Genomic DNA, 72,089 nt, shown 5'->3' with positions numbered 1-72,089 from the left:
TTAATGTTTGAAAAACAACTAGGTTTTAACATGCATGCACGAGACCCACTTTATATCCGTTGATCATTTTACAGGCAAAATGTTTCCTATTTGTGGTGTTGCAGCATTAAAGCTAAAATCGTGAGCATGTTTTTCCCCACATGCACAGTTGATACACACTCGTTCCTGGCTCCGATTGAAAGAGCGCTCTATGCATATGTAATCTTTAACAGCCAAAAACTGCTGAGCATTTGAAATTTTTCACTTTCAACCACTGCCAGGAAATCTGACTGGAATAGGATAGGCTGTGGTTTTATTTGGAATGGTGGTGGATTACTTTAATGTTTTCATGGAGGGGTTCCCAAAGTTTTCAGCCCCCGATCCCCAAAAGAAAGATGCCAAAGACGTGCGACCCCCACCATTATTTCTGATGATGTGTGCCGCATACAGAGGATATTGATTTGAGCTGTATTCGGCAAAAATAAATCACCTTCTACATGCACATGTTTCATGTGTTGCAATGTTTCTGGAGATGCTGCATTAACCTGCTGCAACCAATGCTTTCACTGGTCTGTCATCACCCTGGGGGTCATGTGGGGACAAAGAAAAACATGACGTCTTTGTATTTTCATTGTTTTATTTTGGATTGAAACACTTTTTTTTCTGCCTTTTGAAACAACAATGGCCAAAATACACTAGTTTTAATTATTCTAGAGATCTAATATCTCTGGAAACATCTTGCAACCCCTGCCTCGTTGTCTCACCACGGTCTCAAGGGTTTCTGACCCGAGTTTGCTTCAATGCACAAAACTGAAGATGAGGAAATCTGTAATTGAGTGTCATTAGGTTGCAGTTAATAATAGTTGATTTTTGGAGCTTCACTGAAGTGTTTCCATTTTTGCAAAACTCTGGTGATTCCTATATGTTTGTAGTGAGAAGCTGATTCCTCCGACTCATGATATCAAATGATTTTGAAGGAGTGATAAACCTCTGGTAATTTCAAATTCTGTGCCCCCTTAAATCCTTGCTGCATCCTCAAACAATATTGATGCCTCTCGTTGACAGCAGCCCAGAGCACTGCAGATGGCCCAAATTACGATAGCACGCATGAATATATCAGATGCAGGACGTTTCTTCTGGAGTGTTCTGTTGCAGGGAGTGGTTTTCTTCTCTGAAATGCTAAGCGCAGTGACGGCTGCATCTGACAGGGGGCAGTCGAGCACACGCATCCAGGCAGCAGAGAGCCACACATCTTCCCTCCTCAGCCCATCTCCTTTTCTCCCTTTGTGGCAATAATACTGTTTCTTTCTTTCCATCAGAAGAACATTTGGAGCCAATTTCAATTTAAGCATATCTGTGTAATGTGATGTGAATAATTGCTAAGATTAGAATCACTAACTGTATTTAAATCATGGTGAGTCGTGGATATAGTTCTGTGAAGCACTGCTTTTAATTATAAGCACTCACTGGATTATATCTCCTATTAATGTTCTCTTCATTAGCATTAAATCATATCAGTCATTTTCATTTGGAGGTCAAATGAGGCAAAATGAGGGATGGAGTGAAGATGATATTATCTATAGGATCATGCGTTGGGGGGGAAAAGCGCAGTGTTAAGACTATATAAGACATTAATGTTAAAAGATTCAAAAAGTTTAAACAGCGCACATAAAAAGAACATTTATTCACTCTCCAAAGTAAGCTTGCCGGTTACAGTTCAATGAATTCAAAATGTGGAGTTGTAATTTTGTCGTCATAAAACTATTGAAAGAATCTCATTCATTTCACTACTACTCATTTCACTACTCGCCCCATTTATGAGCAATAAGAAATAGATACATTAATGTTATTGCACCTTTGAATAATGGTACCGCACTAAACTTCTTACCGAACGCTCACAGAATGGTTTTGTTTTTTCCTTTATTCAAAACCAAAGAAAGTAAAAGTCCAGTAATGATTTCAGGCCACTAATGATGAAGGCTTGGACACTGCTCCTGTTTCATATAATTATTTGGTGTAACGCTTCTTTATGTGTCTATAATTGATCATAATAGAATTAAATATTGCTGTTTATTTTTTTGCATTGTTTGTGAATTGTTTCCTCTCAGGACCGTCTGGCGCTTTGCTGCTTTTCCTCGGCCGGCGTTTGCAGAAAACTATGCTGATTGTAGTTCGTCGCATAGCATGCTGCAAAGGTCTATTTGTTATTGTGCTATAAAGATGATTACATCCTAGGTTTAAACTTGTTTTTTTAAGCCCAGTGTCACTTCTGTTTCCTCAGCCCTCCATAGAAGAAAAGTCATAAACCTTTTTTTTCCCCGAGCCGCCATGTTAAAAAGAACACCTGTAACTCGACACACAGGCCTCTCTACTCAAATGCCAGGGACAACTTTATGACTCAAGGGAATGGGGACACACAGCTAAATAGATAGTTTGTGTACAAGCCCATCTCCACTCGAGCATTCTTGGTTTCAAACATCTGAATGGGGGCCATTTTGGTTTGGCCTTATGTTTGCACAGGGATTGTGCAGACTCTGGTGGGGGATGGGTGGGCTGCTGCCGCTACCCTGAAGACTCCTGTTAATGTTTTAGTCATTCTGGAGCCGCCAGGCTGGGAGACAGATTCAGTCAAAAAGCATTTTAGCACCCTCAGGTCCTCAGAGTGATTTACTGCGTATTTGGACATCTGCAAAGGGCTTTTGCACCTTGAAATTCTTTCTCTCCCTCTCGGTCTATCCCTCCGTGCAGTAGTAAACCCTTGGGAATGTTCTGTCAAACTGAGTCACCTTGAAGGTATCCAAGGTAGATGCACTTCCTGTCCCCTTCTCCCTCCCTGATCCACCCTTCCCTCCATCTTAGCTCATCTTGGTATCACCTTCAAACCTTCTGCTCGGGTCTCAACCACACCCCTCTCATCTCGGCCATCAGATTAAATGTGTGCTGCTCCTGTGTGTCTTGGCCCACCTCTTGCTCACCAGCTGGACACATCAATCCATGTGACAGGTGCTTGTCAGTCTGCTCCTTTCTGGGCAACAGCCCAAAAAGGACATACAGTCTTAGACAGCACAACCCTACCAGGGGAAGAGAGCATGTGTCAATAAATGAACACTTCTTTATAGGATATCCATCCTCACTAACGAGACAAGTGTAGGTAACAGATAAGCAGATATGATTAAGTTGCGTTACCTTGACATGTTGTATTTACTGCTTTGTTGCCTATGGCGGCCACTCTGAGTCAAGTGACGAGGAGAGCCGTCAGTGGTCATCAATAACAGGTCTGTGTGGTGTGGGTGGTGCAGGCTGTGTGGCATGTGTTTTTAGAAGGGATGGCCAGAGGCCCTCTGTCTCTGCACCTCTGAAAATATGGTGTCATTAGCATCTGTGTCTCCATAACTAGGGCTGTTGCTGAAGAGGCCCAAACATATCTGGTATGCAGTGTTTAGGAGGCACGCAGACAGGATAATTGCTGGGCAGAATCTGACCGCAGCTCCAGACTTTCAAGTGCTCATTGCCTTTGAGCGTTTTACACCCCAAGTGGCTGAATAGCCCAGGGGAAACAAGGTCTGCGTTGATTTATTGCTCACCCTCAAGTCTTTTGTTTCTTAAGACCAAGGATAACTTGGTCAGCCACCAAAGAAGAAGCCTCAAAATTGAGTTTGTATTATCATTAATGTTTGACTGGTTAGTTGTTGCACACAGGAGTCTGAATGCTATAGAACCCATCACGTAAAATAGAACCAATGTGCTAAGCTTTTATCCACGACTGATGCATTCCCTGAAATGTTTGGCCGCATTTCATAACCACTGCCGTCTCTCTGCCAGTACCAGTGATTAAACACGAGAACAAAGTGTTCTACTTGAGGTGGAGAAAGTCTTGGAATGTATTTGGGGTAAATCTGAAACAGTACCTGCATATAAAATAATTTATGTTGCTTAGCTTTGGTTTCCTGCCTCATCTTTCTTGCATGCTATGGTGTTCAACAACATATTGTTGTCCATTCTGGTACTTTTCATTTGTAAATGAATGTTTAAGTGAGACATTGCAAGTGCTGCTAAAATTACGCCAAAAGATTAACTGTCTTGTATCCTATTTTATCTCTCCTCTATCCGCCCTCACTTTCTTGTTAAAACACACAAAAAAGAGTTCATAATTAGTTGCATATGGTGCTCAACTGGCATACCCATTTATTAGTGTGTTGGCAAGACATATTTACAGTCAAATGTTATGTCTTGCCATAAACATATTTATTGTTATATTATACACTTGTGGGGATGGCACAGTGATTGACACCACAGTGAGGAAAAGAGTCTAGAGCTTTTGTATTACTTTTAAATCCATAATCAGGGGAAGTTTATAGTAGCACAACAAACAGCAAACAAAGAAGACTACATCTATGCTGCCAAAAAATATGTATTTCCCATTTCCTGCCCTTTCTGTCTCTTTAGTAGTATGATTAAATTTAATCCGATGTTGATATAATCTTGTACATTTACCCCCACTTGCATGTGTTCAGGAGATGGTGTGTGTTTGAGTAGAGTACTTTGAACAGATTGTTTGTTATTTATTTAAAGATTTTACTAAAATATATTTACAATATAATTAAAGACTCAACATCAAATCTGTAAAATAGGTTGAATAAGCAATGATTTTACTATGAAGTAAAATGGATAATATATGACATGTTAAATGATGTCTTTATTTTCTGAGTCAAATTCAACATTAAAAGACAGCTGAATAAGTGACTCATGCAAGAGAGGTTAAAGGTCACCATGTACTTTTGCACAGTTTGTCTGTTACACATGCTCATCCACACAGTACTTTGCTGAGTTCAAGCATATTGCACTTTGGCTTCTTTTTGACAGGATAAAAAGGTCCAAACAAACGATCTATTCACAATAAATGTATTATTATTATTATTACCCCAGTCAGCTCAGCCCAAACTGGGGAAACGTTTGGCTTTCTCAGGATTTAGCTCAATTTAGAGCTGGAATACTTGTCCGTTTGAACAAACCCCTGCTTAGCCCTCTAAGGTATGGCTTAAACTATGCTAAACCTTAGCCAGCAGCCATTACTTGCCAGCCCTATAAATGCCCAGATGTCAGTACCTAAGCGAAGCCTGACATGAGGAAAAATGATTTAGACAACCATTTATCTCTCAGGAGCTGTTGGTATTTTAGTGATTATATTTTCTTAGGGTTATCTTATCACTTAAATCTATCAGAACTGGCGGAACGACCATTTTATAATAAGGCTTTAAATAAACATATACACATTTACACAAAGCCCATTTGTTTTCTAGCCAGATTATATATGGTGACAAAGGCTCTTTGGCTATGTAATAATTTGCTACACAACAGTTTCCTCGTTGCTCTAGAATGGTTGGAAGAAGTAGTCGTGGTGGAGACGGTTCGATGCCAGTCGTGAAAAGGAGTGACAGCAGCATGTAAATGGAACCATATGAAGTGTGATTACGTAACATCCGTCTTTGCAGTAATGGAACGTGACGTTGAACTTGCAGGTGTCGAAGAAAGAGATAACATTTCTGAATAATGCAGGAACATGGAGGACAGGGAGGGTCTTGGTGTAGTCATGTTGTGCAGAGGCATATTTCCTCCATTTGGTCAGAAGTGGACAAAAAAAAAAGAGGGATACTTTTTAGTCTCACAGTCTGAACTTTATGTTCAATACCATGAGAGTCCACTAAGACAATCCATACTCTGGTTTCTTTGATAAAAGGAAAGATTCTGTGGTCTGATTAAAAATAACACCTTTTTTCTTTTATAAGAATTTTATGACAATGGTATTTGCTTAGACTTAATTATTCACAGGGATGCATTAAGTCTCCAGACATGGGTGTGTGCTCACACAGACATGGAAAACCCACCGAGGTGGAGGAAAAACTGCTTAGATGAGGGGAATAAAAGACCTTGTCAAATGACCGTCGGTAGTTAACTCTCGGGAGGAACTGCAGTGGCAGTCAAGAGGGATGCACCCACAGAAGTGATTCTGAATCACAACTTTTGCAGTTTTAGATGACTCAAGGGACTGCGCCAAATCCAATCATAAATAAACAGACAGCTTCGCACTGAAAGTTAAAACAAGCGATTGGAGTAAATTTCATTCCTAAATTTATAGCCTGTGTTCTTTATACAAAAAACTGACAGTAAGTGACTGTTAAACAGGATTAAAAAAAACAGTTTATTGATTGTTAAAGGTCTAGTAAAGAAGAACTTTATTTTTGAGTTACGATGTGATGAAAAAACTGTGAAAAGCTATGGCTCATGAAATATCCATAAATAGTCATAATATAGCCCAAAACCGGAGCCTAAGCGTTGTATAATAGTTTTTGTTACACCTAATTTGAAGCGGGAACACCTACTAAAACACACTCCATGTTATACTCTGTGTATATGTCAATCAAACATTATGCTAAGATTTTAAAAGAGGTACTAAAAAATTTCTGTTTGCTCGTTCACTGCAGTCAAAGAGAAGCTCTCCTGCTCTTTAGTACTCAGCTAAAAATAACTTAAGTGAAGAGCTCCCGGCGTCACTGCCCTGTACGCTCACGATTGGAAAATGCACAACCACCTGCTCAATTCATATAAAAGTATATAGACTAAAGGCCTTTGTGCATCAATGGAGTTAACGTTACCCAATGGCAAAAATGTGGATGTGAATTTTGTCTATGAATTAGAGAATAAATGTGGGGTTAAAAGTTTACATATTTTGTAAAAAGAGGGAATAAACATCGAGTGATGATGATGTGGTGCTCTTATAGGCTTCTGAATAAAAATGAAAAATACGTGGGTGCCATTTTGATGAATGGAGGAGAACCTGGTGCATTTCACTGCTTGGCTCAGGAGCTCAAACCGAAACACAGCTGCTTCAGGACGTATCTCAGGATGTCAGCCAAACAGTTTGAAAAACTGCTGCAACAGCTGGCACCAAGATAATAGTTTTTAATTATATGTTAGTCCAGTTTGTTTGTAAACAGTAGCTGTGTGCATTTTGTTTATTCATTTGGGTTGGGTCTCCTGGTGGATCCCAGCTTCAAGTCGTTTGCATCATATTCATTTAAAGATGAAATATGTGAATTTTATTTTAATAAAGTCAATTCGAAATGTTTGCCCGTGGGCATTTATTAGTCTCATATGATTTCCAAATTATTATTTTTTGTGACTCTAAGCTGCATTAAAACTGAATTATTACTGTTGTATAATATGTCCAGCACCATAACTGCATCACGTCTCCAAATTGCGAGAAAGTTGGCATTTTTATATCTTAAGTATGGAAATTGTGAAACCAGCCACTGAACATTTAGCATGTTGGGCTCAAAATTGAAAGTTTAATCAATCCATCTTTCTACATCTATTTCTCTCTATCTTTATCTCCGTATATCTCTTTATTTGCACTGTAAACCAATCCAACCACGGAAATCAATCTAGCTGATTTATGATTTTCACTGCAGCTAGGTTGAGTCATCTTATGTGCATTTATAGCCCTGTTGCTATGTGTGTGTGTGTGTGTGTGTGTGTGTGTGTGTGTTTCATTGAGCCTGGTTGTGTTGGTAAAAATGGCCACATCTTGATTGGATTCTATATAATTTAGTCTTGCTTGGGTGGATGTGTTTGATTGAATGGCACCACTGGGCCATATGGTGATATGATGATCTGCTGTTGCATTTGGATGTGCAGCTAACATGCGTCTGTTGGTGTCCACCTCCAGTATTCTGCACCTCAGGAAGAATTTAAGTGCACTTTGCTTCACATTTAATAAATATGATTTAATAGGAAACAGTGATTACAAAAATTAAGTTATATTTCAATGTTATACATAATATTGCATTTTTTAAATATAACCTGATCCACAATATGTCATTTTGAACTGTTATTTTCTTATTTCTTATCTATTAAGTATTCAGACCCTTTAATATGACAATTGAATTTTAACTCCATGTCTGGAATCCTGTGGTAAAGTCAGTTAATCGGACATCATTTGTAAAGGCACACACCTCTTTCAGGTCTCACTGCTCTGAATTTGTTGCACCAAACTTCTTCAATTTAATTCACTGAAGGGGTCTGAATACTTTCAGAGTACATTGAAAATATTCCCTGAGCCAGCATTAATGGGGAAAGGCTGCCAGCAGAGACAGCTCTATGCTATGCTAAGCTAACTGGGTCAAGCTCCACATTAACCGTACACACACGAGTGAAACTATGCATCTCATCCAACTTGCTGCAAGAGAGCAAATAAACACATTTCACAAGATGTCAAACTATTCCTGTAAATCCACTCTGCGAGGCTTTTTCAGTAAACAGTGAACACTCTAAACAACAACCTGATCAACATTCAAACGTCACAGAAAAAAGGACGAGCGACAGAGATGTACTTGGCTTTGGTCCATTAATTATATCTTACAAAAAATACACCAAGACTGGACTGAAAGCGATCTCATTTCTGGATGATAATCATGTTGGAGTACTGTTCTCTAGTTTATTTGCTGATAACCCTTGAAGGAAGCAGAATTTGTAAGCTGTATAATTTAGCCTTCAATAGCAAATTGGCTGTAGCTGGTATTTTTTTGCAACAAATGGGGTTTCCCTGTTCCCCATCTCTTCACAGTGAAGATAATATACATTAGGTTAAGACTTGGTCAGATTTAAGCACAAAATGAATTTAATAACCAGTCATAATTTCAGCCACTAGCTGCTGCATAAAATCTAACTGTAACTATGGGTTGTAAAAACCTGCTCGAACAATCTGAGGGTTGTTTTTAAGTCTCTCAAAGCAGAAATCTGATTCCTTTACCTGGATTTCTGCAGAGCTCTTTGAGACCGTGATTCTGTAAATTCTTCTGGTGCAGTCTTGAGCTTGTCCCCTAATTTATAAGCCATGCAAATGGTGTGGGTGTACAGATGGAAATATTGGTCGGTCAGTCTGGTCAGTCTATCTGGCGCTTGATGGGACCAGTTTGCACGATTTTTCGTTGCATCTAAGATGTGAAGCCGATCCTGTCTCCTCGCCCTCATGCGTATGTTGTAAACAAATAATGAAGGAAGTGGAACTGATGATGTCTGACAGCAGCATTTAATACTAGAAAATTAAAATAGGGTGGTATATCAGCAGTGTCAGATTAAACTGGCACAAAACCACTTCACTGGAGCGATACGAACCACATTCTGCTCAGGCATGTGCACATTAACCTGCAGGGAAAGAAGACTGCTGGTGGCGGCACTGCTAACGTTTGCCAAACTTTGCAATCTGACGTAATTTAATTACAGACTCTGATCCCAGTCTGTCTGAAAAGAATGCAGCTCATCACAAACATCACTTTTTTAGATATGCTTCTATTCAACTTTGTTCTAGGCAAAGATGCAGTATTTTCTTACTTTATTAAAGTTTAAATCTACCTTTAGTGAAATTTGTCATTAAAAACATCACTAATCTCTAAGTAAACAATGGATTGCTGATAAGTTTGAACAAATATTCATGGTCCCCAGAGGATGAAGCCCTCTGACTTTGGTGATTTCCCCTTGCACCACCAGCAGGTGGCAGGTTGCCATGAAATGTAGAACAGATATCTGTGGTGCATGATAAATCATTGACTGGCATGATCCCCTGATTTGTCAACTTGCTGATCCTTGCATGTAGCTCAAAGAAGAACAATGTCACTGACTCATAAGGGTGGCTGAACAGTATTCATCTTATTTACATACGCATTCAACATTGTTTTAGATAAGGTTACAAAAACTACAATTGCATACATCCACTTCCCTAAAACATGGACATTAAGGACTTAATTTTAGGTCCATATCAAATCTGCCTTTCATGAGCACATTACCTGGAAATAGTTTATTTCAGGCTTGATGCGGTAATGTTTAAATCTACACTGATCCCATTTAGAACCGATTTGTTAAAACAAATCAAGCAAATGCTTTAAGACTTGCTAATGGTTGTCTTTCTGCAGTTAATAAAATAAATGAATAACTGTCTATAGCTCATAAAAGGCCCAACATCAAATATTTCAGCTCCATCCTATACAGCCAAAAAAGACAAAGGATCCACAGCTCTCAAGCTCTTTTCCTGCATGTAGCTTCAGCATTATCGATTGCTATTGAAGGTTTACATCTAAGAATTGACCAACACATTTCTTTTCTACTTGTGTGAGATTCCTAACCAATCAAGATTTTGAAAAGCTAAATCAGGCTTTCATACAATGCATTGTATCAATCTCACAATTGAGATAATGCTTTTTCTGAAGAGCTGTCAAGAGGCTACATCTTATTGACTCCGCCATGGCTATGATTTCGTCTGGATTTGTGTTTAAATTAGCAGGATTACGCAAAAGGGTATTTGCGGGGTGAAGCCTGACCTAAGGAAGAATTTATGGTATGTTAATGTCAGTGTTGCCAGATGTACTAATAATAAGCTTATTTCTACGATAATTTCCCCCTCTGTACGATGTGCGATCAATTATGCAATATATGCGATAACTTTATCATGTTGGGACACTTCACGTCTGTTACGTACACATCCTCTCACTTGACGTCTTTTCATCAAATGATGCATGTTGTGATGAAGGTGAAAATGGACCCCTACGTCTGAATTTACCTGTCTCTTCTCACGTGAAGTCTTTTCAGCCAGTCATGCTTGTGGTGACGTGTGTGACCATCATGGCTTTGTGACCTAAACACAAGTCCTTCCTGTCTCATTGCAAAGTGTTTCTGTAAACTAGATCGGTTCTGAATCTTATCACAGCTTCGAAGTATCTGAATTGAGCGACCCATCCCTGTTCTGGTCATGCAATTTCCCTTTAAAATACAATCATTTTAAGCTTCTGGTACGATACATCCCAGTTTCCCATCTGGTAACGCTGGTTGGTGTAGCTCTGCATCAGGGTATGCTCCAGGATATTTGTTTTACTTTAACGTTGCGATAAAAGATATTTTGCAAGATTTTCGTTCATTTCTCCAGAGAATAATTCATGGTTCTTGATGAAAATAATTTGCATATTTAGTGGACTGATAATTTAATAATATGTGCAATTTGTGAATCAAATGAAGTCCAACGTGATGACATATTGGGACCTTGACAGAGATATTCAGTCTGGACTCAAACTTAAAAAGGAAAGCTTAACACTACCATGAGAGTCTAACTACATGTTATGTTCCTTGTATTTTTGTTGAGTAACTTCAAGGAGGATTTGTTTCATTGCTGTTTGTCTGGATTTTGTTGTTTTTGTTTTTGGTAGGTAACCCTTATTCAAAGACTACCGATCCGTTTATATTGGAACTTTTTAGAAGGGTGAGGTATGTGCCAAAGACAAACCCATTAACTTTTGGAGCGGATTCGATTAAGCTGGTTGATTCAGAACCCCCCCCCACATTTGGTCGTAGAAATCAAGCACTCCGATGGGAGGTCTTTAGAGCACATTTATTTCAAGCAACAAAATGCTGAGTTTTTCTGCAAAGCAAGTGAATGTGCATTTTCCTATATTCTTTCATTGTTTTATTGGTTCTCTGTTTATCATGATCTAGTGTTATTTAAAAAAAAATACGTTAATTTTTCAAAAAAATATTTAATATTTGTAAGTTTAGGGAACTGATGAGTGTGTGCAATTTGCTCTGGCTTGATTGAATTTAAGGTGACTGTTGGGCCGTAGCGAAAGTGTTCACTCTACTGAGTGCCATTCAAGCCAATAAAGCTGTTAATGGCCTAGCCTGTAGTGTCGTGCAGATCCCTTGTTGAGCCTTCACATTTGCTTTAATATTCCACTGTGGATTTGTTGGATGATTAGAACCCCGTCATAACATTTAAAATTCAGCAGAAATGATGGACTTACACAAACAAATTGTCCAAATTACTATTTTATTTGGTGCAGAAAAAATTTATACAGATATAACACATCAATTAGTAATATTATGATAGTAATATAATTCTTATAGTAATATTTCTAAAAGAACAGAGGAAGCAGAAATGTACAAAGGCAATAGAATGCAGCTCACAGGGACCATCAGACTAAAGCCTGAAACATGCTTCTGCGACTGCGTCTGCATCTTTTCACGCCGCTGTGGCACAAGACTCGTTGTCATTCATGCTTCCCCAACCGTTGCGCGTCTTACAAAGCAATTCCGCGCCAGAACACTAGGCGGAGTAATGCTTTTTGTCGAAGACGACCTGAGAGACGCCTTCTTTCTTCTTCATCGATTGTTTATTTACATAGCTACTGCGGCTCCTTGTAGCCTTTTTCAGGCGGACAAATACGCCAGTCAGTGACGGGTTATACAAGTGGACATACTTTCGGAATTCTTCTGCCAAACGCTCTTCTATTTGGTCCATATTCATTCTTCTAAATCTCCCGTTGTTTCTGCCTGTATTATGGGACATGAAACCGGAAATGCAGCTCCATAGGGGATGTAGAGCAGACCAATCACAGCCTTGCGGGCTGAGTGAGCTTGCGGAGCTTTGCCGTAAATTTTAGAAAAGGGGGTCGACACCCGTCAGCACGTAAGGAGGGATACATAAGCACGTAAGGGACCCGGAAGGGCTCTTGCTCTTACGGGCCCGTGAAAACGCAGAAGCATGTTTCAGGCTTTACACCAAGGATCTTTACTGTTCTAACTTAGTAAAAAATCTAACATATAACCTTGACACATTGTAGCCACAATTCGGGTATAAAAAAGACAAACCACTTTTAGCATGGTCTGAAAAAGTTGAAAGTTGTCAAATTGGTTCAGACCATGCAAAAAGGGGTTTGTCTTTTTTATCCCCTCTGCAACTGCGTCAACCGACCCGGCCCCTCCAAGCTGACTGAAACAAAGGAAGGAAGGTGCAGTGAAGAGTGAGTCAGAGGAGCAGGAAGCACACAAATCCTTTATATAGCTGGAGGTAGACCCACCACCGCAGAATAGTAAAGCTCTTCTAGTTAGAATTCTAGCATCTCCTTTGGCTCATAAACCGGTCACATGTTGCCTCATTCATTAACAGGAGTCTACAGCCACGCTAGCAGATGTGCGAGGCTGTATTTCCCCATAGCTGTGCTTTGAGCGACATGCTCTCACTGACAATCCTAACTGGCTGCTGTTTACCGTCTTAGTTTAATGCGTTGGTGTGCTAACATTTGAAACTCAACACACCGGAGGGAGAGTCTGGCTGTCACCAGAGTCATTTTAATTTATCCCCAAGGGGCCACAAATATTTCTAGCAAATTCCACGGCCGTCCATCCAATACCATCAAATCCGTTCAACAGTGGTCGAGATATTTTGGTCTGCACCACAGGAGTGAATTTCCCACACTGCCTATCAAATTCAAATCTTTGGGAATGTTCAGAATTTATTTTTTAATTCCAACAATGAGAATAGGGATAAACATTGGAGACTTTACTGAATTAGTTTGGGAGTACTTGAATTGTTTTAATGTCAACACAGTGATATCCCATAACCTTGCATGCTTGAGGCATCCTGATGGCCTAATACTACACAGACTGTGGCCATGTTTAATAAAAGTTTCATGTCTTTACTCTTTCCTCTTTCCAACAACTTCTTCAAAAATGCAACCATAATGTGATATTTCTTCAAAACTAAGTATCTATATTTTCAGTTAGAATATTTTGTATAATTCTAAGTGATGAATTAAAATTACTTAACTGTTCACATGTGCTGAAAATGTTCAGAAAACCCAACAACTGTCATGTTCTGTGGAGTCTAGTCAGTGTTTCTCCTGCTGAAGCATTATTTCAAGCAAATACACAACCAATTTTAGATGACTTAACTAAGTAATGTGTTATGTGTAATGTGCAAATAGAGACTGCAGACATAATGTGTTGTTTTTCTATAGTAGTAGGTAAAGTTGAAAACATATCGTCGACAATAATAGCAAGTTAGACAAAAATTACATTTTCCCCCACAGTGTTACATTGAGCTAAAGGTTGTCTTGCATTCCGAGTGTTATTCTTTTTTGAGCAATTGTTTTTTCTAAATGACCTTCAGACGAGGAGACCATCTTCGATCTAGTTTCCCTCAGCACTCTTATAAAACCAATGTCTGACCACATCTGACTTGGTCCTCTTTGAAGGCTGGAAAATCTCAGGAACGCTGACAGTGCCTTCCGCTATGTTTTCATTGATGCAAAACAAATCCATATCGCAAGCTGCACGAGCATCGGCGAGACTGTTTTTTTAAAGCGTGGTAATCAAACACAGTTTTAATGATAATACAAATTTTGAATAGGGACTACTAACCCTCACAAAGCTTTCTGTGGTTACCTGTGAAACCATTTCTCCTCTAATGCTAAGCGAGGTAATGTTGGACTCCTTGGGAACAATCAGTAGGTTTATAGAAGATTGAAGCACCTTAGGCAAAACTATACTTTAATTAACGTGCTGTTTTTTTTTTCATTGACGCTTTTCATATCCAAACTGTTGGACAACAAAGGAAAAACAGGGGTGTTCTAGATGACACTTGACACTAGTCTGAATCTCTAGCTTTATACAGCTTTAAATGTCTGCTCATTAATCGCAAAATGCTTCGTATTACTGTGGAGTAATACCAAACAAAGTAGTTCTATCACATTATATCAAATGGCCAGCAGTTTCAGACTTCATATACATTGCTTAGTGATTGATGCCTGCTAAAGCAACAGACCATGGCTCACTCTCTGATTGCCTGTTTAAAGGGCCCTGGCACTTTTATAGCCCACCTAATACCATTACAAAGTATTACTTCAACAGCAGGGCTCTCGCCTTTGCTGTAGAATTCAATACAAAAGGCCGTTTGCTGTGATCACTTGAGACAACACAGTTGTGAAAATGTGTATTTATTGAGGCTGCATAACGACATTTTTACTTCCACGTTGTCTGGCATTTTATTTTAACTGCCAAAACCACACTGACATGCATCAGGATAAAAGATTATGAGCATCTCAAAGGTAAAAATATATGCACAACAAAATACTGCTCTTATGTTTAGGGCTTATTAAGGGAGGGAAAAGCTCACAATACTAATATGGTGATGGGCCTAATGATGTGATTTATGTCTGGGTTACCTGTTTCCTGGTAAACACGATAAAAATAGTACATTTTGCAAATTTAAATTTCCATTTAAGCCGTGTTTGATCGCTACAAATAATTTCCAGCCACCGCAGCAGTCCCTCACAGTGTCCCGGACACACGTGCAACTTGCATTGTTGGTATGTTTTGTATCAGTGAAAACATTTGGGGGGATTTTACAGCCTTTAAAGAGGAGGACTAAGTCTGAGGTGTGGTCATACTTTGGTTTTATAGGAGTGCTGTGGGAAAACCTGATCAAAGATGGTCACCTTGTCTGCAGAACATTTAAAAAGAAAATTGCTGATAAATGGAAGCTGGCATTGAATGCAAGGCAAGTTAACCATTAGCTCACTGCATGATGTGGAGACTAAGGAATGAGAAAACGTCATGGATTGACTGTCCTGCTTGCTGTTAGTTATATAAACTGAAGCGTCCAACGAACTAAGTATAGAAAAACAACCCGTTGGTGATCTGCTGCCTGTGTGGTACAGATTGCACACACTACCACTGCTAATAACTACTTTACGTAGTTGAGTCACGCAATCAACTAATTTTGTTCATTTAAAAGCCGACGGTCGTCAATTTGGGTTGTAAAAGTTTTCCAGGAGGAGAAACGCTGTCGACTCTTAAACGAGATGGATAGATTATGTCAGTTGTTGAGCTCATTGCAATTTCCTCCATCGTCTTCCCACTCAATTGTATTTCAAACGTAGCACAGAGATGTACGTCTGTGTGAAGGAGACAGAGAATAGTCATTATTTTTATATAGCTCTAATAATTTCATGATGAAGTTATTTAAGTGTCGTATCACTGCTCTATGACCATTTTCCCCACCTTTTAACAGTACTGTGATATTACTGATGACGTGGATAATTTTGGTCTCTGTAGTCGTGAAATTTTAAATCCTTTTCATCTGTAGCTCTGTGCATGTTAAGTGCAGGTGGTAAAATGTTGGCAGTATAGGGGAGGGTAATTATCAATTGATTAATCCACCCATTAGTTTCTTGATGAGCTTTTTTCCATAAGAATATTGAAGTTGGAGCAAGGTGACAGCTGAAATAGATTTTTTGTCTTAAACGTCTAAAAACCCAAGTAAACGCTGTAATATTTTTAGGGAAGAAAAGCAGCAAATGTTCCGCATTTGACTCTGAAGAAGTCATGGATAATGGATTAGCTGCTGATTAATTTTCTGCTGAGAGACTAATAGATGAATTGATCTTTGCAGCATCCTACCTCCTCTTCCTCGTGCCATTAGCCCTGTAGCAGCATGTCCAAGTAAACCAACTGAACTGAAATATATTTTCATGGTTTGCAACAAATGTCCAAAAACTAACCTTATTTGTTACTGTATGGCAACACGGCTCCGTGAGCAGATGTGCGGGTGAATCATACAAGACATTTAATACCGTTTCATATACAGTAGCTGTGTAGGTGATAAACGTGGACGAGTGGAGGGTGGTTAGTATCCAATGTGCAGCAATGTAAATGTGTCTATAAAGCCTTTTAGTGGTCCCTGAATGGGAGCATAAAGAATTATCTTCTATGGAATTAATGTTTGATTATTGTTATGGGGCAGATGCTGTAACCAAAGTAGAGCAAAGGTTTTTGAGCACTTTGTGAGTGAACTAGTGGGATCATCCCAGAGTGAAACTACAGCTCACAGCTACTGTACGAGAGGAAAATAGGGAATGACAAAGGTGGTCAGATTACTCCCAATGTTTTGTGGGGATCTCTTGACCAGAATAACAGAACAGTAGACTGTTGCCACATAAATTATGGAGAATTACTGGGGATGCTGTTTTTTGATCTTGTTACTTGAATGTGCCTGGATAATTGTTTTAAGTATCACGCTACTGGAGAGTTGCTGGTGTATAGTGAACATGAACATATCATCGGCTCTAGTAACTATCTGTTTTCCCTCCTTGACTTGGCACAAAAAAAAAGGACGGAAGTAAATTTTAATCTAGATAAAATAATACTTATTTCGATTCATGTGGGCAGTTGAAACAAGACGCAGGGCTGCATGTAGGCATGGTGATTATTTGAGCCAAATGATCATGCCTGTGCGCTAACATGCTAACTGTAATCATGATAAATGCTTTAGCATCTATAATGTTAACTATCTTTGTTTAGAGTGTTAGCAGTCACTTCTAATTAGCACTAAAAACAAGGGACAGCTGAGGCTGATAAGAACATCAATAGGTTTCATTTGGACTAAGTGAGAAAAAAACAAGGAATTACCAAGGTTTCTACAACTTACTGAATTTCTGAATATCCATGTGTACAAAATCCATCCAATAGATGTCGAGAGGTTTTACTGTATAATTAAAATCTTTGACCTGCTGTTGGTACAACATGGAAAGTCGTCAGGGTTCATCCTCTTGGGACTGTATCTGTAGCATGTTTCATGGCAGTACATACAATACTTGTTGAAACATTTCTAAAGAAACTAATTTAGTTAACCTGCCGGTGGGTCAGAGAGAGGTTTCGTCTTCATCCTCATGGAAGTCTGTAAAAAATGTCATGGCACACCACTTAATGTTTACTTTTCAGTTTGGACAAAGTGCTAGTCCGATTGTGTTGCCATCCACAGTGTGACTTAGAAACATGTGTAGCAAACAGTTGCTAGGACAACATTTCCTGTAGGTGGGTGCTTCCCAGCAGGGGGTTTGTTGCTGCTCTGATGGCAAGGTGACAAAGAAGGTTTAGAAAACCAGTGAGGTTCCTGTTTAACAACCGCTCGACTCCAGACTGAAGCAAAAATCCCAAACCCTGAAACAAACACCTTTTTTACGGAGGAGTTACAAAACTGCTGAACGCCAAATGGAGCAAGCAATTCCAAACTGACTGTCGCCTGTATGATCATTTATGTTGAGCGACGCGGCTCGGTTGCTGCCGCAGACTTTTGAGGCTCAGTTCTATTGTCGAACAGAATCACTGGATCTATCAATAGAGTTGGGACAGCATGGTTACACAGTGCAGAGAGGCCACAGTAGAAATGCACATGAGCAACATGCCAGACCACACAACAGAGCTGAATTGATAGAATAGTTCTTTCCTTCAAATGCTGCACATTTTCTGTCATCTAATTATTTTTTCATTGACAGTGTAGTGTATGATAATGTAAATAACAGTATATTGTAATCCAGGGTTAGTCTGTGATATTTATTATTTAATTGACCTACTTATTTAGTTGGTCATTGGTATTGTGCTCCTGCAGTCTGGTGGCCACTCTTCCTTTATTACCACAGGAGTTTGTGCAGCCAAAACTGATATCCTCTGTTTTACTTTGTCTAAATTAGAATAATCTGATCAAATGTTTTTCATTTTTCTTCTAACACACAGCTGGACTCCAGGACTTTGAACAGCTGTGATCAACACCCAGCAGGTACCAGCATCTGAACTGTCTCAAACAACATTTAAATTAAACATCTATTTACTTATTTTATAATGCAACAAACTATTTTTCTATCTGATGCAAGTGCTCTTGGATAAATACAGATATCACCAATAAGTCTGAATTGTGTTCTCTTTTATTCTCTGACCTGAGGTACATGCTAACTGCCTTTAGTTCAAATAAATAGAAATAAAATGTCCACAAAAAAGTCACTCCCAAAAAGCCATCCACTGTATTGTCCTGTTTATATTATATTCTGTTTATATTTACATAGTCTGATACTGTTGGGTATTTATTTCTACTTGTTGACATGTCTCGTGCTGTGAAAATACACGTTCCTCCAGTCAAGCATTAGTGTTTTGGAAACAATTGAGTTTTGGCAAACTTCAAAAGATACATTATACTTACTCTGTGGAGGCACAAAACTAAGAGTCCTTAATTCACAGAAAAATGATAAAACATATTTATTTTTGGAAGCTTTAGTTTATAAAGTTTGCTTTTTCTAATACCTCATTTAAGTCTCCCCCCTCAAACACACGGATCATATTCGGCAAAGAAGGCAGACTCGCTTGTTTTAACTTCTGCGACTATTAGGGAGAAGAACCAAAAGCATAGAAGGTAAGAGGTACGGTGAGGAGGGGGAGAGAAACCAGTCCGGTTTTATTTGCCTTTTAGCAATAAAATGGATGTAAAATCGGCTGAAGGCACTTAGAAGGTGTCGTCGGCCGAGGCTGACTCAGCTCCACTCAGAGTACCCCGGATTTTGTGCAAACTAGTGAAGTAGAACTTGGATGTACATTTTTTTACTAAAATACTGGTTTTATATTTCAATATCTGAGAGATGGAACATGAATGATCTTGATGAAAGTGGGTCATACAATGAAATTAGTGGAGAAACACATGACGCAGAATTTTTTAGAATGAAAAGCAGGAGGTGCAAAATACGAGCAGTGCCGTTTGGAGAGATGCATCTGAAAGGTCGGGACTGATTCTAGCTTAACTGCCTGTGCCCCAAAAAGACTGCGTACAAAGAAAAAAATGTTTTTAAATAAAGCTTAAAATATTTCACTCCTTTTTAAATGTCAACACAATGATGAAAACCTGTTTTTACATATAAGGTAATTGTAATTAATATATTTGCATTATCAGGTTTACAGAATACAATATGTACAAGTCTACAGGCTTGCAAGGGGGAACTGTACTTATTAGCATCATATGTGTATATTCAATTTACTAAGACAAATGTGTGTGTATGTGTATATCTTTCTTCTAAAGACACAAGATGGAAGTTACAGAAAAAAGGTCTGGGCTTGGATGTTTGCTTATTGTTTTGAGGACTTATCGTTTGCTTTCCAGATATCTCCAATCTGCCTGATTTGAACCGCCTGACTCGAGGTTTCCTTTTCATGCCACCGATCATTTGGAAAGACTCCTCTCTTGTGGTTAGTTCAGCCACACGAGCATGGGAGCAAGTTGTAAAAACGCCATTTTCCTCACCCGGTTGACTGGCTGTGCGTAAATAAACACAAACAAAATGTGTCCACCCCACCAATGATTCCATCACTCTAAGTAGAGTCTGTGCTTGTGTGTGGGAAGCGCGCTCCAGGAAAAAGACGGCTGTGAGAATCTATGTAGATCTCACTTAATATTTCTAAATAACTACTCATGATGTCCTATTTATGTTTGTGCTGAACATCAGGAGAGGGAGATATTCATCAAATGATTAAATCAGACATATCCTCCTATCATTCATCCTACCTACTTATTCTACCGCACTGCGTAGCCAACAGTCGTATAATTATTCTGTAGTTTAGTTATAAAAAGTTTATTTTTGGTTCAAGAAACCAACGCAGATATTCCCATGAGCACTTCCCTTTCAGTCACAAATCTTCTTGCACTAAACTGATTGATGCACAATCCCTTCAGGTTTCCAGCTTTTAAACCAATAGGAAACAATACAAATAATAAAATAATAAAGCTTCTGTTTGTGTCTGACTCTGTAACTGCTGCTCCAAGTTCAGGATAAAACACATTCATGGTCAATTCCACCATTTCTGATTTTTAAATATGGTTAGCATGTCTAGAAATGTAAGCTGCAGGCTGGCACACATTACACTTATGTAGGTTATAACTTGAAGAACTATTTTAACATTTCAGATAATTGTGCATTAACAAAAGAAGTAGCTATACAAAGGAAGAACAGACATAGATCTGCAAGACAAACCTTTCTCTTATATCTTGGAGAAGATATTAAAGGGAATGAAATGCACAAGAAGCAACTGAATCTTGGGTAATTTTGTTTATGATGCTGCCATTCTGCATTACCAGCATGAAACAAAACATGCACTGGGTGCGGTTCCCTCAAGGCTAAAGACACAACACGCTATGGTTTTTTAATGTATTTATTAGAAACTGACATTTATCATCACGGACGGTTTTATGCAGAAGTCTGGACATCCCTTAAATGACGCATTGTTGATTTTTGAGTTGAAGGGAGGAAACGGTCTGTTTATTTATTTTTTTTTTTTTTTTAAATGTATCCCCAAAAGAAAAACTGTTATGGTAGCTGGTTTTCACTCAGAGCATTTCTTAGACCTGTGGATTTGAAATGATCAGGTCAGGGGACTGAGGGCTGATCTTAAAGCTTGAGCTTGTGTTCAGGGTGGATTTCTAGGTGTTAATGGATCATCGTCCTGCTGCAGACGCCCGTCTCATTTCATTTTCAGGGTCTTCACTGACTGCAGCTCATTTGCATCCCAAAATATTTATTGTAATCCATTCTTCCCTTTAGCTGTGCTATGTTTCCCATCAGCAGCTGCTACACAACCCTAAAGCAGAATATTTCCACCCTGTGCGTAACTGTTCATCAAGTACTGACGTAGTAGGGTTCCCAAACATGTGTACTTGCTTATTACTACTATGACTTTAGTTTATTTGAGTCCCCGAGCAAAAAGGTAAAGATTTAGCAATATCTTTACCTTTTTAAGGCTATTTTTTAATGTTCGATTCCAGGGATTGTAATTACCTCTCCTTTCTCTTTAATTTGCCCCTGGCTGCCCAAACTTTAGCAAACAGCTGTCCGCAGCCGAATCGGCATATATTAGTCACTTAAATGCCTGGTTCCTTAGATTTGGGATGTGATAATTGTTCAGTAGAGAACTACATCAAATAAATGAAACTACTGCCGGTGTTGTCTATTTAAAGAGTTCTACCTGTTTTCAGCTCAACTGCTACAGAATGACATCTACAGCAAATACTGTTTTCAATACAGAATCTAGTTTGGACAGACCTGAAAACAACACTGCAGTCAGGGATGCTCCTTAAGAAGCCTGTGGGTCACATCTGGCTCCAGCTTAAAACTGACCACCTGATCGCTTTCTTAGCTTTAAGAGCCAGTGTCTTCCAGACGGTCCAATTTGTTGTTTTAGGAACCGTCATTTAACCACTACGGTTTTATATGGTGAGTCTGGACGGCTTAACATTGAAGTGCTTGTAATATACTGTACATGTCTCACCAGCCCTTGGAGCAAAGTTCCGCAGATTCTTGGCCAGATTCAGTCCAAACTAAATGGTGTTTTTGTGTTTACGCTGACCTTAAGCAAGGTCGCAAACAAACATTTCTACCTCGGGATATTGCCAGGATTCCACAACAGTCGCAGCAGTCTGCAGAGATCCATTTCACATGTGGGAGCTGCAGTATTCATTGTGAGAAAATATGAGTATAAGAACGTTTTGACTTCATAACTGCAGTTTTCTGTCTATTTACAGTGTGTGACTGTGCTCTAGAATCCCTGAATTGCATATTGTTCACATTAAGTAGAAAGGCTGCTTTGTTAGACACTTTCTTTGCTGCAGAAATGACATGAAAGTAGTTTGGTCAGTGTTAATACACATGTCCACAACAAAGAACTTCCTTGAACAGGCCGAGTTGTGTTTTGTTGCCTCTGATGTGGAAAATAATCTACAAACATGATTACAGTTTGAAATTCTCCTCAAAAAAGATGCAGTTATTGTTTTAGCGTTTCAAAACACGTAATGAAGGCACTATTCCGGGAACCTTTTTCTGTATATTTTGATAATTGATTTTTAATTATTAATATCTTATGTGTTCATTCTTGTTATATGTATTATGTTACCATAAATAAAAGTTGTTCTATATAATTAATTGGATTTCTTTATTCCTCACCTTTCACACTCACTGCCTCAGCTCCGTCGGTCCTAATGTTGGATTAGAAACCATTTGTTCTGTTTTGTGTTATTATATTATTTGTCTACAGCTTCTAATTATTCTAATGGCCTGATGTCGCCCATTAATTTTTGACCTTTATCTTAGTCTTGGAATTATTGCCACATAACCACGTGTAAAACCTTCTCACGCATTTTATATCTTACCGATGCAGATTATTTTACAGCCTCTTCAATCGTTGATTATGGGATAAATAAAAAGTTATTTAAGACCTGAAACACCGATGCACTTTTTTTTGGGCAAAACATTTCAAGATATTCGGGGTCCTAAGTTTGGGGAGTTTTTTCGAATTCTCCTTTTTTTTTTTCTTTTTTTTTTTAAAGGAACACGCAGAAAGTGTGAGAATGTGGTTTTTCCTCGTTTTATTGCTTCTCTGAATATGTTTATAAAAGTGCTGCGACTGCTTTAAGTTTGTTTATTGAAGTTCTCTTTATAAAATGAGTTATAAACCGAAACGATTCGCAGAATTGAAAAAATCACAACTTTAAACGATAAAAGTCAAACCACGGAATTAGCCGTGACCTGGGTAGATTGTTTGGAAAGACATCACTTTCTAAATTTTACTTATAGGCCTATTTTTTTCTATCTTTGTTTATAAACGTATAGCCTCAATATTTATATAGAAGTTTGTCTTGATTTTGTCTTGATTTATATTTCCTGCTTTCACCCACGTATTCAATTAGTTGTGATAAATAAGATTCGATAGGATGATGAATAAATTCACGCACAGTTGCGCATATTTTTTTTGCTAGTAAACGATGAATGACGGTATTTCTTGTCGGGTTTCTTCATAAGATCAAGGTGTGGAAATAAAAAACAAACAAATACGAATTAATTTGTTATTTAATTCTCATTTAATATTGGTCCTGTGTAAATCGCAAAGGGCCGGTGCAGATGTCATTCAGACTTAAAACAGACAAATAACTCGTGAGTGCGATGTCACCGATATTTAAATGTTATCAGATTAGGGTCAGTCCGGCGGAAGTCTCTTTAAAATGACTGAGAGTAGCACCGTGCGTCTGTAGCTGTTGATCAGGTGATCCCTCTTGTTTACTGACGGTCTGTCTGTGTTATTTCCAGTCGGGTCGGATTTGGATTTTTGCTTGTATGCGAGCAGCTACTGTTTTGGTTTACGAGCGAGGTGAGAGGGGTGAGGGGTGTCCTATCCTCTCCTGCTCGCTCTCTCTCTCCCTCTCTGTCTGAGCACAGCGACTTTGAACTTGAACTTCGTCTTGCTCATCTTCATAACCTGCGCAATGCATGATGGACACGAGTAATCCTGCGTTAATTTATTTTGCCCGTGGATTAATTTCCCCCAAAATTGGCTTGTAGATCCCATCACCTCGAGTTCTGGGCCTCGCATGGTGCAGGACACGCAGAGCAGGTTCGAGCTGTGATTCAGTGTTGGACTCAGTCACCAGTGCAGATTTCACCATATAATCCCACTTTCACATTCTCCAATCTGCCTCCAATTCAACCCAGACATCGATTGCACTTTTTCCTTCCTCTTTATTTCCCTGTTGCCCAGAACTAGAGTGACTTGGAGGAAGTTTAAAGTGAGAGATGTGGTTTACAGTCACACACATGTTTGCCATTGAACAGTTAAATGATTTTTTAATCCTAAAGCTGTTCAGGCTTCAGGACAACTCCCTTCATTCATCACCTGTCAAATGGCGAAATGCCAAATTGACGCACAAGAGAGGAATCTGGCAAATATATCTGCAGAAGAAATCCATTGAACATATTCTACCACTTTTAGTCCACTTCAAATCACTAAAAGTACATATTTTAATGAATAACTTTTCTTATTTATCATTTTACGTCTCTGTGAAAACGTTCCACTTGAACTTTCTATGTGTCTATTCCCTTATACGGATTTACTGCTTCTCTCGAGTTGCTGCCACCGCCATAGTAAAAGCCTCCTGTTTAAAAATATCCATTAACCACCACTTTATTCTGATGAGAACATCGCGTGAAGACTCGGTGGGCTGGAGCGAGGGCAGCACTCACTAAATGTTTGTTCTAATGCAAACATTTTTTAGTTTCATGACTCGATTTTTTTTTCCATCAAGCGTGAGAAGAGGATAGGCTGAAGAGTGAGTCAGTGGTTGCGTGCGTGTGTGATTGCAGGTGAAGGCGCATTGAGTAAGATCGCGCAAAACAAACATTCCTCAGGTCTGTGGGAAAGTCACGAGCATTAACATGTCACAGAGAGGCTTGAGTAGATCAGCCTCGCCATGCTATAAGACTTCAAAATCGAGGTCACCTTCACAAATAGAGGAATGAATTGTGTTTTAATCGATTTCTACTGAGTGAAGTTGGACGTAAACCGGTTGAGTGCACATTTGATTTCGGTGGTTTTCAAAATCCGAAAGAAAAATCACACATTTAGGTCTAAATCTATTTTCTTTCATACCTCCTCCTCCGGAAAAATCCCAGTTTGCATTCTGCTCAAACGCTTTAACTCGAAATGGCTACGTCTCCAGCTACTTGTAGTAGTTTCTTGTGACGAGCACGTGGTTTCAGTGGCACTCATGCGACAAACCCACACTGATCCTGCATAAACAGACTGAATGAAAACAGCGGGTTGTTTGTACTTTTGCTTTGTTGCCGTGACTCACTGTGGGATTTCCTGCATGTGCATCATTTCCCTTTAGTATCTCCTCCATCACAACAACAAGCAGGTGCAGACACCGCTCCCCGGTCTGCAGCTCCTCCACACCAGCGAGCCGCCCCACGAACACACTCACTGTTTGTCCCATGTACATACTCGCTACTACACTGCGGGACCAGGAAGTTGTTGTCCTTCAATTCGCTTCCTGTAAATTTTCAGGATTTTTATTTGGGGTCTTAACGCAAAGTGGGCTTTTCAGAGTAAAGGCCATTTAAACAAACCATTTACCTACATCAAATATAGCTAACTTCATCTTAAACCTATTTTACAAAATATAATCTACATGCAGTACTAATAATTTGAATGTGTGTGTGGAGAAGTAGAACACTTAGATGTAGAAATGTCGCCTATATATGCAGAAAGTAATTAACTAAGATTATATTCAAGAATAAAAAATTAAGACTTTAGGTGGGAATCGCAAAATAACTTTTTGTTTATGTGAAAATAAAGAGTAAAGATGTAGAGGATTTAACTGGATCTGCAGTGCAGGAAGTTAATTCTTATCCCTTTTTAAGTAACTGATTATGCAATGATTATAAATATATTTCTAAATCCCGGGCACGTTCAGAAACACGTTTTAACTAAGTCAAATATTTCCCCTGTCCGACATACACATGGCGCGTTAAGCTCACAGATATTCATCGCTCGTGTCGTCAGCATTTTTGACACATTTAACATTTAGAGAGCCGCGTGCTGTTGCATTTGAATCCAGTTAGAGTGGAAATATTAACGCACAGGACGCAAACCTCGAGATTCAGGAAGAAAAGTGCAGATTGTTGAGACATTTCACTTCCCAGTCTGAACCAAGCGCCTCGAGCTGCTGGTATGACTCGACATGAGGTAAAAACCACTACACGATCTAAACTTCGCTGTTTGATCACATTCTTTCTGAGAAGGACATTTTAAAAACTAAGCCACACTTTTAGCCTTGAAGGACTTTCTGTTTTCAAACCTGTTTTTTTTGGGGAGGGGGGAATCCTCACCTGTCACAGTTCCAAAAAAATTAAAAAATCTATTTCAGAACCATGGAAGGATTAAAATGTGTTAAAATGCACCTGCACACATGTGTGATCCCTCTGAGTTTAGCCCGTGTTGTGTGCCAGCGCGTTACTCTTTGGGAGAAGGAGTGAGATGATTAATGATGAACGTGTGTGTCTTTTGTTTTGCTGTCTGGACGGATGGAGCGACCGCCTCTCTTAACTTGAACTTGGACTTCCGACGAGACGCGTCAAACTGTGGATTTATTTCGTCTGTCTGCTCCAGCCTGTGCGCTGCGGCAGGGAAATGAAGATTTCACTCGAGCTGGATCCGTTTCTGACAACGACGAACCAAAGTTTGGAGCATATTCAGACTGTTAATCACTGACGTTTAGATTATAAGACATGCAGGCGGTTCGGCCCATGATAGTGATAAGACTTCACATCAGTGCTGCTATCCCACTTCCTGTAGATATATATTTTAGCTATTATTTGTATCCAAAACGGTAAATCATAAACAATTACGCACAGATATTTGGATTCCGCGCGTAACAGATACTTATTATATTATGATGCCGCGCATTTCCAACTTTGTCCATAGTGTATAATCTAAAAGATAACTAAGAAAATATAATTACTAACGTGTAAAATTGGCACATTTTACATCTAATTATATATTTATTCTCACGTACCGTCTCTTCACAACTCGGTCATCCTGAGAAATTGTTGTATTCTTAATATAATACCAGTCCGTGGCTTTTCTCCACATTTCTCTACTTCCCTCTGAAATCTGACAAAACATTTCGGTCAACATCGAGTAAAGACCCAGCGATATTTTTAATAAGAAGAAGGAAAATCCACGAAATTAAACAGCTGTGTGGTGCGTGTTGTGATTTGTGAATCCAGTCTGGCCTGGCTGCAGCGGCGGTGTGCCAACCTGCCCTCCGGCCAACGGGCGCGGCCCCGCCTGGCCCGCTCTATTTTGCGGTTAACCCACCTCCATCCTCTTCTATAGTCTACCTGCTCCGGATGAGGCAAACCCGAGGTAGTTCAGGCCTCACGTGTAATGTGTGTCTATTTGACGCATCGCGTTTCCTCAGCCTTATAACGCACAGCACTGTAGGACTCTATAGTATCAGTGGTGGGTATTACATGAGCAAACTTCTGAATGATTATGTTAAAGGCAACATCCACAAGCATGAACATAAATATACTGAATTTCAGAGAAGCATCAGACTCGAAACTCGACACTTTGTCTCCCTTTATTCACTGTACGTCGTTTCACGAATGCTCCGGCTAATTTCGGCTTTGCTCGGGCACAGTTCAGTGTTGTTGATCTGTTTTTCAAAACAGGAAGGCTTCAGCTCTGGATATGTGTTTTCGTTAGAAGTCCAAAACGTCGATTGCCAATGTTTGGCCTTATTTTTATGTGCATACGCATTTGCAGCAGGATCTTACGAAAACTGTGGCGCAGAGATCTGTGAGTCCTGTTGCGAAAAGGAAGCAAAATGCGCACACTATCTATTTACGCAAATTAACGGTTGTGTTTTAAATGTCTCTTTCAGCTCATCGAGTCACGCACCAACACTGCTCTGCCCCCAGTCATGTGTTTTAGACCACGGATTTGAGTTTCCTGGACAATCGCGTGTGTCCCAGCGCCCTGCACTGCTGGCATGGAAGTCCAGTGGTCTTGGCTTTTATGATTATGAACATTTTTCATAGTAAATTAAAGCCAGTCAGTAAAAACACAAGGCTGAGGTGCTGTTTTAGTTTTGTAGGAATGTTTTCATGACAGAGGACTGCTCTCTCTCTCTCTCTGCTGAACACACAAACACACATACGCACACTATTCTAAAAGCACGAGGTATTTTTTATTTATTTTTTGCAGATTGTAACGTTGCATCAAGATTCCATGCACAATATGTGTATCGTACCACCCCAGGAGCTCGTGACTCAGGCGAGCAACTTGCAAATTAACATCAGTTTTGATTTACTTGGAGATTTACGGTTCTGCAGTCAGATTTCGATCCATTTAATTAGTTCTAACACTGAGTGGCTCCGAACAATGTTCTACGGAGTTTGACATGTTCAGGTACTAGAATCCTCAAATCCTCATTTTGAAAATGAACCATAGCTATTTGTGCTTTATACTTTTCTACCGCGCTGCGTTTGGGCTTGCTGTGATCCAGGGTCCGGTGAAATTACCTGTTGTTTTGCTCTGAATAGAGAAATTCTTTGCTCAAAGCTACAACCTGAAGCTGGCTAGAAAACTCGTAAACATAAACCTGATTTCAGCTTGCATGGCGCACGCTCTTACCTGCGAGCTGTCAACACATTCTTGGATCGCCAATGGGCCTCCTCACAGACTTTACACCCAGGGACTCGCATCACTCCTGACACCGGGGAGATTATGGTGCAGAAGTCATTTATTTTTGATGGCATCTACATTAATATTGAAGAGAGACTGAGATTTCTGTCGCCATGTAATTTCTGATTCTTGGTTCTGTGGCCAGTGGCACGTCCCTAACTCAAGGCAAAGAAAAATGACACGTGAATCTTGCTTTTCGTCAGTCTTTAAGTAAGAGATGGGAGAATCAGAGTAGTGCACTTTACGATTGTGTTATTCTGCAGGAACTAATCGGCTAATGCAACACGCTGTATATACACACACAATGTGTACGTACATATAAGGGCATATTCTGCTTGACTGCGATCCATTGGCTCAGTCACGTGCACATGAAGTCAGTTCCTGAGAGTGAAAGCCGCAGGTAGGTAGCGTCTGTGGAGGGATGGAGGTTTTCCCCTCCCCCACAAACATCCGCATCAGACGGGCTCTCTCCGTCAGACAGGGCCTGTCTGGAGGGACATGTCTGGTTGTCAAGATATTTACAGCAGCACATCATGGCTGCTTGTCAAAGATACTGAGAGTTGTTTTCTGTAAACGGTCTGAAACGAGTGAAACGGCCGTGGTGAATTCATATTTCACACGTACTCACATGCAGATTGTGTTACGCCTCTTAAAAAACGTTTAATTAAATTGGGGAAATAATTGAAATTACAAAAAATACCCCGTTACTGTTGCTTTGCACCGGAAGTTGTCCGCAGAATAAAAACAACAGATTCCCAACACGAGACTTAAAACAAGAATGCGTAAAAAGTGACGGTTTATTTTTTGTTAATGTAAAAACACTTTTTGTCTGTGATGACAAACTGCTGTTTTCATTGCGTCCCTAGTTATAGTTTTTGCATTTAGCCTACTTAGGACATTTATTTGGTTTAATAATTGTGTAAGCTCAGTATTAGCTTACTAGGAACTGCCACATAATTAATTTAAGATTTACAAATATACATAAACCAACTGTATCAAATATGTCCATTTCTTTTCTACTTGAAATACCTTTGGGTAGTATATGGGTTAGCTGTATTCAGTTTACAGGTTTAAATGTCGAAGGCTATATTGATTATTAATTAATTGAATTACAAATATCACATTGATTTGGTAGTTTGATCACATTAAATATAAAGGCAGATAGGACTTAGGCATTGTGAAACTGGAATATGCGTAAAATGTGCAACGGCTAATTTCATCCTTTAATAATCCACCTGTCTACAACCTGTCCTGCGTCACTGAAAAATAATAACAACAAAAGTTAACTATTAATGTTGGACATCTTTTGGATTGTACTCTTATTATTTTTTTGACAGGGCGTGGTGCAAAGGCTGAAGTACCGTCGCATGCTTGTGGTTTTAAAGTGAGTTGCTGATGTCGCAGGACTTTGCGCATTTTGCTTAAGTAAAGAAAGGCACGAGGAGCTTTTAAATTAGATCTAATCGTGCATTTGCTTCCGCCATAACTGTTTAATACATTTTAGCAAAAGTTCTGAAGAGAAAATACTTTTATTTTTGGATGTGATACAATATTTAAGATGCCATTTTATTACGCAATTTTCCTTTTCCCTGAATCAATCAGTTTTACGCCTCACATTTGGAGAAAACCACAGTCAGGCCTAATGTGTGATCTAATATTAATGCGACATGAAATCTAACTTATTCACATCTTTTTTATTTTTTATTTAACAACTTCAGTTTTTATCTCTGAATCCTCGCAGCTCATTTCTCTAACGCCTCATCATCCGTGTGTATTCCAATTACGTCTAGTCTGCGTATATTTGGATATACTGTGGAATTCGGGCGAAGTTTACACAAAATGCAGCGAACTTATAATAACACACCGATTTGTAAATCACAACCCCAAAAAATTGCCTCATCTCTGGATGCCTGAGCTTTAATGGAAAATATGTTAGTTTGGAATGAGTCGGCGTCCTGTGGCGCAAAAAGCCGTCAAATGCCTGATCCTTGAAATAAAACACAAGGAATAAGGCCTGTTTGGATTCTTCTGCCTCTCCACAAACACACAGCAGATATGTTAGAGTAGGGATCTCCAAATAACAGCTAGTTTGCATGCATACTCTAGTGTGAAGTTCATTCTTGTCTGTCTAGACTCTGATTACGACCCTGTTTGTCTGCGTTTTTTTTACCTTGACCTTGGACTTCCGTGCAGCTGCCATTTGGGTGAGCCCTTCGTAGTTGTAATTTACTTGAGACAAAAGAACTATAGTCTCTGTCCGAAGGGGAAGGGACAAGGGGTCCGGCTTCCTTTAGAGCACAAATGCACGACGGTGGCCTGATAATTCCCGAGGCAGCTCAGCGGTGCAAGAAATGTTGATAAACTAGGCACCCTTCGTGGGGCAGCTTGTATCCTGCTTTATGAGTGACTCATGGGACAGGCATCACAGAAAGCCTGGTTTGAAGACACTTTGTGGGGCCAATCCCGTCGGTGATATATCAAACAAAAATACAGTTTTAAATATTGACCCGGAGGTGTATTTGTCTTTTTTTTAAAGTTCTTCAGAGGAGAGGAACGGACGGTTTCGGCAGAAGCTGTGCTTGTGAGGCCTGAATGAGCTAAAAAAGACGCTTTGGATTTTTGGAAAAAGCTTTTGAGTCAGTGTCCTGTCCTTCAAATTTGAAGAGGACGTGAATAAATAGTGGAGCAAGAGCTCCTGAGGGGGAAAAGGTCCGCATTTCTACAATGCTGCATAATAAATAGCCGCAGCTCTGCAGCCTGCATACAGCGGACCCTTGTTCTTATTTTCGCCTGCAACCGTCATCATCCACTTGTATAGTATGAATGGACAGCTCATAGTGAAACGTGACATCACATGGAGTCGTCTAATGCTCACTTTTATTGTCATTTATCGCTTAAAAAAGCATTTTGGGCCTAACACAGAATATTAAGACGGAGCATATCTCTGACCAAACATACTGCGGAAGGTGTGTGTGTGTGTGTTGTATAAAAAATATAAAGTAGGCAATTCTGGTTGTATGTTCAAATTTAACATAGACTATGTTGGGAAATTTAACTTGCAAGGACGGTGACTTACCTGCAAATGTCTTTCAACCTCGTCCTGTGGCTGTTCTTCTGCAGCGATATTCAACTTGGCTTATTCTAAAAGTCCCACTTCTGCAAACACACACACACACACACACACACACACACACACACACACACACACACACACACACACACACACACACACACAGACACACACATACACTCCCTTTATCAAATGATCTTTTCTAACCTGCCTGATCAAATAAAAAACAATCACATCCTGCCAAAAAGTTTGGCGATAATCTGCTACAATTAGGTTCCATAGTTACCAACTTTACTCTCGTGATAATTATTAGTATAATGTTTTTCTGGAAAATTCTCCACAACCAGGTTTGGGTGAAAGAATCTCACCACGACATGATTTGATATGTGACCCAGTAGAAGTTATATTCGGCTTTGAAGTAAATGCTTCCTTAAAAAAGAAAAAGGAGTCTAAATAAGATTGGACGGTTTGTATACGCGTACTTTCTTTGGCAACTGTATATTCTCGTTGAGCTGTGTTTCATGATGGAGATTAATTTAACTACGGACCAGGGATTGCAGTTTAATTCACCCTTTTTGTTTATTATTACTTTTAATAATCAAGCAAACAACTCATACATATTGCTCCCAACAAGCAAGTCACACACAAAAGAGGCGCTCCAGACCCTTTAGAAGCGAGTTTAGAGGATTTAAATGAGATAATGTTCTTTTTATTTTCCATGCACAAAGTGTGTCATGTATCATATGCGATTATATTCTCTGCTGGTCTCGAGTCGGCCAAATTTCACAGGTTGTTTTCGTTTGAGAGTATCCCTTTAAGAGTGCGGGTCTGTGCGATCTAAACCAATGATAAGACTCGATATTCTGCAGGAAGAGACGGTGACATGCAGGGGCAGTGGGTCTTTAAAGGGCTGCTCTGCCCCAACTCACAAGCCCAATCTCATAGGACTCGTTATCGTATCACGTGCCAGATTCCTAATGAAGTGGACACACGAGGGCCCGGTGTGCGCATGCGCCCGGTGTAAAATGTAGTTGGAAATGAGGTGTCCGTCTTGGAGTAGTCGACTTTTAAAAAGCATCGGCAGCCCCTGATATGACGACTTCGCTGGTTCTGCATCCACGCTGGGCGGACACCTTGATGTACGTTTATGAAAAAAGCCCGAATGAAAACAGCCAGAATAAAAGCCAAACAATGGAGGGACTAAGCGGTAATTGCCCTGCGACCCACTGCAGGGACCTGATGTCGCACCCCGCGCTGGGACGACACTCTGGCACCATCGGGACCCACCAGGGCTCCGTCTACTCGGATATTTCCTCTCCGGACGCCGGCCGACAGTGTCCCGCTCCGCAGTCGTCCTCCGGCGCCTCTCTGAGCTACGGCTACCCTTTTGGAAACCCGTATTACGGCTGCAGATTGTCTCACTCGCACAACGTGAACTTGCAGCAGAAGCCCTGCTCGTACCACCCCGCAGAGAAATACGCCGAGCCCAGCACAGCGCTGCCCACGGAGGAACTGTCCAGCAGGGCGAAGGAGTTTGCCTTCTACCCGAGTTTCGCCAGCTCGTATCAGGCTGTCCCTGGATATCTCGACGTGTCGGTGGTGCCTGGTATCAGCCACCCCGAGCCGCGGCACGACGCCCTGATCCCCATGGAGGGCTACCAGCACTGGGCTCTCTCCAATGGCTGGGATGGGCAGGTGTACTGCTCCAAAGAGCAAACACAGTCAGCCCATCTCTGGAAATCACCTTTCCCAGGTAAGGAGAAAAAAAGACCACTTCTCTTTTTTAAGGGGGCTCTAACCGGCTTAAATCCAGATGTTAGTCTGGTAGTGTTTTGATAGCCACCGTGTGTCACCACGTTATTAAAACTATTTAAATGTAGTCATATAAGTTTATTTTCCTCAGATGTTTTTGCTTAGCATGTGAATTTTATTGTGTTAAAGTGCCAGTGTCAACTTACCAAGAAGTCCAGGGAAACACACAATGTGCTGAATAAACATGCAACTGTCAGTCCCCATGCTACCACTTATCTAATGTCCTTTATGGACAGTGTGTCTTCCCTGGGGCCTCTCACACTCGTCAGTTTGTATTTAAACAAATAATCAGCATTTTCTTAGAAGTGTGCGTAAAAACGAGGAATAATCCAAATTGAGGAGCTGTTTTTTTAACAACTGTGAAATTTTAAAGGTTATTCAAAGTTAGAGAAAATGAGCATTTTCTGTCTGAAGTTATTTGCAGTTTTTTTTTTATTCCTCAGTCATATGTTGCGTTTGAGTCAGGGAGGATAGAGAGGGACACCAGTGCAAACCTTTGCCCTCTGGATGACAATATAGTGTCTAGGCTAGCTTACTGTTACTGTGCTGTGTCCACAGTCTTTTGCACACGTCCGGATACATTTACCATGCATATGCACATATACACACATACATGCACATATACTCTGCGTAATATCACACTAATTTATCGATACACTGCATATCCAGGATCCCCCTTTACTTTATTTACCAGCACACAGCATGCATGATATCTGATAATGGAGAGGGGTCCGGCCAGTATGCAGTTTACAGAGTGTTTACTGGATTGCGTCTTTTACCACAAGGGGTTTATTATGTTTGTGAAATCTCAAAGTATTTTTAATTTCCGATCTGGATGTTGTCAGACCCAGCCTGAACTGCCCACACACGACCCCCCCTCCCCTCTCCCTTCCAACCTCCACCTTTACATTGGAAATACACGAGAGCAAGCCACGCAAGCACGGGCACGCAGTCAAATGCGCGCGCACACATGCGCAAAAACACGAGCGCGCAATGTCCATATTCCCTCTCTCACCTCACTAACATCCACAGTGTGACGCGCGAACACACACAAACAAGAGATTTGCCCTAAAATAAAAAATGACAGAACGAATAGAAGCCACTCGCGGCTCCCCTCGGCCTCACCACACACTGTGGGAGATACAACAACACCGGGGATGTGATGAAGGTAACGTTTGAATATCCATGGGCCTGAATCGAGAAACCACAACATTATATGCAAATGATCTCTGGAGAAATATTCCCAAACTCTGACTGTAAAATTACACAGGGGTGAAAAGCTTCTTGTCTCACAGCTTGCCACTATTTCTAAAGGTATTGCCTTACTTGTCCTGTCATGTTTCCCATTGGCTGCTCTGCACTCAGCTCCAGTCTTGGCAGAAGGGTGCAATCCCACAACTTTGCTTCCCCCGAACAAATAAGTATCCCCTGCCAAAAGTTGTTTTTTTGGTGACTTTTAAAACGATTCATAACGAACCCCAGTGGAGAAAAAAATTAGCTCTTAATTCCAATATGTGTGAAATGGTCAAGTTTTATTTGGACATGTCAAAGTCCTGATTATTCTAAGTTTAATCTTCTCACTTGCAGTCAGTTTAGTTTCCAGGCTCTTGTTTCTGTTTTCCAGGCGCTGGGGCAGAGTGACCGCCTCCACATTGAGACTTATTGTATTTTATACTTGTATTTTACCCCACAATCTAATTAAAGGTATCTACCAATGATTGATCCGATATGCCATAAACAAGATTTGTTGTATGGTTTATCAGATATAGCAACCAGCTGATTAAATATTGACAAACAGGCTGAAGAAAAAAAAAAAAATCAGTGGCCATTGGAAACAATGTAAAGTTCTGCAGGGGCTGAAGAAACGACGTTCCATCCCCGTGTTGTTATATTTTACATTAGTGCTCTCACATTTTTTATTTCTGCGTTCATATAAGTCAGGTGCACTACACCTGAGATCCTGACTGCAGCGACAGCACCGTTCAGTGTACCCCCGGATGCTCCACCCACACCCAACCCCTGCACACACACATATAATACACGAAATAGGCGGGTTCCACATTGAAAATTATATAATTTTATTTTATGTGTAATAAAGTATTTAAACGTAACAGTGAGTTTTGACACGTAAAGACTAATCCCAGCTGCATCCCCGCTTTTTGCATGACGTGGAACACTGCGATGCTTTTTTTGGAGCAAAATCTTAATATCTCTCTGTCCATTTTTCCTGTTCTCCCGCAGATGTGGTTCCTCTGCAGCCCGAGGTCAGCAGCTACCGTCGTGGGCGGAAGAAGCGGGTCCCATACACCAAGCTCCAGCTGAAGGAGCTGGAGAAGGAGTATGCAGCCAGCAAATTCATCACCAAAGACAAGAGAAGGCGCATCTCGGCCGGCACCAACCTCTCGGAGCGCCAGGTCACCATCTGGTTCCAGAACCGGCGAGTCAAGGAGAAGAAGTTCGTCAGTAAATCCAAGAGCAATCACATGCACACCACTTGATGAGGCCCGCGACGTCCCAACTGCAACTCGTACCTTCCACAGCACCACGTCATCGTTTTACCTCCTGCGTCGAAAAGTCGTGGCTGAAGAACAGTTTTTTGGCCGAGTGGGGTTGTTTTTTGTTGGTAATTTATATTCCATCGTCTCCATCGACCACGCCACCATGCCCCCCCACACCAGCCCCCGTTTTCAACCTAGAGATGATGCTCTAAAAACTGTGAAAATATTGAAAATTTCACTTCACGTTTGTTTTATATGAATGTACATATATAAATATATAATATTTAAAATATCTGTATTTCAAAGACAAGTATTGGGTGTTTTTCTTTTCTCTTCCTTTTTTGGTTTCTTTCAAACCTTAATCTCCGAAAAGGACTGATGACATTTCTGAGACTTGCAACTGGCGAATTGACGAACAGGACCTGGCTCCTTTTTGGTGTCATTTTTAGAATGACTATCGCCGAGTGGACAAGAACAGTTTCGTGGCGTCATGACACGTTGAACTTGCGACTTAAAAAAAAAAAAAAAAGAACAACCTCAACAAACGAAGAACAAGCTCACAGAGAGGACTTCGAGAGAGACGATGATTTTACTCTGTTCATTCTTTCCCGAATTTCAAAAGGTTCTGTTCCTCTGTGTGGGATTTCATTCTTTTAAAGCCTGGGGTAGCACAGAGACTGCTATGTTGTGTAATCTGTATAGTGCAATGCCTTTATTATTTAATTCATATTATCTAGTATGGCAGAGCTGTAAACTGGAATATCCCATGACCAGTGTTTTTCTCCTTTATATCAGTGAAGGATTCTGTCATGCAACTGGAATGATTGTAAACCATTAAAAGTCAGTGAGTATTACACATAAATGCACAATCGTTTATTTTTTATTTTGTATTTCTGTTCTGTCTTTGTTAGCGTAGCTTTGGAGCTGATCACACGCCTTGTACGAAGCCTGTAATTTCTACTTGCGTGCAGTATGTGACCTGTATTGTGCTGTTGAATTGCGTCCTGGTAACGTGTTTCATAAATAAATAATGATTATGAAAATGCTCGAATATTCAATCCACCGTTCTGCTTGCAGCACTCTCCTGTCGTCTCAAATTACACCGGTGTTATTAGGCCTTCTCAGCCTGACGCCATATCTACAACCATAACCTCAGCAGCGGATGAACGAGTGCAGGTTTGATGTCGCACAGGACTTGATGAGGACATATTCATATAATCCTGAGGCCTTGTTAATGGCAACAAGTGGTGACACAGTGATCATAATTTTCTGACATTTGAAAACATGAATCATGATATTTGGATTTATTCCTATTTCCGCTATAGAGCGAATCAGGCTTTCCGGGGTCTGATTTGTAGAAAACACAGGTTTGCGTGTGTGGAAGAGACGCTCATCGTGTCCAAATGCATCCACCCCTCCCAACTTCCGCATTTCTTAATCAAAGTTGATGCCAAAGCTGTTTTACCTGTCACTTTGGCACAAGTTCAACTGGCAGACTCCTCATAAGCAAAGAGTCTGAAAGTGAATCAGGGGATGAGAGCCTCGCCTCACAAATATGTCCTCGGTTACCACAAATTGTTGTCTGTCCTACTTTCACTAAGAACAAATTTGTTGTTGTCTGATAAACAAATAAAAAAGCCGCACCCTGCGAGAATGTGATCAATTCATTTCCTTCCACCACACAGTCCAGTGGATTTGAAGCATTTGGTCGGATCGTGCTCTGTGAAGGTTTGTACAGTACATGAGTGAATTAAAAAGGAAAAGACCGAACTTGGGTGAACGCATGTTTTGCGGTGATGCGTCCTGAAGACACGCGCGTTACTTAAATGTTGTGGACACTGTTTGAGTGTGTAAGAAGAATAAAACAGTACAGGTGAGGTTTGCACTGAACTTGAGGCGGCACCTATTTCTGTCGCCTATATGAACTTGTAATTCCGTCAACATATACACACAACAATGAATAAACATGCGCTCACATTTGCTACGCGTAATATCAGTGCTCAGCAAATATTAGTCAAGTGCGTGTAGTTTTCCTCACAAACGTGTTTCCTCACATAGTTTGTGTGGATGCGGAAGGTTTTCTTTCATACGGGCGTATATATAGATATATACAGTTCCCAGTGCCTCTAAAGTTGGAATACTTCAGTCCCAGTTAGGAAAATAATAATTTAGAGAATACATATTTAGCCACGCGTTTTCCCCAAGAGTCGTGGAACCTATAGTATGTTTCCTTTTATTCTGCTTAAGACGAGAATACATTTTACGCAGGATTCTTCAAGTCAGATGTAAATAAAAGTAAATTGTCTCTGGTGCGTAATTTTTCTGTAGTCAAAATAATTTACGGCTGAGGCCTGAAAATCTGCCAATAATAATTCAAATGTTGCAACTTTCTCAAGAAATATTATTCTGAGATTCTACTTATAATAATGTTGAGCGAGTTGTTATTTTTTAAACTTGTGTGTAGACAGATCGTTGGAAGCACTGTGTCACTTTTTCCAACTTCCTCCGATCTTCTGTGAAGCAGCGCTGCTGATTATAATCCAAGCCGCTGGACTTCAGGTTTTTGTTTGTCTGGTTCCTGGGTTTTCGATCCTGCAGGAAAGTTCTGGGTCTCCAGATTTACCCTTGACCATGACTATGCAGTCACTTTGACCTTGACATCACAGCAGATTGTGAATAATAAATAGGGGGCTGGACACCGATGCCGGCGGTTTGTTTGTGGGCAAACAAGGTGTTATTTCCCTGTCTAGACAGCCGGACTTAATGACGTGCCATAAATACATAAAAAACGGGAAGTGTAGCGATATCCTCTGACCTGCGTTTCTGACCATCGCTCTAAACTTTGCCTTCACATTTGGGCTCTATTCTTTTCTGTTCTGTTTGTTTTGCAGAAGTTATTTGAAATGCAGTAGTTCTGGGCGATGCCCCCTGGAAGCACCAATGGTCTCATGCACTCATCATCATGAGGTGGCGTTATTGACCACGAAGGACAGGTAGGACTTTTTGACGTCTCACACCAACACCAGTTATCCGCAGCAAGCAGCCATTCTGTCTACACAGCGAGAGGAAATAATAACACGACGTCGGCCACAATATAACGATTAAAGGTAGGGGCCGTTTTCTTCCTACTGTGGCAGCAGGCCTGCTTGGACTTTACTTTATGACTTTTACTCGTATATTCGGTTGAAGACTAAACATTCAGCAGTGAAAGGTAATTTGAAATATGATGAATGATCTGCAGTGACGGGCGAGTTTGTACTTCATGTATTAGAAATATTATTTTCCTCTGTGTGAAAGAAGCGAAACAATGATAAAGTTTAAAAACAGGGCTATTTTAAATATTTATATTTTAACTCCTGATATTTATAAACATTCTAACAGGTGCTTTAATGTTTAATTTATCCAGCAGCATATTAATTGGGCAGAAATCTAACGCATACCAGAAATAATCTCATCCAACAACATGTAATGATTTGCAGATAATTCAAACGTTTGTACATTTATTTAGATTTTTAATTTACACAAATATTTGATTTGAAGAAAGAATAAAACACAATACATTCAAGTGGATGCATAAGGAATTATTCAAGTGCGCAAACTCAAATAGTTTTTACGCACAAATGAGAAATAGAATTTGAAAGCATATTCCGTATCCAGACCAGTGCAATAGACATATCTTCCTGAAAGTTAATTTTTTACTTACTCAACTTGTCATCTACAGTAATCAAACAGACTCCCGAGATTAACATTCACTCTGGCGAAAGAAAAGACGAAGCAGAATAAACTCAGAAAGCCACACAAGATACTTTCTAACAAACAAATACAAAAAATCTGCTATAACTTCAAGTTTTTCACTTTAACTCCTGCTCAGCTCCGGGTTTTTACCTTGAGAAACTAGAACGACGACAAAGTTGTGTTTGGTTTATGGTGTGTGTGTGTGTGTGTTTGGAGGGCGTGTAAGCTGCAGGCCGCTGTTATCCAGAGCCATCAGACAGGGGGCTGATAACCTCTGGTGGTGACCAGGGGAAAATATCAGGAAGTGCTGCAGCTGCCTGCATTTTGGGCAGCTCCTATCACTTCAGCTCATTTTGTGTTCTTACGGTGACGATTAACTCAGTGTTGACTCATCGTACAGCTCGAGATCATATTTATGAAATGTGAAGTTGTGCTTCGATGTCATTATGGTGCAAACAAAGTTTTTAAAGTGTAAAAGACGAGGGCCTGATTGTAGTGGACGGTGCAGCAGAATACAGATGTCTCAGCTAAAGCCACATCTGCCCTGTTGTCTTTTTAATCCGTTTCGTAATGGGATTCCTGTTTACATAAATTTGTATATGAATATAATGAAAGTATTTACTTTATTTAATGTTTCTGTTTGAATATATTAGACAAATCTGAAAAGGGACGCATCGGTACAGGCAAAGACCACAGACACAAAAAGAGCTTCTGTGTTCAGTTGTTTTTATTTATTTGGAAATATCTATTGTTTAATTTTTGTATCGACATTTATTTATATATGTGTGGCTTTACGAAGATTTTCAACACATTTAAAAACACTGTTACTAGGAACGTCGCACTGTTATAACGTGCATGTGAAAGCGTTTTGGGAATGAATTCAAACTGACTGACGATATGTGTCTGGTGTGGTGGTTTAGGAAATGTTATAATTTGTTAAATATGAATAATACAGACATTCACAGTGCATGAACACTTTATTTTAGTATTTCTGTATCTCTCTCTCTCACACACACACACTCTCTCTCTCTCACACACACACACACACACACACACACACACACACACACACACACACACATAAAAAAGTTGTTCACTTCATAATTTAAATTAAAAGAATTGTCTAAAAGTTCAATTTGATATTTTACAATTTGAACAATTGCTTTTCCGCCCCTTATCCAATCATGACTTATTACATCATAACTTTATCCAACGTGACGGTCAAGTTCAAATCGTAGTATCCGTGACGCAAAGGCTTTTCTAAAGGCCTACGCGCCAGTTTGCGAGGTTTTATTTGCATACATACACACAACTTACTCAGATTGACCGACTATAAATGTATATTATACGTTTTATGTATAAATACAATTGTTTAACTATTATTATTTCCAGATAGATGTCGATTATCGTAATCTTTTGAAGTAAACAATTCATATTTGATCTCCTGGTGTTATTCGTGACACGCGCCCGCATTAAATATCATGTGCTGTTGTAAACAGAGATCAGCCTAACGTTTCACCTTAAACGCTGCCACTTCTGTGGGTTCTTTAGGTTTCCCTTGGTGGTTTGTTTTCCATGAAGGAAGCTTTAAGAGGGGCTGCACAGGGCTATAACTGTGGCAACCTGCCCGCAGAGAATCAAAGAGAGAAAGGGGAAGAAAAGAAAAGCCCTTTGTTTGGTCTATTACCCTGTCTGGACAGGACCAGTGGATTCCAGGAGGGTCATTTCAATATCGAGCAGACAGTGTACTAGGCAGTGACCTTGACAGTGCTATGTGCTCGCTTTGCAAACTACCTTTTTTCAACTGCAGATTTTCATTTGTTTCCTCTTCTTTTACTGAATGAGAGCACAAGGCCCGAAGCCTACACATGACATCATCGCCGGGTGAAAGATGCACTGAACAGACGAGCGGTTGTGTGAATGTGAAATGCGGATCTGTGTGCGAGCAGTGGGATCGGAGGCGTGGAGAGAGAGACGAGGCAAGGAGGCGCAACACATGGCCTCTTTCCCCCCCTCCCTGAGGTAAAGAAGCCTGCACGTTACTCACACCACGCTCACGGTAACTGTTAGAATAACACGAAAAGCCGTGAAGCGACACCACAGACACCCCAGTTCTCCCAATCACACCGGGGGCACATGATATCACGCTGCACCGGGCTGACGCAGCGTTGCATTGCGGGGGCTGACTAACGAGATGCGAGAATGTGCAGTGAAAGGAGAGGCACTGGGTCCAGGGAACAGGATGAGGCTGCAGCGGATCCCTGAGAGCCTCTCCGGTGCACACATATGATATCTCTTCTTTCTATTTAAGGCGAGAGCGAGGCCTGCAGCCTTTGGGTTAAATAGGATATACGGCGACGAGTGACGGACGCTGCGATCAAATATCGTCTGACTGGCAAACTGTTCCCAAACCAATGTTTAAATGAATGCTCATGTTCTCACATAACACTTCATCGGCAATTTTGTGGCACACAACTAACGCCATTCAGCACGCATGTAACGAGCTGCACTGATCCTGTGTCCCTCCTTGATACTAGCTGTCAATTCATGAAATCAGTCTTTTTATTCTGTTCTATAGATTTATCAGTTAATCAGCTGTTTTGTTTTCAGGGTGATGATTTTAAATCAGAGAGGCAGTTCAGAACGTATCCACATTATTTTATAAGCCCTGGGCTGCCTTCACTTTCAGCTGCTTCAGCCTGAGAGACTATTATATGTTTATCAAATTTTATTTATATAAATTTCACCTCCTTCCATTTATTTAAACTGAGTATTTGAGTTCAATATCAAGTTCAACGTGAGTCTGTCTGAACTTGAGTAGATTGACGGCGACGTCCGTGCACGTGTCCCTGGGTGTTTATGTATTTATATATTGTTTTTATATTTTTATATTTTACCTTGTTCCAATTCCGTGTCATTGCTGAGTCAAACAATTTGTCCTTGATGTACTTTTTTTTAAGAGCCATAATTTGAGACACTAGCAGCTCGCCTCTGCTGAGTTATGGCAACTTTTTCAGATCCATAAATTGATTTTTGTCCTCCTTATACGTAGCCTGGAGTGGATAGCGGTAAATTAGGAAATTTTATAAAGGGGGAAAGGGGGGATTTGCAAAATTGTTGCCTCGCTGATTATACTGTAGAGCAGCTATAAACCCCTTGGAAAGTCCTGCGAGATGTATTTTTTCAATTAGGGAGTGTAGCTTGTGAACCCGGGAGAGGAATGCAAAAAGTATAGGTCAGTCATAAGACTATGAGGATGATGGTTTGCCAGTTTTGATGAGCAGAGACCACATTAGAAATTCTTGCGCCAGCTGTTGGCAGCGTGCCCGAGTCTTCTGCATATTATGATATTAACTTTTTCGCTGTGGCGGAGTCTTGGAGAAGTTGCATTTTGTCTTCCTGTCTCTGGTTTTTGGAGCAAGGCCTCTATTTGCGAGAACAGGGGATGGCCGCACTCTGACATATATATTTGTTCAGGGTCTTCAGAAGCGCGTCTACAAATCAACTAATTAGTGTGATATAAAGCAGAGAGACTCTCGGCCGGATGAATCAGTTAAGTGCCCTCTGATATCTTGTAAAATCCATATAAAAGAATTGCGAGAGGTATAACAATCCCACCAGAGTTTGGCTGCGAACGTTTATTGGAGGTATCTGTTAAAGTTGCTCATGTGAGGTGTACTCGAGAATATTAGGTGAAATATACCCTCTTAAAGTAACCTTGTAGAATACCCGTCCTCTTTTTACAGAGCCAGTGGCTTCAACCTGCTGACCCCGTTACTGTAAATATGAGGAGAGTGCGGCAATGAGCATCAGTCTTTTCTTAAAACAAGCTTGTAAAATTGGGACATCACAGCTTTATGTGACGTGGGATTCAACCATAATTTGCTGGAAAACAAGTTATCATTTGTGGCCCCATGATCCTTCGAGAAAAAAAAAAGTTTTCATAAGAATTGGTATTTAAAAAACTTTTGCCAGCTTATAAAGATATTAAACGAGACCATGGACAGTTCCAGGAGAGGGGAGCGGAGAAGCAGCCTGGGCTCCTGCTGGACCCAGCACGAAAAACACAAGATTCTCCATTTTTAATAAAAAGGTTTATAATATTTTTAAAAAGCGTATAAACCTGTAATACAGGAGTTAATGTTTTGTTTTGTTTTGTCAGAGAGGGACCGAGTGGGTGGTACCATGTGTAGCAGAAATTGGCCTGAGCACGTGGTTTGAGGTGGACCAATCAGGCGCCCCTCCAGGTTTAACTATGTTAAATGTCAGATTGCAATAAACTAGAAGCTGTTGGTCGGGCCCGCGGAAATGGGCGAGCATAATCTCCTTAATCCAGGGTTTGTGGGACCTTTGGTTAACATCCACACTGGAGACACCTTTTACTTTCCGAATTTTAGAGCCTCAGGGGGACAACTGGCGGGGCTACCGTCTCTCTCCTACCCGAGAAGGGACAATGTTTGCTCCCTCCCGTGGAATCCTTCGGAGCCGTGCAATGGATACTCTCAATCCTACTTTAGCAGCCCCGTGTCTATTAACCCATCTTTCAATCGGTCGTGTGAAATCAGCAGACCAGAAGAGGGTAAATGTTATTATAACAACGGCAGCGGGAGCAGGGAGACCTGCTCAGGTGGCAGCAGCAGCCTCAAACGGGAGGACAGGGCGAGAGACACATCATCCCTAACATCCGAGCACGGGATGCACAGTGGGATTGGCAACACAGCCGCCTTCTCCAAATACGATTACGGGACCGAGCAGCTAACGCAAGATCCGCCATCCTGTCAGTCAATGGAGTCCGACTCCAGCTCCTCTCTGCTCAACGAGGGCAGCAAGCCTTCATCCAGCGACACACAGACCCTGGTGTCACCGGGAAGCCATGCAAGCAACATAGCCGCAGGCGGAGGTTAGTGCTGTTGTTTTTTTTTCTTTACCACTGTGATTTTCGAGCGCATGTGAATGTTATTTATAAGAAAGCTGCAGCTAAATGTTTCACTCGCGGTAAAAAGGAGTCAGCAGAGCTGCTTGTGTTGATGCACAGCTTGCAGCCTATAGATTAGCCTGCAGGGTACTTGCGTGGTGTGCAAACGCCACTAGGGGTTGCCCTAAAATACTCCACACGCCATGTGGCTGTGTACAGTTATCATAGAGCGTATGCCATCTTTCGAATAAACAGTCAGCCATGTCATTGCATTTCTATATCTTAGATAAGACTCCTGTGATACGGGCATCTGTCGATGGTTGATATCGGTGAATGTATTGCTGCACTTTGTATATACACAAATTAGGGCAGTGATTTAAAGGGGGGGGTGAGCCGCTTTGCTTGACTGCATCGAATAGGGAGAGTTTTCTTTTTAGTGACTCGTAAACCGAATTAATATCTGTCGCTGTGTACTCAACAGTCATTTAATATGCTCTGAAACTCGCAAATAAGTAGGGGTATTCGTAAGCACGGCTTAATTATCGCGTTAATGCTACTTTAACAGCAACAATAAAACTTCCTGTGACACAAACCACTGTATGCTCGTGGTATTATTATAGAAGAGGCTGGAAAAATATATAATGAACACTTGCTATTGAAATATGTGCAAGAAAAAAATTATAAAAACCCTGGACTGGCCCTGTTCATCCGGGAAATTGTATTTGAGATCAGATATGTCCATGGCAGCCCAGGGGGGAGGGGGGGAGACCACAACAAATCCAATTTGGTTGTGTGTGGAGGAAATGACAGCTTCCATGGGCGTCAGTTTGATGAATCCTAATGTCAAGCAGAATGTGGGATCCTCTGCAAAACGCAGATCCCCCTCTAGCTTAATGAAATACTTTCTGTATTTACAGACCTACAGCAACTGGAGAGACTCCGTGTTGTATCGCTATAATGTCATTTGAACCAGGAGAGATCATTTTCTGATTGCTCTCCGGTCTAACGCTAAATTGAATCCCAAATTCACTTCAATCAAGTGGCCAAGCTTTCCTCTCCACAAGTGACGCCCCTGCAGGCTCCTCATAACCTTGGAGGTGACCGTGATTTTGCTACTGTGGTGACTAATCCGTAGTTTGCTCCCCCTCTGCATACCCCCCCCCCCCCCCCCTTCAACCCTGCCCTACCCCACCCGACCTTCCTCCTCCCACTCCTCCAGGTGCCCCGTGGTACCCGATGCACACTCGGACCAGAAAGAAGCGCAAGCCCTATTCCAAACTCCAACTGGCCGAGCTCGAGGGTGAATTCATGCTGAATGAGTTCATCACCAGGCAGCGGCGGAGGGAGCTCTCCGACCGCCTGAACCTCAGCGACCAGCAAGTCAAAATCTGGTTCCAGAACCGCAGGATGAAGAAGAAGAGACTCATGCTGAGGGAGCAAGCTTTGGCCTACTTTTAGAGATGCGGCAGAAGGTGAATCGATAGGCAGTAAAAAAAGCCCAAAACCTTCTACGCTCCCTTAGGTCTTCTTTCAATGCATGCACTCAATCTATCCATCTTTTCAATTGCAGGCAATTCCTACCACATTTTCTGATAGCCTATATATATATTTTCTCTTAAAGGTGCGGGCTTACACACACGCCCAGAAACAAGCCACTATCGGTCATTCAAAGCTATTCTCAATGAGACTTTCCTCATGTTTGGTATTATCGCACAAAAGAAGCTGTGAGAACTGTGCAGGAAGCATCTCTTGGTTTTTCTGGCAAGAGATTAGTCTACGCCCAAAATGCAAACCATGCAAAATGTGTGTTGCTCAGATTTGGGAATAAACACACAATGACAGAATTGTTGAGTTCCCTTTTTAGTCAAATACAAATAATGAGGCAGCGGGACCACTTGGTTAAAATCTCCAAATAGGCCTAAAAACATAACAGTGAATTCAGAAAGCCAGAGAAGCCTGGTGTGAGCCGCAAGCCGCGCAATAATATCTCTGAGGGTTTATGAAGAACAATCTCGCTCCCATAGTTGTTTCAAACTTCATCTTGCACCATGCACTGGTGCAAGAGGAGCTTCATCCTTATTCCCTCTCCATAGTTTTCGTCACACGTCGTGGGGCACGTTCACGGTCACGGGCAGGAAGTCTGGGAGTCTGCGTGAGGAGTGGGAGGACAAAAAAACAACAAAACAAAACCGCAACGTAATCTTTGTCCATCTATTTATGAGGGGCACATTGGATAACAATTGCCATGACTTTGTTCATGTGCTAACAAGTTTCTAAAGGTGATTCTCCGGCTTTTATCGCCCCTCAACGTGTCACAACAACAATCCCAGAATCCTGCATGGGTTGCATTTCTTTACACGAGTGAGATCACCGTTTGAATACGGTTTTGAGCTGCTATTAAAAAGACCCACGTCCCGATTGTGAAAAAAAAAAGGAAAGTATATTTTACAATAAACTCGCTATGGATCTATAAAGAAAATATTCAACAGTGTTAAGTATATTTTAGACCCCGCTCGGTTAAACCAGGAAACTGCCCAACGCTGCAGCTGCGGCGAGGGGGAAAAAGCGTTTTTAGGCCTAAAAGAACATTTCCCGCAACTTGGTGCGAAGAAAATAAATATGTAGAAGATTTAAAACACTTAATTATAGGCCTGACCGTGTGCTCCCTTAATTCGGGACGAATGCAATTATCTGTCATGTATAATGAGTAAGCTATAGCAGTGAAAAGTATTTGCAGCATGTTATTGATGTGAAATAGTTATAAGTGGTGTTCTGCGGGCCACTTTTTTTTATACTTTCCCCCCCTGAACAAATGAAAAGCGAACAAAACCCTTAAACATTTCAGATACAAACCTCTATAAAGAATGTATTAGTATTATTATTGCTATTATTATCATTATTAATATTATAATAGTGGAAGGACGGAGGGCCTATTGGGCCTACGTAATGTACTTGCTCCGCGCAATGTCCTCAATGTCGTCCCTTCCCTTACCTTGTACTCGTGTATAACTTTGTAAAATCAAATTACACATGTTACTATTCGCATCCTATTTTGGGATCCTTATCAATATGTAATGGTGCGTTATGTTATTGGTCGTCTTGTACAATATTGCATTCCATAGCCTATTTGTGGTTGTATGGGTTGGAACTGTAGGCCTAAATATATCATACTGCCAAGAGTGCATAGAAGAAGTGGTATGCAAGAACTTTTACCATACATGTCATTTAAAGAAACTCTGTTTGTAGTAGCTGTTTGTTATCGTTCCTTTATTTTGTCCCTCACTGCATTCCCTTCTTTGCGCTTGTAAGGATTGCTACATTGTCTTGTAAAAGTAATAATGATATGAATGTATATGCGTAAGGTCTTCAATAAACAGAATACTGAAGTGTTTATTGGTGTTACCTCCGTCTGTCACCGGGTCGCTCCTCCGAGTGTCCCGCTTTTAAAAATCAGGTTTTCTAAGGGCTGACTGGTGGGATTCTTTTATTGGATGTGACCTGCGGGCTGACACAGTTTAAAAAGTACACGTGTCCACCGCAGTGAAATCAAGATCTGAACATTAATGGGACATTTGGTCGCATTTGAGAGGGTGTTTTGTTGGCACATAATTCCAGGGTGCTGTGAACTCTAAGCAACAGGACCCCACGCAGGTTGGTCTTGTTATATTAAGGCCGCTCTGATATAAAGGTGGACTATAGGTGTTAGGGCGCTCCATGCAAAATGGCGGCCAGATATATTCTAAAAGCCACCTTACACTGAACATAAATCCTATTTGAGAGAAATCTGAGACGCTTTATACAGCCACCACACAACAACCAGACTACATCAGTTATAGACAAGATTTTATTTTACATTTTTTTGTGGTTTCCCTTGAAGTTCGACCTAATCAGTGTCACTGGTATGCTACAGGCCTATAACGTCCCAGCTAAACACGCAATAGCTCTGTAAAGCAGTAATAGGGTTACACCCCAGTGCTCCATAGTCAAACCTCCCAGACTGGCTGTTCATCCCTCTCTCTGGTTTGCATTAGGGGATTGGGGTTTATGAATACTCACACACATCAGAATAGAATTGGGCTTTTCTCAAATAGCGTACATCTTTACAAACCACAAAGATGTGTGTACAATAAGCACGTCTAAAATACAAAGGACTCTCCCTGCTGGTAAAGAAGTGTAAAGCAATGCAGGGCGGCGTGCAGTGCTTTTCTTCAGCAGCTCACTAAACAACCATCAGGGCGTCCTGTCCACAGCAGCTTCCAGTCTCCAGTTAGGTGATGTGTGTTCACTGGAAACTGTGGTGCTGTCTCCATGTTGAGATCACATGTTGCCTTTTCAGTGAACTGTGCACGGCCACTCCTGCAGCCGACCCAATGAAAGGCCTTCCTGAGTTAGCCTGTCCAGGATCTCAATATATATAAACACACATGTAAGATGACGTTTACTCAATTGTGCTCCTCACAATCCTATCTTACTAACGATCACTTAAGATCATGAATTAGAGGATCAGTTTTATTATCATTGGACAGTGATGTCTGTGGTTGTATGAAAACCTTGCTGCAGTACTCTCCTCTGTCTAATACAGCATGCTGTTTCTGCAGCCTCTCATATTTGTGCCATTTTCTTCTACTGCAAAGACGCAACTCCCCCGGTTAGATTGATCATATCTTGTACCATCATTCCTATATATTCGTCAATATAATGTTTACATGATGCACAATTATTGGTGTGTTACCTACACATTGTGAAGAATAATATAAGAGCAATAAGCTGTGTATATGTGGCAAAGGGCCGTCTGGCCGCGCTGCTATCCGATCGCAATACAATGCGCAAGTTTGCAGATATAAAAACGGACATGATTATAAATACTGGCTTTCAAAATAACCTGTGTAAATATTCTAAACAAACCAAAGATTCTGTTAAAATTGTTAGAGCATACAATACGCGTCTAGTCGGAGTGTGACTTGATATAAATGAATGAGACCCGCTGGTTTTATGTTTTCGGGAAAAAGCACTCCATGTACAATTACGCATTTGTTTAAAATGAGGTTGGAGAAACATTTCGACTGAATCTCTCCGCAGAATTGTGAACATGCGTATCAGTCATAGTAGCAACTGGGTCTGAATTGTTATATCCGTATCATAAGACAAATGCATGCGTAATGTTTGGATATGTATCCATTTTACGCACACACAAAAACAGGCCTGTGAACACGTTAGTATCAAGGGCTGATGCGAAGTATATACCAAGTAAGTTCACTAAGTATTTTCTGCCATATGCGAGAAAAACAAAGACTATGAAATAATACTGGGGAGATCTTAAATTGTGTGTATTGAATTTGATCCTCCACAGGACATCATTCATAACTACTCCAATCTTTTTAGCCTATCAAACGCGCTGTTGACCATGAGAGGAGATAAACTAATGCCTTGTGTTTGTGTGTTGCCTTGTTAACGGGCTTAGAGGAGAATAATAGATGTAAAATACAGCATGACTGTTTTCACTCTTCTGCAGAATCTCCACTGTTATTTGCAAAAAAACAAAAACAAAAATCTTTATGGTCTGATATGCTCCAAATGTTTTTAGATCTTTTTTTAAAAAGGCTTCAGGATAAATTGCACATACGCGCTGTTGAAATTTAACCAGCAGCGAGTGCAATAACTTAATTAGGCTGAATTATTTATTTTTGCGGTTTTATTTGGATGTGAGCTTGTAAAAATGCGAACAGCAAGCATGCGATGAGGAAAAGAGAAAGCAGATACAACCCAGGATCCCTCTCGGATAAAACAGCAAAATAGATTTGCTCTCAACTGAAGAAAGTATAAAGTGACATTTACAGCAGCGACTATTAATTTTGTTCATACAAATGTGTTTTCATGTGTGAGACGTTGAAGCAAAAAATCAGAACAACGACATTCAGGAGGCAAAACAGGAATCCTGATATCCGCCATTACACCATGATGCAAACAGTATAGTTTGTGTTTGCAGACTGGTTTGATGGTTGCTGTGTAAACCGTGTGATCGTTTGTTTGAATAACGTGACAGTCTGCTCTATGGACGGTGCCGAACGCACATGCGAGCATGTAGTTTTAACTTGAACTTCAAACCAGGCGTATCTGTTGATGTTATGCGGGACTTTTCTGTGTTGCCTGTTTATCCGGGTATGTCTCTCCTGTCTGCAATTTTTTACTGACAAACATGTTTGTGCGTTCACGTCCAGAAAACTACTAAATATTTGTTTGCGTCTTTACCTACCAGCCCCTGTCCTTCTTTCAAAATGTAAAAAGTCCTCAGTGTGAGGCGGCTCGTGTTAGTTTGCACATCCTCGCCTCGTACACATTTGAATTGTTTATAATTCACTTTGCACACAGGAGATTCAGGGAGAATTAAGAATAAATGCACAACTGCAGACAACCTCTAGATATTTTGGATTGTAAACTGGGACGAGATCTCCGTGGGCTTTGCAGGTCTTCTACAATAGGTCTTTCACTGCTCTTGAGCACTTTTGACTTTGAGACTGGCTAAATCTGTTTATGGCGGCCTGTCTCCGCGTCCCAAAGGTCAGTGAGCTTCACAGTGCCCTTCGCAGAGAACTTGTGTGGCATGCGGTCTACGCCCCCGCCACCCCTCTGCCGTTTATGGTACGAAGCTGGCCAGAGAAATGGAAAGCCATGTTATTCCTACTGAAGTGCGCGCGGAGTGTGTGTGTGTGTGTGTGTGTGTGTGGATGTGCGTGAATTTTAAAGGACTGTTGGTGTGATATAGAAACAAAGCATAGGTGGGATTCTCGACGTGAAAGCTCCGTATCGTCAGTCCTCTCCCAGTTGATATATATTGATTTTGATATGATTTGAAATGAGTTCTCTATGAGCTCTGTTTGTCTTCCTGATATGTTCCTGACTGTCAATTTGTTTTTCGATCGCATCGCATGTCCAGCGACCCTTATTACGGATTGTGGAGGTTTCATTGCTGCCTCGAAAGAGGCGGATTCGTCTCAGACCACTTGTCCCTGATGGAAAGAGAGACAAACACCTCAGAATTCCCGTTCAGATTGATGATACGATCGCAAATCAGTAGCCAATCGTTGTTATTTTGCTGTCATTGTTTAGCCAATTATAGCATCACTGTTATCTCTTATTTCGTATGAATTCTTTTTACAGCTCAACGTAAACATAGTGTACGACATTTGTCAGCAACAGAAATGATATTCTGCTCAGTTATATTTATTTTGTTATTTAACCTCCGTTTTATAGCATATTTTACTCCATGTTTTCTCTCCTACCTACTATATATAGAGTATTTGTCTTAAATGTTGAGTATTTTGGAGGCGGACTGTCCAGGCCGATGCTTGGGCCCTAACGGACTCACTGAAGGTCAAGTATGCAGCACAGAGCTGCACATCTGACGCTGTGTGCTTAAAGCTCTTGCCATTGTAGATGGAAAATCCTGTCACCTGTTTGAGTGTGTCCAGTATTGGTTCGGTGCACATGCAGTGCTGTCTAAACTATGTCTTGTTTTTCTAATATGAATATAAATGTTTTTATGTGCAGTTTCTCTGTGTGTTTAAAGGTCTGGACTCTGAAGAAAAAGCGCTTGGAAAATGTGCAGCTCAGACGGCAAAGTAAACATGAGCACTAAGTGTTTGAGCAGGCATTTCAGAGATATCTGAGTCTGTAGCGTAAAGCTCAGAGCGTCTATTTGTGTGCACATACTGAGTCGCTTCCGTGCAAGGCCATAGCAAACTAAAATAATGCATTTTGACCCCCGGTGCGAAAAGAACCAAGTGTTGTGCGTTTCGCCTCAATGGACACAAATGTTAAAAATATTTGCTGAATTCGCACTAATTCCAGTTATTATGGCAAATCAATTTCATGAGATTTCATGCACTTACAATCCATTCCGTTCGTCACCTGGTTGTGCCCCTGCATGCAACAAACATAACACTTTATCCAACAGGACTCTGTTCACAACAGACAAGATTTTTCCAAATAATTAACGAAATAGCATCAAGTGATACGCCTGCGTCAAACTTTGTCAAATTAAATCGGTATAATTACTGCACATACGAAGGTTATGTCACTACATGATCAGTGTCAGATTTAGTCACGAATGAACTTTTGTTACAAAAACTAACTAAATTATCTGTAAATCATCATATTTCAAAACAAACCGCTGCGTAATGGTTCGGAAGTCGTGCGTAATTTTCTGCCGTCTTGTGCGTAATTAAAAAAACCAGAGCTATTTATTCATAATGGTCAAGGCTGATTTGTGTTTAAACACTGGGCAAATTATCCCCGCTTATTTCCAAATGTGATTCTTATTAAGTCCGGTGTTCTTTAGAGGTATGCAGGCTGCGACTAAAAATCTATTTTTTAATATATCGGCATGTCCATCGCCACAAAATTGCCTCCACAAAAATGCTCTCTATTCATTTTGTTTACTTTAATCAAATTGGAGCAAATTATCCAACTGGAGCATCATTTTAATTCATCTAAAAATGATATCCAAAGATCTCTTCGGTGCTTCCTGTTCCTCTGCTCAAATCACTTCCGGATTTTTCCAGGACATCTAAATAACACACAGGAGCTGGGCCCAGCAGTCAGCACTGGACTGTTTCTCGTGATGTGATATCATTTAATACTTCTAATAAAAAAGTTAACACATTGTTGTGAAAGCTTTATGTGCTGGTGGTTGAAAGAGAAATACACTCTGGAGATTGCTCTAAATGTAACAATAACACACATCCTTATCTTGTAAGCCATTGTTGTCACCACAAACCCTCCACGCTCGGTGCATTCACAGAGACCTCAGTAAAAAAAAAAGGAAAAAGGAAACAAGGCTCTTTAGTGTTGCTTGAAACTGTTCGCAACTCATGCGACCAGGTTTAACTGCCCGACTTACATCCAATTAAACCTATCTAGGCCATGAGGGGACAGTAATATGATTGCAGGCTTCCCACATTTAGCCTTGACATCAGCTAACTGTGCAGTAGTGTCTTGGTGAAGTGAGCCCATTGAGTGTGTGTAAGCTTGTGTGTGTGTGTGTGTGTGTGTGTGTGTGTGTGTGTGTGTGTGTGTGTGTGTGTGTGTGTGTGTGCGTGTGTGTCTGCGTGTTTGGTCGCTCTTGTGTCATTTGGCACAGGATTTATCTACCCGAAGCCAAAACACTGTAATATTTAGGTGCGCCATTTTTTTAAACTGAGAGTTCTTCTTAACAAGAGGGTGACACCTAGGTTAACCATTGTAATTATGGTGCTTGGTGTCAATACATAGCTGGAATTCCTCGGACACAGTTGTAAAGTCAAAGCTCCAATAGTGATATTTAGGCGTAAAATGGCCAATGTTGACAACACCTTTTGGCTTTAGGAACGCCACAGAACTTGTTGACTATTATTTAGATTATTGAAACCTGATGTATAACATTATATGTCGTTGTATTAATTCCTCTAACACAGAATGAGCATTGGGATAATAACTACAGATTCCCTTTGCGTGCAAACTCTGCATATGCTTAGCCTGTTCATTTGGTGCAACCAATTCAGCCTTTCCTGGGTCCTACTGCTAGCGGAATATCAGCTGCTTGTGACTCGTCCATCCAGGGAGATAAACACATGGTAAACCTGATTCTTTGACTGTTGTTCTGGGCGCTCCGAGGCTAGAAACTGCAGTGTTTAAATCCTCGGAAGGAGAATATTGCCAAGTGATGGACGCTTACTGCTCATATTCTGTCACATTATGACAAATACTGCGACCTCAACGCAGCCGGGAGTGCTATTTCCCATTTCTTTAAACGCCTCAATTCCTCCTGTGTGCTGTGGACTCTTTTAAACCCTCCTTTTTTCGCTTCTTCACTTGTCTTGATAAAGAAGCTCTAACTTTTAAACTTTATTCATGCATCACTTAGTCACACACACACATTACTTATTTACACCCGTGTTAAAGTGCATCATTGAAATGAATATGTCGAAGAAATGATTTGACAATATTGTTTTGGGCTGTCGTCTATTGCCTGATGAAAGACGAGTTTGTAGCTTTACTGTTTATTGTCGTTCTTTCTGGCCTGCAGATCATATTACGATCGGAGTAATGTTGACGCACGGGTACGTTTTAAATGTCGCAATTCATGAACGATTATTATTAAGCATCATGTTGCGGCTTTTCAGATTGTAGAAATTCATCCTCAAATATAAGTCCTGTGTTTTATCCTTTGATTCCAGGCCGCTGTGTATATTTCAAACAGATAAATTGGACAGTGACATTTTAATGTGCAAATTATTATTATTGTTATGCAAACTGCGCAATACTATTGGTGAGGCATGTGTCGAGCATGTGTCCATACACGCTACAGGCCAAGATGTTTATATCTCCATAGCTACGGTTGTTCGTTGCAGTGGCTGCACTTCACGAGGCACAAATAAACTTACAAATTCGTGCATTTCCATAGTTAATCAAGCTCCGTTATTAGGACTAATTTAAAGGAAATATTCAAATGTTTCAGTCAAATTACAAAAAATGTCGAAACGCAAAATTGGAGGCTTTTCCTTGTATTATCTAAGGCATTAATTCAGTGCGTTCCCGACACGGACCGGTAAACTCCAAGTGCAGCGAAACGCTTTCTGCTGCTCGGTGTGAAAAACTCAGCGCACCAGTGCAGAATTATCTCGTCGCTTAAATCCAAATTCCTGTCATTCTCACCGTTTATGGTTTTCTATAGAACAAAGGAATTTAGCGTTACTACAGCCATTCGGAGTTTTATGGTGGACGGAGAGAGAATTTTAGTGGTCAAATTCAAGTGCTGTGTCTGGACAGCTGTCTGCTTTCTTTGTACTTGGATGCAGGATGCATCATGTGAGACAACCTTTTGTCTGTGGCCTAATAAACAAGCTAATGCCAATGCCACCTTCTTCTTCTTTTTTTTTCCACAATACGCCTGGACTCTTATGTCCAAACAGTTCTGATGATGCGGCTTGTTCTTGCCCTCGCTGTTTTAGGGGCACCACAAAAAAAACACTCACTTTGTTTTCCATTATTGGCCCACAACACAGGTGTCCCATACAGGCCGGTTCGTAATAGAGCGATGGCGTTATTGGGATATTGGATAATAATTCAAGAGTCTATTGCAACATTTAGGAAGCAGCCTATAATCATAAACAATGGGCCATCATATTAATTTCACCATGTGATAGTATCAGTTAGTCTATAAAGAGTCCTATATGGCCCTCAACAGTACAATTAAAAGTTTACAATGACGCAGGAAAGAACACGCAGGCGCATCTTTTCTCCAAACCATTCATTTTATTGCATTTTGTTGAGAGAGAAAAAAAAAGTCCGGACTACACGTCTTTTCTTTTTAACATTCACTCACAGATAAATGTCGACATTCGGCTGGAGAATAAAATTATCACAGCCGCTTGGAACATCAGCTGGGACTTATTTTATTTTAGAGGGAAACGTCGGATACGTTCACGCTGCCTGGTCAATATGCCCAGTGTGAGAGGGGCCTGTGAGCTGCCGTTTACAAGAAGAGTAATTGTGGCTCTGCTTTTAAGATTAACATTAAAAAAACTGCAACCCAAAATATCTGATATGATTGACAGGTGATTTAGATATTATATCCCAAAACATGTGTTTCTATATTTTACAGAGAGGCTCAGGCGTTGCGGGGGTGATCTTGGTGATGTTGTCAATAAACACTCAAAACTGGAATAAAGCTGACATCATCAGTATGAGGGGGGATAATAATAATAATGTTTGTTTTTTTGCTGAGTTTGTGTTCGTGTGATTAAGGCACATTTTCTCTCCCACTGGGGGAGAAGCTCTTTATTCAGGGCTTCAGCTGCAGCAGTATTCCCACCATGGAACTCCAGGAACTTGGGTCTTGAAATGCGCAGTTGTCCTTCATGGACCCTGTCATGATCCAAAGTCAAAGGGAATAATGAGAGTGGGGCCGATGACTTTAGCTGCTTCAGTCAACATGTGTGCTGTGCTTTCTACTGTGCCTCAACGGGCGCTCAGCTGCAGCCTTACAGCACAATCGCAGTCGTCCACCGATGATCCTGCTTTTCTCATTCTCCATCTAGGGAAAGAGAGAGAGAGAGAGAGAGAGAGAGAAAATAAAAGAGTTACCACGAATAAAAGCTAAATGAAATGGATGAATTGATATGTTGCATGTTTCTAACCAGACGAGCCCGGCTCATCCAGAGCCCTGTTTGATAATCACGTGTGCAGCAGATTTATGTAGCCACTATATTCAAGAATGGAAAGGGGGGGATCAAAAGAGCTAATATAACCCCTATGAAAAGATCTCCTGCATATTCAGAGATCACAAAATGTCCTGTGGAGTCTCAGAGAGGAACACGACTCATTCACACTTAAACTTTTTCTAAATGGTGAAACGATGAATGAGCTCATGGGCTTTGCTTTTCAACAGATTTATACCTTATTGGGCGTATCCTCGTTTCTTAATGCAGATTTTGTTCTGCATGCAACAGTGTCAGTAATAAAATAAAAGCACCTCATCCTGTGATTAAAATGGTATCAGTACGTGTGGGTGAACATAATTGTAAATAATCATAATAGGCTATATTAGTGGTAATAATATGAATTATTATTATCTTACCTGTTACTCTCGATAATACTATGAAATACGTGCCAGTGGGTGCACTCTGCAGCTTGTGCTATGCCTGTTTAAGGAGCTGGAGCTGTTTAGCTAGCCTGCCAGCAGCTCATAAACATAAACACACACAGCAACATATCTCTCTAATTGTCATAAGGCAGCAAACAGGAATCTGTTACTGGTTTTCCTTGTGCGCCTGTGGTGTTCGAGAAATATTCGTTTGAACCTCCTCGATCTTACCTAAAGCCAACCACTCCTACACATCCAACTCTTCCAAATTGATATATGACAATATCTACTTTCGATCACGTGTCTGCGGGGCGACTTAGACGGATTGCGCGTCATCTCGCCTTCCCAAATTTCCCCCTTCTGCTGCAGCTCGTATCCAAAACATCTATCTATAGTACGGAGTACGAGAGAGAGAGAAAGATGTTTAACTCTGTGAATCTGGGCAACTTCTGCTCCCAGACGCGCAAAGACCGGACATCCGAGTTTGGGGACAGGACGGGCTGCGCGTCCAACATCTACCTCCCCAGCTGCACCTACTACGTCCCCGAGTTTTCTGCCGTCTCCTCGTTTCTTCCACAGGCCCCGTCCCGGCAGATCAGCTACCCTTATTCCACAAACCTGTCTCAAGTGCAGCCGGTACGGGAAGTTTCGTACGGCTTGGACGCTGCCAGCAAATGGCACCACAGAAGCAACTATGCATCGTGCTACTCGGGAGAGGATCTGGTGCATAGGGACTGTCTTCCACCATCCACCATGACAGAAATGCTTATGAAGAACGAGAGCGTGTACAGCCACCACCATCACCATCACACCCACCCGGGCTCCAATCACCCCTCCACAGGTTTTTACTCCGGCGTGGGGAAAAACAGCGTCCTCCCGCAAGGTTTCGACCGCTTTTTCGAGACCGCGTACTGCAGCAGCACGGACAATCAGTCAGACAATTGTTTACAAAAGGGCGAGGGGGGAAAGCTGGACGGCGACTCTGAGCAGGAGCAGCCGCCGCCACCCGCAGCCTCGGTACCCGGAGCTCCGGAGCAGGAAAAAGATCCGGACGATGAGGAGGAACATACAAATTCGGGCTCATGCACGTCTTCTTCCGCGACAACCAAGGACGGCACCGCCAGCAAGAGCAGCCACTCGAGTAGGTATACCGAAGCTGTAAAATGGGGGAAGGTTAAGGGGACTAGCCCGGTGTTTTGTCGGTCAGATTTTATGTGGAGTTTTATAAGCATTCAAAGGATTTTATTATAACCCTACAAAGCTCTTTCTTGCAACGGGAAGAATTTTTACGATGGGAAAGCGCTTTGAGAAAAGGGGGATGTTATACACAGCCGCCTCTATGGTGAGAGTCTGTGAAATTTTTAAGAGAGAGCTATTGTGACAAATGTTAACTTTGATCGTGAACTTGCGTTAGGAATTTTAAGGGATTTTCTCGTTGGGCTGTCGAGAGTAAAAACCAATTGGGCAGAACATTGCTTTTGGCGTCTTGTGAAATTTTCGTTTAGCACTGGGTTTGCCCGCAAAAGACATGCTGCACAGAGTATTACACACTTTACGGTTAAATGTGCCTCTATCTATCTATCTATCTATCTATCTATCTATCTATCTATCTATCTATCTATCTATCTATCTATCTATCTATCTATCTGTCCATGTATCTATCTATCTATCGATCTATCTATCTATCTATCTATCTGTCAGTCTGTCTGACTATCTCTCTATAGAAATATTAGAACCGTTTCATCCATAAACAGGCAGAAACTAAATCAACCAGGCTTACTCTGCCTGCATATAATGCACAGGTCTGCACATTTTTACAATTGCCTCAATGACCCCTGATAAAAGCTGAAATTCAAATCTAAATTTTACATTTCACCTGAAGACTAATGCTTTGCATGCAGTCTGTCAAAATGGTGATTTGAATCACTCGCATGAATTAAATCAATCTGCTTGATATAACGCTGGGATTGTCATTATTGCAGCACACAGCTCTTATTTCTGTACACTGCCTTAGCCCATGCAGACAGGCTGTAGATACAAGCTAGCTCAAGCTCATGTTTGTGCCTCTTGCACACACACACACACACACACGTACACACACACACACATGCACAGCGAAAAACCCAATAAAATAAATAATCATCTTCCCCAGTCACCTGTTTGATAGTAAGTTATTGGGCCATAGAAGTCTGCAGAGGCCACTGCAAAACATGAGCAACGCATTTCAGCCCACTGCCAAAAGATTGTGTAAATAGTTAGTTTAGCTCCAGAGGAATGTGACGCACATAATGCGGTGAAATACTTCTGTTGTTGTATATTTATAAGAGATAAACACGTACTTAGAAGCTGTAAGTTGATATTATTTACACCGAGCGATTCGGATATTTAACACTCTTTATGGCTGGTTTATCTGATGGCCTCAGTTGGGCTACAACTGCTGGATGAATGTTGACTGAAATGGGATCATTACTGATGCCACTGAAACGGAATTCGCTCGCCACCCCAGCTCCAAAGAGTTTCTGTCCAATGTGGCACTTGTTATTATTATTATAAATTCATCTGATATTATTGCTGGTTTTGTCTCTCATTTGGCACCCTGATAAATAATTGTATATTAAAATAAACCCTTTTTCATTTGGTCTCCCGCAGGCACTCCGCGCACAAGGAAGAAGAGGTGTCCATACTCCAAGTTTCAGATTCGAGAGCTGGAGCGGGAGTTCTTCTTCAACGTTTACATCAACAAAGAGAAAAGGCTTCAGCTGTCCCGAATGCTGAACCTCACCGACCGCCAGGTTAAAATTTGGTTTCAGAATAGAAGAATGAAAGAGAAGAAGCTGAGCAGGGATCGCCTGCAGTACTTCTCTGGAAACCCCCTCTTGTGAGCAGGAGCAGAGAGTGTCACAGTGTTTGTTCGGTGACATGAAGGCCTCCTCTAATCTCACTGAGGGCATCACCATTTTCTAAAGGAGCCCATATCACCAACAGTGCAATGTTAAAAGTGGACAGTGGGAGGAACAGGCCAGCATGGGATAAAGTCGCCATTTTCTTATTACCCTGCGGGCGGCGAAGAATTTCTAGCTGATCCCCCCCCCCCCCCCCCCCCCCCCCTCCAGAAAGGCCTACGTGGTTAGAATAATCATTTATATGCTGTTCTTGAATATGTCCTTCTATTTATCACGATTCTCCATTGTGTTTATTCTATTGTTCATATAGACATATTTGTTAATAATATCAAATGTATCAAAAACCAGTTTGAATCCTTCTCGCGCGGACAACTCAGCGCTCTCTCTCTCACTCCCCACTTCTTCCCTCTGGTCTTTGTATATAGCAAATCAGTATCTAATTATTTCTCAGCCAGAGTATATGAACAAGTTATAGAGGATCTCCAGGCTGCATTTTGTTTGCCAGTGAGAACTGTGACGTCCAATCTGTGAAAGTATAACCCCCCCTCCCTGTACAGAGTAGCCTATGCAATGTGCATTTCGTGACTGTAAATAGGCGTATGTTGAATTACCTTTTCCCCTCATCCCTGCTGCTTGCCCTTTTTCAATACAGTGCCCCCACAACTTTAAACAGCTTTAACACTCGTTAAATTATTTGCTTGAGACATTGGTGCTTTGGATTCCAGAGAAGAGGAGCAGATCGTCGGCCTGTGTATCATTAATATAATACCTATGAAATAAACAGAAACGTATAGGCAAAACTCCACGACTTTGTGCTTTTTGTGCTATTGTCACCATCACAACTACCTTTGCTCACGACTATTTATTCCGCACCGGGCGCAATGTTTACTCCGTGCGCCTTTGTCGTGACACAGAGGCTCTTTCTGTCAACAGCCACTTCTCACAACTGTGCGTATAAACTTACACACACACACACCACACTTGTACACTTTTTTTTATTTTTTTTGCTTTCCAGATTGTGTTAAGAGCCACTTCATGGTGATACACACATTTGCGTTTGTGGTCGATTCGGTGGCGGTTGTGAAACCGAGGTGTCGGCGGGCCTGCACTTGTTGGATTTGAGTCTAATTCCAGTTTGCACCACTCTGAGAGATCACGTTTGGACTTTTTTTTTTTCTTTTTCTGAGCGAGAGGTATTGAACCAAAATAGAGCCAGGATCTTAGAAATGTAGAGAAAGAGAGTTGGAAGAGTAACCTCTTTTAGTGCCCACTAAATGGAATCGCCACTCTTGTAGTCTAGACACAAGCCATAAAGACAGGGGCACTAAATGGCTATTTTTTTCTGTTAATTGCACCGTCTGTTCAGGGGGGAATGGCGTCCACTTGTGCAGTATATAGTAAACAAGTAAGACTGGATGTCCGAGGAGGTAAAAAAAAAAAGAAACTGGCCAGGAGGCTTCGACATGAACTCGGGTCTGTGTGTAGCCTGCTCACCCCAGCCCCTCTGCGCACTGCTGTCATCTCCATTCGTCTCATCTGAAAATTGGAAAACAGCCTTAAATCCATTCCTTTTTCAGAGAAGGATTTTTTTTTTAAACCTTGTGTAATTTGTATTGTTTTTTATTATTTATTTCTATTTGAATATCTGGCCTGTGGAAGATCTGGCGAAATGCAAATGCTTGCAGCTCTGTTGCGGCCAAACGTTTAAAAAGAATAGTGTATTTATCTGAGCTGACCCAAAACCTCATCCTGTCTCAACATATCACTTATGAATAAATAATTGTTGTCTAATTGGTTTGTGTGTCAGGAGGGAAAGGAAACCATAGTTGGCATGTTGTTGTTGTTTTTTTTCTTCCTGTGTGTGTGTTTCTGTGTGTGTGTGTAAGTGCAGCCAACCTCATGTGACCGCATGTGCATTTCGCATTGTGCTCCATTCGCACTCAGCATATGTGCATGATGATTGCACGTGTGCATTAACTAACTACAATTATAATTAAATGTAGTCTTTGAACTTCAATAATGTCAAGGCCTTCACCTTTAACCCGCTGCAATAAAGTGGAATCAAGGAGCCCCTTTAGCCCGGAAATGTGTGCAGCGGCGGAAAGGGCCAATGAGAGTGAGTGGGAACAGAAAATGGAATGTGTACAGAGATCAACTTTGACCCCCTCGCATTAAACTACAGCAGGTAACTTTGCCAGCTTTAGCACGCCCAGTAAATACACTTTATTGTCCTTGTAAAATGTATACGTTTTCACGCATGAGCCCTTTTAAAACAGGTTGGTATAAACTGTAAGACCTATATTTGTATTCATTTGAGAGAAAAAAACAAAAACACGTTGGTGTGTGTCTATCGCAGTTTGCCTGTCATAATGGGTGGTGCTTTTGGCCTGGGTGCAAACATCTAGGTTTGGATAGTGGGTGTGAGTCGGTCCATCCTGGGTATCCTATAGATGTGACTCCTGCTCGGGCTGTTTGTGACTCGAGGCGGGTTTACAATGCAGTAGCGTGGTTATGCTTTAACTCCAGTTGTTCGGTAAAGGTGAGGGTCACCAGGTTTAAGTCGGGATAAAGGTTAAAGTCTCGATCAGGGCTGAAACGGGTTTAATGTAAAGAAAAGAAATGAGAAAAGGGGGTGGAGCGTGGCGCGTTCCACTCGCCTCCACGCGCTTTTACGCACACGCATGGATGATATTAGCAGGGACCCGGGATGAATATTTCTCTGGACGGAATGAGATAAAGCCCAATTTGCATATGTCAGTGTTTTATCAGGAAGGACAGGGGGGCCGCTCTGACAAAAGAAAAAGCAATGCAACCGGAGATCAAGGCTATAGGAGCTCCTCTCTCGCCACACCCACCAACCTTGGCCCTGGGACGGTGACGTGGGTAATTTGTAGTTCTCCCCAACGCCGAACGTCACCAACGGAGAGCGCTGCAGAGGCTCCCCCCCTGCAAATGTTGTCCATCAGCCACACGGGGGCCGGCTGCTCTCCCGGCCTCTGCGCCGGTTCTGTTTCCTCAACGGATTCTTGAAAACGTTTCCTGAGATGGATGCCCCGGTGACATCAGAGTAGTAGGCTATTATTAGTCGTAGAGAGACATCCTCTTCCGTGATGCGCTGCGTGACAGGACGGTCCAGGCAGATCCGCTCATGGCTCGTGTCTGTGGCTTGTGCACTTGGGTGTTGTGCAGAAGGAAAATGGCGGTGTGTGTTTTATGAAGGGGGTGAGCCACAGGGGCGAGAGGATAAAAATCTATTGTGATTAATTTAGAAAGTAAAAAGAAAATTAATTCTTTCAATCTGAGGCTTTACTCTGAAGAATTATAAAACTTCGAAACGACCAATAAGATCAGATTTCCTTTTTATTTGGGGGAAGTGTATTGATAGTAAATAAATATTTTCCACTCGAATCCAGTAAAGTGTGTATTAATATTGACGTATATAATTTTATTACAGGCTTATAAACCATTATTTATTATAGTGAAAGATGGTAACACAAAGATTGACATCGTTCTTATAATTGCTGAATAATGCAAAAACGCATTATATTTTTCTTTGCATTAAAATTAACAGCACAGAAGAAAAAGAACAACTTGCAAAAAGTACAAAATGTGATGTGTATAAAAAATATCACTCAAGCTTACAGCTCCATACCAATGAAGATGCTTTTCAATTTGGTTCTGAACCATTTCCAAATATTTTGCTGCGCAAAAACTATTCAACAGTTAATTTGTTAAATGAGTTCGTGTTTTATCTTTAATTATGAAGTGACTGTAGGGGTATTCTAGTCCCCCCCCCCCCCCCCCCCCCCCTGCAAATGCTAATCAATTGGTTATAGGCTATTGGAGGGTTTTATACTACAGTAGGCTACTCACATCTCAGCACCTATCCTGTCTTACAGGCCCATAAAACAGCTCGACGCTGTAAAAACCAGTCCTGCTATTGCTGCAACAAAATAACTCTCAAAACGCTTCCCTTTACATTAGCGCATTTGCAGCGTACTATGTATTTATTATCGCCATGTACCGAGCTCAGGCTCAACAAAGTTTTCAGTTCGATTTGGCGGCTGGTGTGTGTGTATGTGTGTGTGTCTGTTTGCTGTGGTCGTCAGCGGCAATAATGTAATACTGCTGCACTTTGTCGGCGGTTGCCACTTTTGGTTTTTAATTAAGAACTTATATGATTCTGGCACGATAAATTTGCAGTTTCGCACGGAGTGGACAGCAGCATGACAGAGGACACAAAGCAGAACCTCCTCACATCCAACTGGAGAGACATTTCAAAGTGGCTGCCAGGAGCAGATTAGTTGTGTCGCCCCAGTGGCTCCTGATTAGTATAATAAGGAAACCCGCTAGCACGCCTTCTGGCCCGCAGCATTCAACACCCATACCTGTTTGCAATAATATAGCAGCCCCCAGGTTTGGAATCAATTGGACCACCATTTAGGGGCAAAGGTATGGGGTTATAGTTTAGACAAGTGTAAAGACCCTGATAAAATACAGTCTCAGTCCCCTCCGTGTGTGTGTGTGTGTGTGTGTGTGTGTGTGTATGTCTGACTGTGTTCGTGTGTGTGTGTGTGTGTATAGGCCCCTGTTGGTTACAAACTAGTGAGTACGTGTGAGAAGAAATCCTTGGAAGATTATCGCACACACACAGCAGCATTTACACACTTAAAAAAAAAGAACTCTCCTCACCCCATATTGAGAGTTAGTCTTCCTTAAAATTAAAATAGTTTGAATTAACCACAGAGAATCAACTGCAGAGAGCAAATAGCCGGACCTTGTATTAATGGATTTCGTTTTGGTTTTTATTTCAGACAAATAATCTGTGAACTGGAAACAGCAAACCAGAGCGTTTTTTCTAAAGCAGAAATATAAGCATGTTCAAGATGTACATTTTGGATTCGCCCTTTTAATCTCAATAATCCCTACAGGGATTTTGGGCGTAGTATAGTGCAACATAAAGTAGTGATGGTGTTTTGTTTACTACATCATTTCACGTGATTGTGTCATAATCCCAGTTGTACTTGCGTTGCCCAAAGCTCATTTAAATTAGTACGCGTCAAATCACGACAACTAACCTCAACTACTAACAACTGACTGAATCAAATTACTATTATTTAACATTATTTTCACGATGGTTCAGCTTGGGAGGCTACACCTGTAACACCGTGCACACCGTGTGTTCTGCCTTCACATGGAAACATTGTGTTACTGTGTCTGGTGTGTGACGTCCCAACAACAACAACAACAACAACCCCTCATCATTTCATTTCAGGACTGTGACGTCATCACAGTACAATTTTCTTGTTGCTATACCGGATCTCTGAGATGATAATGACAGGTCTGATCCACCGCGTGAAGGTACCAATGTTCTCCTGTTAGACACGAGCATTATGCAGGGCACGGTGCACATGTACATTTAGGCCTCAGTCTCATTTATTTTTATGTGTATGACTTTTTTTTTTTTTTTGTCAGCCTGAGTTGAAATAGCCGGCAGGCGAGTTTTGAATGTGTCATAAAGCAGATTTTTTCCGTGCGTGTCAGAGGTGCGAGTTGAGCTGTGCATTAGGTGTGGCTATTATCTTATCCTTACATGAGGCTGCGTGTGTGTGTGTGTGTGTTCGACAAAGATAGGGTATGGAAAGAAATATCCGTACTAATCCTTTATTCCAGTATTTTACTTTTCCTATAGGTACAAAAAAAACATTCAATCTTCAAACTGCATATTTTTCACGAATCACACAAAACGTTTCCTCTATTGATCCAGTTTTATTTTACTTTTACTGCTTCTAAAGTCTCCACACACAAAGAACCACATTGTCCTTCATTTAATACAAAAATCTCCAAAGCAGCTGTATGACTTTCCCTGTTGTGCAGCTACGTTAGTGCACGTTGCTAATGAATGCAGGAAATGGATTGACTGACCACAGACACTCTGTACTTAATTTTATTCGAATGTGGATTTCACTTTACATTGAGTGTATCACAGGTGATAGTTATAGTGCAAACATCGCCGTTTAAATGCAAATGAACTCACAGATCCACAGATTGATAATAAAGAAGGAAAAACATGTCGCCCTTGCCTTTGGAAATGATTCTGAACTGAACACAGACCGGCGCGCGTGCACGTCACACACAAACCACGCTCGAGGACCCCATGATCTTAACGAACACTTGAACCAGTTGAACACTTGTAACTACAGCTTGTATGAGTAAAGTTAACGTTTGATCTTTTTTAAGAAGTTACAAGACAATGTAAATATTCAAAAGGTGAACGTTTCACATTGTTTTGTGGCAATAAGCCAAAAACCCACATTCTGCATCACTAGCTTCAGTGAAAATGTTGTGTCCGTTTAAAAATGGGAAAATATATAAACAACACTCCTCGAGAATATTAAATTCGTCCAGTAAGTTTTATGTATTTAACATAAAATAATTCAACCCAGTGGTGTAAGAAGTCAATTTTGAATTAACCTTTCTGCGATAGATTCTTGACAGATTTAAAGCAAAGTATTTCTTAAAGATTCCGCAGCACAGTGTCAGTCTTAGTATCATGTCGTAGGTCCGTGTGTTTGTGTGCGGACTGCAGCACAAATAACACACGTAACCAACACAACCGCCCTTTTTCGAACTGAACACTATATCTGCAATGAGAAAATAAACACAAGACGTGGATACAAAGCTGACTCAAGTGTTTTTATATGCAAAAGTCCAAAAAAGTATATTAACATTTTACGGTGGGACTTTTTGTATATTTGTGTCTTTGTGTATTAGCCTCTGAGATTTCACACTATAACGTTAGTTTGTGATTTTCAATTTAAACATTCCCAAACTGCTCTGTATGTGTAGCAAATACATCCTGCACATTTAGTCATATTCACTGATTTAGTGTTTGCAATTGTCTCCTTTTTTAATATAATCACCTGGTTTCGCCTGCACGCGCGGTACAATTTGTTACCATCGCACCAGCACATTATATTGGAGAAATACAAAATGTAAACAATTATTCTGATCTGCACAAATATAAACAGTTAGACGAATGGCTTTTGAGGAGAAAATTCCAAAAGACTCACAGCAAATGTTTTAGTTTGACATGGAAAAAAGAAAAAGGTACGTGCAAAACCCGCATTCATTTAGTTGAGAGTTAATTATCCTCCCCTCTGAGACGCATTAAGGACCAAAAACAAAAACACCAGCAAGACTATTAATTTCACATCTGTAACATTGGAATCACACGTGAAACAACGAGACACATCCTGGCAGTAAGACAAAATTGCGCATAACAATAGCCCAGGTATGCAGTGAATTATTTATTAGGCTGTAAGATGTTTTGTGGTAACAGTAAAACCAGGAAAAAAGGGAGAACGAGGGGGGGGGGTAGAGGAGAAAAACTTAATGCTTGACGTAATCCTGTTTGGGGTTTAGTTTCCTGTTGCAGCACAATAATAAATATCCTTACAGGCCTATCAGCCACTAGCGAACTAATTCCACCGTCTAGTTAACATTTTGTAGCCCGTTTCACAAAGAGAACCACTTAGTTCATGAAGAGAGGCTTCAGCGTAGTTAAAGGTAACTTATAGACCTAATAAGATTAAATATGGGGCCTGTTTAACGGATTAAGGTGCAGCTCTGTTACAGCGGTGAAGTAACACGAAGCGAAAAGGCAAAGAGAGATAATCTGCAGGGCAAAATACACGTTTTATTTACTGCATGAAACGTGTTTTAGTAATTCTACCCAAGGACAGTCAGTCAGACGCATTTCACAATGTTCCCTTCAGGTCAAATGCAAAAAGCGAATCGCTGATTTCCAAACATAACGTCAGGAACTAAAACCGTCAAGTTATTCTTTTTTTTTTTTATATTCAAATTCACAAAGAGCCTCACGTCTTATCTGATTCTCTGTCGGATAACACACCTGCACATACAGCTTACCTTGCTAAACCGGGTGCAACAACAAAGCCAGTCGATGAGAACAAACTCAAAAACACTTTAAGACCAAATCCTCGATGGCGTCGCCCTCGCAGCTCAGGACGAAAACGCAAATCACGAGTCGAACGAATGAAAAGTTGAAATAAAATTGGAAGTTCTGAAGTGAAACAGAAATCAGAATCTCATGAGCCACGTAGTTAGTCGCTTAAAAAAAAAAATCCCCCGCTGCAGCAGTCGTCCTTTGTTCCTCCTGCTGTCCTGACCCCCGCGCGGTCGCTAGGTGGCGCTCTTGCTCCACCAAACGCCTGCCGGTTCCCCAACTTGACCGCGCTGACGTCACGCCAGTCTGGAGCATCAAGGCCACTTCCACGCCGCTATTGGTCTGAAAATCACATGACAAGTCTCCCAGCATCCATAATTATGTTGCTGATATTTTTGCACCCCCCTCCAAAAGATGTCAGCATCCCACTGTCCTGATGGTCCCGCAGAAATCCCGTAGCCCCGACCAGTGGAACACACCACACGACCACTGTGTTGCCAAATGCAAAAAAAATGTCATGTCCGAATAACATAGCGCCCGGTAACTTCCTGATGGATTCCTTAATGGGAGGATCATCTTCCTTCAGGGGTGAGGGTTACTCCAGCAGCCCCGGAATGTACATCCACTCAGCCGCAGAGTACGGGTATTCAGTGATGAGAAACATGGGCAAGATTGGTCCGTCGCCACTCTCCAAACGGGACGAGGCTCCTCCGGGCGCCCTGGCGCTCAGCGGCTTCCAGGACAGGCCCTACCTGTCAGCCCAGCTGGCCACATGGACGCCAGCCTCCAAAAGCAGCAGGGACGAGCAACCTGTTGCCCAGTGTTTACAACCCTGCTCGTTTCCAGCGGGTAACGTCAAAGAGGAGGCGTTTTGTTGCCTCTATCAGGATGACAGCAATAAGGGGAAACACACAACAGAGCCGGCCACTTACATCCGGCTGGGGGACAATAGCTGCCGGCCTCAGCAAACTGCCGCCTCGTCCGGCGGCTGTTTCCAGGTGTACGGCGGTGGGAGGCCGCAGCAGGACGACCCGCAGCAGTTCCCCTCCGGCTTCTCCCTGACACACTTGGCGACATCTGTTGAATCAGCCCCGGCATCGACCATCAGCTGCGGCAAAGCGGCGCGGGAGGCAGCGAGAGAGGCTCCAGAGACAGATGGGAGTCCGGGCAGGAAGGAAGAGAAGGCCAAGAGTGACAGCTGCTCAGAGAACTCGGACGAGGAATTCAAAGGTAGATTAATACTACTACTAAAAATACTATACACAAATACCCCCCCCCCCCCCGCCCCCTAACACACACGCACACACACGCTCGCACATACACGCACACACTCATATGCACTTATGGAGACAAACACGTGCACACAAATTATTTGTTAGTTACAGCTTCCCCAAAATATTCCACTCGTGCATGGATGCATTGCTTTGTTTGTATGTGTGTGCGTGTGTTGTGTGCGTGTTGTTTTGTGTGTGCACGTTGTGTGTCAGGGTCCAATAATGCAGACTGGTGTTTGATAGCAGTCATATGGGCTGTATGGGCATTTGACAGCCCTCGCCTAGCAGGGGTTATGGTTCCCGTGGTATTTAACACCTTTCCATTAATGTGAGAATGTGAGATGGGCAGTTATCATTGAAATAAACACGCTCTCTCTCTCTCTCGCTCTCTCCCTCACAGACACACACACACACACACACACACACACACACACACACACACACACACACACGCACACACTCCTCTCCCTCTCACTTTCTCTTCCTCCACTCTCTCTCTCTCTTACATGGATCATATTCAATGTCAGACGGAACCATTTTTAACAGCACAATTTTGCACCTTAAATTTCTTGCAACGAGCCAATATAAGAAAATTTTACGGTTTTTATCTGCAGCCAAAAACGTTTTGCTGTGGCTTAATAATTGTATAACCTCGTTCCACATTTGTCATGCATGATATTTCAGAAATCAATCGATGAAGATAATTCAGAATAATTCCAGCCCAGTTTTTGCAGCATAATAATTTACAATAAAAGGTTCAGGTCTGAGCACACGTGTCTTTTCTTTTACTTTATTCTAAAAGTGGCAGATTGATAATAATCTAAAGAGTTTTCTGTCAAAACCACAAATGCCATGGTTTAATTAGATTTTATTTCAAACATTGTGATCAGTCGATTTATATTATATGTTATTATGCTCTCACTCACAATAATAACGGCCCCATGTGATAATCTCGCCCTCATAAATTGAAGCTAGCTTCAATTATGTTATTGCACATCCCTTCGCCTCTTTTTCTTTTGCTCCGGTCTAAACCTGGTTTCGGTTTGTTGTTATTTATGGGTTTGGCTAAAAGCTCCATACATGATAAGCTCCTTTTTAATTTCCTTTAATTTAATTGGAAGACATACCCAAGGCAAAGGGGGCGACTTTTTGAATATGTTCAAGTGTGTGCGTGTGTGTGTGTGCGTGTGTTTGTGCGTGTGTGTGCGGGTGCGTGTGTGTATCCTCTTAATCCCATATTAGTGAATTAAATGTTTTGACAATGATTAAATGTGGGCCACTAATTCAGTGTTCACATTAGGGTAATTATTACTGTAACCTGTATGTTGTGTGTGTGTGTGTGTGTGTGTCTCTTTGTGTTTGCATAAGAGGCGTTATTCCCCAGAGTCCACAAGCTAATCAAGGAATTAACTTAATGTGCAGCAGTGAGATTTGTCCCTTCTGTATCACACACATGTCTTGCTCCTTTGTTCCTGTTTTGATTTTATTATTATTATTATTATTAATCTTGCATTATGCTACAGAGACTTCCTAATGTTTTGAGATGAACCTCCCAATTTTTTTTCATTTGGCACTCGTGTGCAGAAGTAATAACATTTTTATGGGAGTCTGAGGTCCAACAAGACAAAAGAAGTGCTTACACACCCTAGTTTGATTTGATCTCATTATAACCATACGTCATACAAAAGCAATTTGCGAGCAGTAGGAGTTGTACGTGGGGTGTTTGGCGTCGTTCATTTGTTCAAGTGAGTCACGGAGTATCCTTCTGTTGCTGTTGGACGGTCTTCAACGTGCTTCTGAGAAATGGGTGTGTACGTGTAGCAGCATCCACTGTATCGATTGTGTCATGAAGCTGCATGTGACTCCCTGCACAAATCCTCCGGGCCTCTGCGGTCTGGCCCTGGTTGTAATTTCTCTGTGTTTTCCTCCGCTGCAGATGATTTATCCGCGGGGAAGACGATGGGGAGCTGGTTGCAAGCCAAGAGTGGCCGGAAGAAGCGGTGTCCCTACACAAAGCACCAGACGCTGGAGCTGGAGAAGGAGTTCTTGTTCAGCATGTATCTGTCTCGGGAGCGCCGCCTGGAGATCAGCCGGAGTATCAACCTGACCGACAGACAGGTCAAGATCTGGTTCCAGAACAGACGCATGAAGCTCAAGAAGCTGAACAGGGAGAGTCGCGAAAGGGGGCAGGGTGCAGTTTACAGCTACTCTTGAGGAGATATTTACGCACACACACATCAACATCTACACACACGCACGCACACACGCACGCACGCACGCACACACAAATTTGGACATAACACAGATATGACGCATGGCACAAATACAGACAGGCAGGCACTTATCATTCATCATTTATAAATTATCTGTCTTATCTGATAAACACACCACACACACGCACACACACACACACACACACACACACACACACACACACACACACACACACACACAAACACAAACACACACACCCTCCTAAATTGATGAGAGCACTCGACTAGACTTTTGATTTCCATGTGAACACTTGCTGCAGCATGGGGAAAGTGATGTTCTGCTACCTGGCGGTTACATTAACAAAAGAACAAAAACAAAACCAAACGAG

General features: G+C 41.2%; 4 protein-coding genes across 4 annotated transcripts; all 4 read left to right on the top strand.

The window, feature by feature from the left end:
* Window positions 1-32,851: 32,851 nt before the first annotated feature.
* Window positions 32,852-36,069, top strand: hoxc13a (homeobox C13a). Its single transcript, XM_053425232.1, has 2 exons — window positions 32,852-33,512; window positions 35,813-36,069. The coding sequence occupies exons 1-2, from the start codon at window positions 32,852-32,854 to the stop codon at window positions 36,067-36,069; spliced, it is 918 nt and encodes a 305-aa protein (XP_053281207.1).
* Window positions 36,070-44,112: 8,043 nt separating this feature from the next.
* Window positions 44,113-46,177, top strand: hoxc12a (homeobox C12a). The gene is made up of 2 exons (XM_053425301.1): window positions 44,113-44,704; window positions 45,939-46,177. Exons 1-2 carry the CDS (start codon window positions 44,113-44,115, stop codon window positions 46,175-46,177), a joined length of 831 nt encoding a protein of 276 aa, XP_053281276.1.
* An 11,440-nt stretch (window positions 46,178-57,617) lies between these two features.
* hoxc11a (homeobox C11a) lies at window positions 57,618-60,223 on the top strand. Its single transcript, XM_053425236.1, has 2 exons — window positions 57,618-58,482; window positions 59,991-60,223. The coding sequence occupies exons 1-2, from the start codon at window positions 57,618-57,620 to the stop codon at window positions 60,221-60,223; spliced, it is 1,098 nt and encodes a 365-aa protein (XP_053281211.1).
* Window positions 60,224-68,566: 8,343 nt separating this feature from the next.
* Window positions 68,567-71,701, top strand: hoxc10a (homeobox C10a). Its single transcript, XM_053425209.1, has 2 exons — window positions 68,567-69,443; window positions 71,424-71,701. The coding sequence occupies exons 1-2, from the start codon at window positions 68,726-68,728 to the stop codon at window positions 71,699-71,701; spliced, it is 996 nt and encodes a 331-aa protein (XP_053281184.1). The 5' UTR covers window positions 68,567-68,725.
* Window positions 71,702-72,089: the final 388 nt, after the last annotated feature.

This window comes from Pleuronectes platessa, chromosome 6, assembly GCF_947347685.1.
Source record: "Pleuronectes platessa chromosome 6, fPlePla1.1, whole genome shotgun sequence".
Lineage (NCBI taxonomy): Eukaryota > Metazoa > Chordata > Actinopteri > Pleuronectiformes > Pleuronectidae > Pleuronectes > Pleuronectes platessa.
Note: the sequence above shows the minus strand (reverse complement) of the source record. Positions and strands in the feature narration are given on the sequence as shown.

Coding starts and splice junctions, on each gene's coding strand:
- hoxc13a (XM_053425232.1), top strand. CDS start 32,852: ATGACGACTTCGCTGGTTCTGCATCCACGCTGGGCGGACACCTTGATG. Junction 33,513..35,812: donor CTGGAAATCACCTTTCCCAG/GTAAGGAGAAAA, acceptor GTTCTCCCGCAG/ATGTGGTTCCTCTGCAGCCC.
- hoxc12a (XM_053425301.1), top strand. CDS start 44,113: ATGGGCGAGCATAATCTCCTTAATCCAGGGTTTGTGGGACCTTTGGTT. Junction 44,705..45,938: donor CAACATAGCCGCAGGCGGAG/GTTAGTGCTGTT, acceptor CCACTCCTCCAG/GTGCCCCGTGGTACCCGATG.
- hoxc11a (XM_053425236.1), top strand. CDS start 57,618: ATGACAATATCTACTTTCGATCACGTGTCTGCGGGGCGACTTAGACGG. Junction 58,483..59,990: donor CAGCAAGAGCAGCCACTCGA/GTAGGTATACCG, acceptor GGTCTCCCGCAG/GCACTCCGCGCACAAGGAAG.
- hoxc10a (XM_053425209.1), top strand. CDS start 68,726: ATGTCATGTCCGAATAACATAGCGCCCGGTAACTTCCTGATGGATTCC. Junction 69,444..71,423: donor CTCGGACGAGGAATTCAAAG/GTAGATTAATAC, acceptor CCTCCGCTGCAG/ATGATTTATCCGCGGGGAAG.